The following is a 72,089-nucleotide window of genomic DNA, read 5'->3' on the forward strand; positions in this document are numbered from 1 at the left end:
TGCAGCGAGGCCTACCTGCTGGGTCACGCATGGGCACTGCAGCACACATGGTGTTCCCAGATCTCAGACCTCTCTGGCAAGGTGCTTCTCTAATCAGTGTGCCCTCGGCCAGGCTAGGGATGGAGTTGGGTGGTGGCAAGGCCTACCTGCTTGGTCGCATGCTAGCACCACAGGCAATGTGGTCTCTGCCAATCTCAGGCCTCTCTGGCAGGGCACCTCTCTGGTCAGCGTGCACTCAGCCAGGCTGGGCTTATTTTTGTTGGAAGATTGCTAATTACCACTTCAATCTCCTTGCTTGTTATTGGTCTGTTCAGGTTTTTTTATCTCTTCTTGGTTCAGTCTTGGCTATTTATATGTCTCTAGAAACTTATCTATATCTTCCAGATTTTCAAATTTGTTGTCATACAGTTGTTTATAATAGTCTGTAATGATTATTTGTATTTATGTGGTGATAGTTATAATGTCTCCCTTTTCATTTCTGATTTTTGTTATTTGAGTCTTCTTTTTTTTTGTTAATCTACCTAATTGTGTGTCTATTTTGTTTATCTTCTTGAAAACCAACTTTAAGTTTTATTAATCTTTTCTATTGTTTTTTGGGTCTCTATTTCATTTAGTTCTGCTCTGATCTTATTTCTTTCTGTCTATTGCATTTAGGTTTGGATTGTTGTTGTTTTTCAAGTTCTTTGAGATGTAGCATTAGGTCGTTTATTTGGAGTCTTTCCATTTTTTTGATATAAGCATTTACTGAAATAAAGTTCCCTCTTAGTACTGCTTTTACAGTATCCCAGAAGTTTTGGTATGATGTATCTTGATTTTAATTTGTTTCTAGAAATTTTTTGATTTCCTGTTTAATTTCTTCTTTATTTATTTTCCCTGTATTTGTATATCTTCCAGTGATTTGCTTATTGTTTATCCCAGTTTTAGTCAATTGTGGTCTGAAAAAATTGTTGGAATGATTTCAACATTTTTAAATTTGCTGAGACTAGATTTGTGACTTAAAATGTGTTCTGTCCTGGACAATATATCATGAGCTGTTAAGAAGAAAGTGTATTCTTTAGCTGTTGGGTAAAATGTTTTATATATATCTGCCAAGTCCAGTTGGTCTAGGGTGTAGATTAAATCTGTCTCTTTGTTCACTTGCTGCCTGGAAGTCCTGTCCCATACTGAGAGAGGGGTGTTCAGATCACCCACTATTACTGTATTAGGTCCTTTCTCCTTCTTTAAGTCTAAGAGTGTTTGCTTGATATATCTGTGTGCTCTGGTATCAGGTGCATACATGTTTATGACTGTTATGTCTTCTAGCTGGATAGTTCCCTTTATCATTTTATAATGCCCTTCTTTGTCTTTTTTAATGTTTTTTGGTTTAAGGTCTATTTTGTCCAATATAAGATTAGCTACTTCTCCTCGTTTTTGTGTTTCATTTGCATGGTATATCTATTTCCATCCCTTCACTTTTAGTCTATGAGTGTCTTTACAGGTGAGGTGGGTCACTTGAAGAAAGCATATACTTGGGTCTATCTTTTTAATATAGTCAGTTAGTCTGTGTCTTTTCAATGGGGAGTTTAGTCCATTCACATTTAGAGTAGTTATTGAGAAGTGTTGTTTAATTCCTGTCATTTAATTGCAGCTTTTTTAGGTGGTTTAAATATCTTTTGATCATTATTTCCCCTTTTATTTCTCTTCTGCAATGTGAGTTGGGGATTTAAGGTGGAATGGTTTAGCTTCTTTCTCTTTCTTGCTGGCATTTTTGTTTTAACTTTGGGTTTTGCTTTTTCTTGTGTATTCATGATGATGGTCACCATTATTCAGAATCCAGATGAATGAATCCCTTGAGAATTTCTTGCAGGACTGGTCATGTGGTGGTAAACTCCCACAACTTTTGTTTGTCTGGGAAATACACCTTTCTCCCTAATTTCTGAAGAAGAGTCTTGCTGGGTAAAGAATTCTTGGCTGGCAGGTTTTTCTTTTAGTATTTTGAATATATCATTTCACTTTCTTCTGGCCTGTAGGGTTTTGGTTGAGAAGTCTACTGTTAGTTTGATGAGGGTTCCCTGTAAGTGACCTGACGCTTTTCTCTTGCTGCTTGTAGAATTCTCTCTTTGTCTTTGAGCTTTGCAAATTTAACTATAATATGTCTTGGGGAGGATCTTTTTGGATTGAATCTGTTTGGGGACCTTTGAGCTTCCTGGATATGAAGGTCTGTATCTCGCCCTACACCTGAGAATTTTTCTTTTAGTATTTCCTTGAGAAGGTTTTTGATACCTTTTCCTATCTCCTGCCCTTCAGAAATACCCACAGTTCAGATGTTTGAGTGCTTGAGATTGTCTACTATCTCTCTTAGGTTTTCCTCATTATTTTTAATTCTTTTTTCTTTTTTTTCTTTTTCTTTTTTTTTTTTTTTTTGTCTGCCTGAGTTATTTTAAAAAGACCATCTCCAAGCTCTGAAATTCTTTCTTCTGCTTGCTCTACCATGCTGCTCAAGCTCTCAGTCATGTTTTTTTATTCCGTCAAGTGAGTCTTTCATTTTTAGAAATTCTGCTACACTCTTTTTTATGGTATTAATCTCTTTGTAGATTTCCTCCTTGATATTCTGGATGTTTTTTTCTTGTTTCATTGTGCTCTCCAGTTGAGTCTTCCTTTATTTCTTCAAGTTTTCTTAAGATCATTACTTGATATTCTTTTTCAGACATTTCAAGGGTTCCCTGTTCCATGATGTCTGATGGGGCATTACTGTATCCTTTTGGTGGTGTCATTTCTTCTCTATTGTTTATACTTCTAGTGTCTTTTTTTGCTGATCCTTGGTCATTTGTAGAGGGTTTGCTTCTTCTATTACACTGAGGTTGGCTGTGGAGTGGCCTTGGTTGCTACTGCAGGGGGTGAACTGTCCTACTTGAGAGTAGGTGTGGTGGTGGCTATGTTAAACCAACTTGGTTCCCATTCTAGACTCTGTGGTCATAGAATGAGCCCCTAACACATGGAGTTCTGCTGGGCCAAACTCCATGGGTTGGATCTGTAGGCTGGTGCTCCCCCCAGGTCTGAGGCAGGATGAGGAACCACATGGAGCCACATGGTTCTGCTGGCTGGCTGGTGCCAGCAGGCTCACCTGTGTGGTTATGGTTTGGGGTGGCAGGGCAGGTCCTGGAGCTCCCCCCTGCCTGGGTCCAAGTCGGTGGGGTTGGGGGGCCGCATGGAGCCATGTGATTCCACTGGCTCGCTGGCACCAGATGGCTCACCTGCACAGTGCCAGTTTGGGGTGGCAGGGCAGGTCTTGGAGCTCCCCCCTGCCTGGGTCCAAGATGGTGGGATGGGGTCCCATGTGGATTCACACAGTTCCGCTGGCTTGCTGGCACTGGTGGCCTCACCTGCACGGTGCCAGTTTGGGGAGGCAGGGTGGGGCCTCACAAAGTTGCTATTAAGCTCTCTGGGCCTGTTCCCTGATCTGTAAAATAAGGCAAATAGTCATAATAAGACTTCATTGGTCTCTGTAAGTATTAAAAGTGACTGTGTGTAGAGCACTAAAAACAGTGCTCTTGTAAATATACAAGAGTATTTTTAATTTTTCACTGACAAACCCAAGAATGGATGTGGGGTAGATAGTAAGACCAAGACATAGGCAGAAATTTTAAAAGCATAAGTCTAAAGTAATTGAAAAAGTAAACTCTTTTGTCTTGGAGTATAATTTTATGATATATTTACTCATTAGTTAAACTATAGTGTCTTCATTTTTTAAATTTTTATTTGGTAATTGTACATATTTATGAGGTGCAATGTGATGTTTTGATATACGTATACATTGTGGAATAATTAAATCAAGCTCATAAACATAACCTTTATCTCAGATATTTTTGGGGGTGAGGACATTTAAAATCTCTCTTATTAATGAATACAAAATTGCAATTAGATAGGAAGAATAAGATCTAGTGTTCTATAGCACTGCAGGGGGACTAAAGTTCTAACAGTTTATTGCATAATTTCAAATAGCTAGTAGAGAGGATTTTTAGTATTCCCAGCACAAAGAAATGACAAATATTTGTGGTGATGGATATGCTAATTACCCCAATATGATCATTACACACTGTATGCACATACCCAAATGTCACATTGTACCCCATAAATATATACAGTTATCATGTGTCAAGAAAAAAATAAAATCTACTTTCTTAGCAATTTTAAAATATACAGTACATTATGGTTAACTATAGTCACCATGCTGTGCAAAATATTTCAGAAACTTATTCCTCTTCTCTAAAACTTTGTATCCTTTGAGCAATATTTGCCCACTTACTCTCCTTCCCACCAGCCCTTGGTAACCACCATCCTACTCTCTACTTCTGTGAGCTCAGGGTTTTTAGATTCCACACAGAGATGAGAACATGCAATATTTGTCATTCTGTGCCTGGCTTATTTCACTGAGTACAATTTCCTCCTGGTACCTCTCTGTTGTTACAAATGACAAAATCTCATTCTTTTTTAAAGCTGAATAGTATCCCATTGTTATATATACCCCACATTTTCTTTATCCATTCCTCTGCTCATGGACATATAGTGCCTTCATTTGAAAGAACATGCAAAAGCAAATAAACGTTCTATTTTTTAATTTATTTTTTATTATACATACATGTGGAGTACAACATTGATTTTCAATAATTATGTAGAATGTGTGGTAGTTAGATCAGTATAGTTAGCTTATTCCCTATAATACACAATCATTCTTTGTGTCAATTGACCAATTCCTCACTAGCCCCCCTGCCTCTCTCCCTCCCCTCTTCTTTTCCACCTCTAGTTTTGTAAAAGTTCAATGTATTACTGTGATGGTTGTTTCTTTCTCTCTATCTCTCTTTACTATTCATTTGTTTATTTATGGATTCAGCTCCCAGCTATGAGTGAGAACTTGCAGTATTTCTCTTTCTGTATCTGGGTTGTTCCACTTAGAATAATTCTCTCCAGGCTCATCCATGTTGTTGCAAATGGTAGAATTTCATTTTTTATGGCCGAGTAGTATTCCATTGTGTATATATACCACAATTTCCTTATCCAGTCATCCACTGATGGACTTTTAGGTTGGGATTATATCAAACTAAAAAGCTCCTGCACAGCAAAGGAAATGATCAATAGAGTGAAAAGACATCCTATAGAATGGGACAAAATATTTGCAAAATGTGCATCTGACAAGGGATTGATATCCAGAATATACAAAGAAACGAAATAACTGTTCTAAGCTGAATGTAAACAGCTGTTTCAGTGTCTCAGCTAGAGATAACCCCACCTTAGACAAAACCCTCAGTGTTCCCTCAATCACAAACATGAGGTCAAATGAAAAACCTTGAGGCCTATATTCCAGGACAGGATGCTGACCACATTTTTCCCCACACAGGGAATCAGGGCTGTTTCCTTCCCACTCATACGTCTGCTAAAATAACACGATTATCCCAAAGAGTATATCCCTTTGAAATACGCTGTCTGGTACAAAATGGTAGCCACAAACAACATGTGGCAGTTCAAATTTAAAATAATTAAGATTAAATTTTTTTTAAAAAAGTTCAGTTCCTCAGTCACCTATCAAATCACATATCAGCTACATAACAAGTGTTCAATAGCCATGTGTAGCAGTGGCTACCATTCTGAACAGTGTTTATAGAGAATATTTGCATCACTACAGAAAGTTCTATCAGAGAGCACAGCTTTAGAAGAATGCCTTTTCTGCACTATATTCTTCAGGGTTATCCTGTCAGTGTATATAGAAAATATTTGCATCACTGCAGAAAGTTCTATCAGAGAGCACAGCCTTAGAAGGATGCCAACTTTTCTGCACTGTATTCTTCAGGGATATCCCGTCAAGGCTACCAGGTAGATGACTAGTAAATTTTTGTATATCACTTAGAAATTGCAATTAGCTACAAATAGCAGAAAGCAGACTTTAATGTTGAACCAAATTTTTTTTTCTTTCTTTCCTCACTGAAATATTAATTCTGGAGCTGAGCAGTTGAAGCCTGTTTCTTAAGTACTGATGATGCTTCTACTTTCCAGTTATACCATCCTTAGTATGTGGCTGTCACCCTCATGGTCACAAGATGGCTTCTGTCATTCTAGCCATTGCAACTGAATCCCAGGAAGGTAGAAACACTGGAAACTATCCCATCAGGCCTTCCCATTTTAGTGTGCATGCTTGCTGGTTCAGACTGATGTATCTGCAGCTCTCTGCATGAGGAATTCCTCTGGTGGCTGGAGCCTGCTCTGCCCATGTACGCAGAAAATTAAAAGGCCCAGGAATCACTCTTTAACCAAAGACTGACAGAAGTTGTTGTGTAAGACATTGCTCATTTTGTAAGATAACTTTGAGGGGGGATACATTACACTGGCTCCCAGCAATCCCTTGCAGGAGCCCCAGTTGACCATGTCAGGCACTGCCTTAAAAAACACTCTTTATGATTGCCTGACCATCTCTGTCTCATGTCTTGGGACCACTAAAATCTTTCTTAGCTAGGCTGAGCTACATTTCTTGGACCATGTTATTGGTGGTCCCACAAAAGATATGTCCACCAGGAACCTATGAATGTGACCTTATTTGGAAAAAGGGTCTTTTGCAGATTAAATTCAGTGAAATATCTTGAGATGAGATCATTGTGGATTATCTGTGGGGGCCCTAAATCCAATGACAAGCATCCTTATAAAATACAGAAGAGAAGATGCAAAGAAAAAGAAGAGGTCATGTAAAGATGGAGGCAGAGACTGGAGTGATGCTGCCACAAGCCAAGGAACACCTGGAGCCACCAGGAGCTGGAAAATACAAGGAGCGATTCCTGACAAGAGCCTTCAGAGGGAGTGTGTCTCTACCAATACTTCAACTTTGAACTTTATCCTCCAGAACTATGAGAAAACTTATTTCTGTTGTTTTAAGCCACCCAGTTTGTGGTTATTTGTTAACAGAAGCCACAGAAAACTAAAACAGGCCATAGACAAGATTCTTGGTATGTAGGGGTAAAGGGAGCAGCAGCTATTTTGTAGCACACATACACGTTGTTGCTGATCTGCTGAATTGCCACATTGGCATGTAGCAGCAGCTGGCCCTGAAACTGCCTTACACTCCCCTAAATCCTCCTTCAGCTTCTCTGCCTTCTGGGCCAGGTGTGTGTGTTTAGCCCCACAACAAATGGCTCTGGATTCTGCAAGATACCCTGGTCACTGAGGCCACAGGCAACATGAATGGACACAGAGTTTCCTCCATCCTGCAAGTTTCCATCTCTTGCTGTGGCTTCCAACCAACCCTTGATCTCCCCCACCTTATTTCCATCTCTCCTTTCCAGGGTGAACTCAGAAAGCAAGTTACATGTTACAACAGAGGTAATCTCTGTGGCCAAAGATAGATTGATTTGTCTTCTTCTGGCTGCCAAAGGGACTTAAAAGGATGAAAAGGTAATCTAATAAAATCCACAATCCCCCCTGAAAAAAAAAATGATCTGTTTCCCTTACTCCAGAGGATAAAAGCATTTATTCCTTAAAACCCAGACTGAAAAAGAAAATAGAGGTGGAGGAAGTTTCAAGGGTTGGAGGAGTTGGACTGTGGATCTCGTGACTTGGCATTCCCTCCTCCCATAAAGAGCCCTCTGGGGATACAGAGCTTTGACATTTGATCCTGGGGTGGAATGAGGTCAGGCTAAAATTCTGATTAAATACTGGGATCCCAAGCAAAGTCCCCTGGAGTAGGAAATTGTATAAGTGGAGGAGCCTCCAGCTTTGCATGGACTATTTCCAGTCTCTGACCATAAATGTCTCAGGAGTGGCTACAAATAGATTACAGAAGATTTGGAAACCTTCCTTCATGTTCCTTCAATTGCTTGTGCCCCAGGGTTCTCTTGGAATCCTAAAAAATGGGGTGGGGGTATTCTAAACATACCTGCACTTGGATTTTCCTCCCCTCTTGGGGCTTGTGCCTAAGTGAAGTTTAATTTGATTTTTAAGAGTTAATGTCTTATTTCCTGGACTATGGAGTCATAGAGTTTAGCTAGAATCACATTTCTCTCTATTTACTTATCTGCATTTTCTCCAAACCCTTAATGTTTCCCTTGGTTCCTTAGGATGCAGGAAAATACTACTAAGTGACTGATGTCCACCTTCTGTAGTAAAGAAATGCAGCACCCAAGGCCAGCATGGGGGCATTTGGTCAATCAGTCTCAGGAGTCAAGTACTGAAGCTACAAGATCCAGCTTCCCCTCCCATGGGAAGCTGCTTCCTCCATTTCCAACCTTGGAGTGTGAGCAGTAGAAGGATAACTCAGAGGGCTTGGGGTGCCCAAAGCCTGAACATTCCAAAGAAAGGACTGGCCCTTGACTGGCTCACAGAGATGACCTGTGAGCCCTTGGAATATCCCACCCAATAAGAGCGTCTTTATACACCTGGGACCTTGGGCCATGCCAGATAGTCTATGCTAACAATGTGATCTAAGGTGAATGCCTGTATTTTTTCACCTGGTTCTCTGGACCACACTGTATCAGATTCACCTCTGTGTGGACTGAAGAATAGTTAAGTTCAGCAGGTGCTCTGTGCCTATGTGACAGAGCCTCAACAAAAATTCTGGACACCAAGGCCCATTGAGCTTCCCTGGTTGGCAATACTTCGTATGCGTTGTTGTGTCATTGCTGAGAGAAGGGAGTAACGTCCACAGCTCCGCTGAGAGGAAACTGGAAATTGACATCTGGTCTCTCCCTGACTGTTCCATGCACCTTCCTCCTTTGCTGATTTTACTCTGTACCTTTCACTGTAAGAAACCATAACTGTATGATCACTTTTCTGAGTTCTGTGCATCTTTCTAGTGAATCATTGAACCTGAAGGTGATCTTAGAGGACCCCCAACACAGAAGCAGTGGATATTGTTTTATTATGAGAAATTGTGGTTTTTTCTTTACCTTCTTAGTTCCGCCACTCCTTCAGGAAATAAGGAACATGGACTGACCCCTCTTGGTGTTGAACCAGAAGCTTCTCCTTCCCCTAATCCCAGGAGGATCTTTTCTCCCTCTTCCTTCCTTACCACACTCGCTCAAGTTCTCTGTCTATACTCAGAGTGGAATGGAGACTTTGGACACCTTTCATTCCCGCTCTTTTATCTCAGTCCCCACCCCCCCAACAAGCCAAGCAGAACATCTCTCCAGCCCATGGTTAGTTGGGCGGCAGATTGTCCCTAGGCCCCCAGTCTCCTTCCCTTCTCTCTGGGCAGCAGAGCCAGGGACCCCTCACATCGCACTCTCGTTCCCTCCCCGTCCCCTGGATGCCCCCTTCTCTTGTGCCATGAGTGACTTGTAGGGCTTCCCCAGGCTGGGGAGGGTAAGCTCAGCTTCCTGCAGCTCCAGCTCCCGCTGAGACAAATGCTCGATGACAGCCGCTCCGATGGAGTCCCCCAGCACATTGGTCATCGTGCGAAGCCGGTCACTGGTGGAGGGGAGAGAGAAGCCACTGTTAAAGGGGGCTCAAAGAGCTCCACAAGGGAGAGGGTGCAACGGGGGGGGCTCCCTGTGCTGGGGAGTCAGAGTTCACATTCCAGCCAACCCACAGCCACATGACCTGGAGCAGGTCCCTTCTCTGTCCTCAGTCTCCCCTCCTAACAAATTCAGGTTGGACCAGCTTGGAGATGTTCATATTTGATCTTAGCAATGTGATTTTTTTTTTTTAAGATATGAACAATTGACACAGAAAATTAGGGGCCATGAGCTGAAAAGTACATAGAACCAGGAAGGTAACCATCATGAGTTAACCAGAGGCTGGAGACTGCCAAAGTCAACAGAATGCTGACCAGGGCAGGCTGGAGACTGTCCACATATTACTCAGGTCCAGCTGACAGCTCCCATGTGGGGATTAAAGCCCAGATTTATATATAAACATATATATATGTATATATATAAATGAGTTTGTCTCCTCCCAACTCTCCTTCCCAAGGTTAACTCTACAGAATTTGGGATCCACAGGCTATGGCTCCTTTTCACTCTAAAGTGTTACAATTCTGTGTCCTTTCTGGGATGAAGGCACATGGGTGGAGACCCTGCAGGGGAGAGAAGCATTGCAAAGGAGAGGCAGCACCAGGGTCCAGATTGAGGAACACTCACAGGAACCAGTCCACAGCTATGATCAGCGTGATGTCTTCGGTGGGCAGACCGACAGAAGTAAGCACAATGACCATGGTGACCAGGCCCGCCTGGGGGATGCCAGCAGCCCCAACACTGGCCGCTGTGGCCGTGATGCTGCATGTTGAGACAACACGGAGAGGCAAGGGGTGGGGAGAGATGAGGAAGAGATCAGGAAAGGAAACACAGAGGGGAAGGGGTCTGCTCCCCAAGGCATCTTAAACTGAATTCCCGAGCTAGATACAGTAAGAAAAATACTCATGATCTCTTTTGTATGTGGAATATTAAAAAAGAAAGAAAAAGTCAAACACATAGAAACAAAGAATAGAACAGTGGTTACAATGTGGGAGGAGATGGGAAGATACTCCTATAGTCAAAGATACAAATTTGCAGTAATGTAGAATGCATAAACCCAGAAGTCTAATGTGCAATATAAGGACCACAGTTAATAAAATTATATACTGGAAATTTGCTAAGATTTCAGGTGCTCTTACTACAAAAAAAGGAAGGTAACTGTGAGATGACAGATATGTTAAATTGCTTACCTGTGATAATCATTTCACTATATGTATATCAAAACATCATGTTGAAAACCTTAAACTTACACAATAAGACATTTTTTAAACAAACACTGCACTACATGCAAAAAATAATAATTCATTCACTAAGTTCTCGAAAATAAAAAGCAAATCACACGCGACTTTCATTGAGCACCAATACAGATGGGTTTCCTCATTCTTTGCTTGTTTCTTGTTGGAAGTCGGTTCAATAATATATTTAAACAACTTGTACTGTAGGTGTAAGAGCAGGTATTTAACCAGCTGCCTCTGGAGGCTGGAGAAATGCAAAAGTATCAAACTGAGCAGCAGCCATGAACTAGGAAAGTGAGCTCCCCATGCACACATATGCTAGAAATAAGTAGTTTCTAGAAGAAGCCAGGTTCAGGTGCTGGAAATGGGACTATGGAAGGTGAACCAAATTTAGAGCCAAAAGGAGAAACTGTGTGTGGTAAGGAGCGAATGAAAAAAAAAAATACAGTCATGCATCATTTAATGATGGGGATAGGTTCTCAGAAATGCATCATTAGGCGATACTGTCATTGAGTGAATATCTTAAAGTGCATTTACACGATTCTAGGTGGTTTAGCATACTACATGCCTAGGCATATGGTGAAACCTATGGCTTCTAGGCTACAAACTTGTACAGCCTGTTACTGTACTGAATAGGTAGGCAATTGTAACACAATAGTCACAATGTTACTAGGCGACAGGAATTTTTCAGCTCCATTATAATCTTTTAGGACCACCATCATACATGTGGTCCATCATTGACCAAAACATCCTTGTGCAGCATGTGACTCTGTGTGTGTGTGTGTGTGTGTCTGTGTGTGTGTGTGTGTGTGTGTGTGTGTGTGGTTTTGGACAGCTAAAACACAAAACACATCATAAAAAAATGAGAGAGACGGTGGCCCACCACCAAGTAGAGGGTCACACGCCTGTAAGGACTGCTGTTATCAAGTCAACAGATAAAAAGTGTTGGCGAGGATGTGGAGAAATTGGGACCCTCATACTCTGTTGGTGGGAATGTAATTTGGAACAGCCATTATGGAAAACTTTGTGAAGGTTCCTCAAAAAATTAAAAATAGAACTACCACGTAAACCAGCAATCCCACTACTGGGTATTTATACAAAGAAAATGAAATCGGTATGTTGAAGAGACACCTGCACTCCCATGTTGATGGCAGCATTATGCACAATAGCCAAGATATGGAAACAAATTAAGTATCCATTGATGGACGAATGTATGAAGAAAAGGTGGTTTATATACACAATGGAATGCTATTCAGCCTTGAAAAAGAGCGAAATCCTGTCACTTGTGACAACATGGATGAACCTGGAGGACATTATGCTAAGTGAAATAAGCCAGGTACAGAAAGACAAATACCACATGATCTCACTTTTATGTGGACTTTAAAAATGTTGAACGAAGCAGAGAACAGAATGGTGGTTGTCAGGGGCTGGAGAGTTGGGGGGCAGGAATAGGGAGATGTTTGTCAAAGGGTACAAAGTTTCCATAATAAGATGAATAAGTTCTGGGGATCTAATGTATAGCATGGCTACTATAGTTAATAAAACTGTATTGCATACTTGAAGTATGCAAAGAGAATAGATCTTTAGTGTCCTCATCACAGATGGGGGAAATGGTAACTATGTGAAGTAAGATTGTGTAAATCAGCCTGATTGTGGTAATCGTTTCACAATGTGTGTGTGTGTGTGTGTGTATCTCAAACTGTCATGTTGTACACCTTAAGTATATACCATTTTTATTTCTCAGTTATATCTCAATATAACTGGAGAGGAGACAGAAGTTTGTTACTTCTAACAGGGCCCTCCTAGGGAGCCAGACCAGATCTGGGACAGGCTAGATTTCATCTCCTACATCAAATATGATTGCCTGGTGTGGTGTGCTAAGAAGGGTTCTGAAGGCACTGAGCTTACCAGGAAAAGTTTTAGTGCCCTGCAGGAGCCACCCCTCTTCCTGGTGGTCTCTGAAGCTCTGTCCCAGATTCTACAATCATGAACACAGAGCCACTGGAGATGCTTCACCCAGATGTTGGGTCTATCAGAATAGTGATTGAGCAAATATTTGGCCGAGTGGACAGAGAATGGGCTTTGAAGCCCAGCAGACTCCATTCATGAGCTCTATGACCTTGGAAGTAAACTCAGAGCCTCCATGTTCTCATCTGTAGAACTGGAGACATACACCTCCCTTGTGGGGTTGCTGTGAGTGATAAAAGAGCACAGTGCTAGCAGGTAATAAATGCTTCATAGGAGTAAAGGTCATACTGAGATCTCAGATGTAAATGAGAAGGAGCTTATTGGAAACTGGGGCAAAGGTCACCCTTGCTATGAACTGGAAAGGAACTTGGGTACATTCTGTTCATACCCAAAAGTTTCCCAGAATGTGGAACTTGAAGGTTCCCAGACCCAGGGTATTTAGCAGAAGAAATTTCTAAGCAACAAAGTATTCAGGAAGCCATATGGCTACTTGCACCAGCCTATGCTGAGTTACAACAGAAAAGGTATGACACAAGGCCAGAATTTATAAGTCAAAAAAAAGAGGGCAAAAAATTGGAAAATTCTCAGCCTCACCATGAAAGCAAGGGTGTAGCCCAGTGACTGTTTGCTAAGGAGATTAGTACAGAAGAAGGATTCTCAAGAAAAGGGAGAAAAAGATTTCAAAGGCATTTCAGAAATCTTCAAATCTGCCTCTTCCATTACAGGCCCAGAGGCCTAGTAAGAGAGGATGGTGCTGGGAAACAGGCAAGACACACAGTCCACAGGCTCACTGCCTGAGGCCACCTCAGGAAGTGGCTTCTAGCACCCTAGATACTCCAGCTGTGGCTAAATTGGTCCCAGATAAGGCTGGACCCACAGTTTTGGAAGATACAAGCCAGAAGTCTTGGTGGCATCCACATGTTGTTAAATCTGCAGGCTCACAGAATGCCAGAGCGGTGGAGGCTCCCAAGCCTCCAATTTCACTCCAATTTCAGGGGATGTATGGAAAAGCCTGGGGGCCCTGGAAGAAATCTGTCACAGGGGCAGAGTCAGGGCAGACAGCCTTCACTAGGGCAATGCTGAATGGAAACACGGGGTCAGAGCTGCAGCAGAAAAACCCCACCAGAGCCACGCCTCGTCAAGCTATGAGAGTGGGACCACCATGGAGATCCCAGAATTGTGAAGCTACTAGCATGCAACCAAGCCTGGGAGAATGGAAGCATGACCTCTGACCAAGAAAGTCACAGGAGTGGAGCTGCCCAAGGACTTGGAGACCCAACCTCCACATCATAGTGCAGAGGACATCAAACATGGAGTCAAAGTACATTATTCACCAGCTTTGAGATTTGATGCCTCCTGCCCTACTGGGTTTCAGACTTGCTTGGGACCTGTTACTCCGCTCTTTTAGCCTATTTCTCTTTCTGGTGCTGTTGGTTCATTTCAATTTCTCTTATTGTTGGTGCTGTTGTTGGTTCATTTTGAATGGGAGTATGTGCCCTATGCTTGTCCGAACATTGTATCTCGGAAATAGATAACTTGTTTTCACTCCACAGATGGGACCTTGAGACTTTGGACTTTTGAGCTGAAACAAGTTAAGACTTGGGAGATGAAATGAGTTTATTTGTATGTGAAAAGGACATGAGTTTGGGGAAGCTAGGGGTAGAAAGCTGTGGATTGACGCTCCCTCCACCCCCACCCCACCCCACCCCAACTCTCTAAAACTTAATGCCCACTGTAGCTGTTAAGGGTGGGAGATCTTATTATGGTAATTGAAAGATGGGTACTTGAAGAGGTGATTAGATTGTGAGGACCATGCCTTGGTAAATGGATTAATCTGTTGATGGTTTAATGGTGGTCATGGGTATGGTTCTGGGAACTTTAAAAGGACAGCCAGAGAGGAGGTTAGGTCTCTCTTGCCTCTGCCTTTCTCTCACAATGTGATACCCTGTGTTGCTGAAGTCACCACCAAAGAAGGTTCCCTGGACTTTGGACTTTCCAGCCTCCAAACTATAAGCAACAAATACTGTTTCATTAAAAATTACCCAGTTCCAGGTATTTTGTTATAAGCAACAGAAATGGACTAATACAGTAGGTATCAATTACTGTTATCAAAATTTTCAAGGACAAAAATTTCATTTTCCAAAAGGTCACCCAATTTCTCCTAAATTTATCCTGCTTGGACCTGGATCCTTAGGGGGAAAAAAAAGAACACAGTACTTTATGAACAGAGCCTCTAGGAGGCACACTGTTATCATAAGAGAGGGAGCCTACCTCTTCCAAATGCTGGTCCCAGAATAAACAGTGATCTGTGGGTGCCCTCAGGGGACAGGCAGCTCACTCTAGCTAGGATGGGCTAATTCCACCTGGATCCAAAGAGCCAATTCAAACTTCTTTGGATTAAGTCTAGATTAGGTCCAAACCAGGAATGCCGAGGCAGCCTATCACTAACTGCCACTAACTATTGAAGCGTTTATCCGATGAAACTCAAGCTGGCCATCACCAACAAGCTCTCTCCATGGAATCCCAGGAAGAAGGTGGAAAGGATGCTCAGTCCCCTGGTCCATTTAAGAACACTCCCTCAAAAGCTTCCCCTCCTTACCCTTTTTTTGAACTTCCCTACTCCCAATGATGTCAAAGTTTCCCGTGAGAAGTGCAACATTGCAGTGTTTGAGACCCTGACCAAAAAAAAAAAAAGGAAGAAAAGTGTTTCTTTGAAACTATTTTCATTCATTCCTCCTGGCATCCTTGGTTTCCCCTAGAAAAGGTTGGCCATCCCATCCAGAGCATGCCCAAGACTGGTTGAACACAGTTCAATAAATTCATTCTTTCAACACTTATTGACTGAGCATCTACGACATGGTAGATACGTAGCAGAAATTCCCATAGAAGGAAATCCCTGCCCGAACACAGATTATTTGCTAGTGGGCGAAGCAGAAAGTAAGCCAGATGAATAAGGAAAATACATACTAAGGCAGATCATGCTATATAGGGAAATGCTGCAGCCTTAGAAAATCCAGATGTACAATTTTAAACAGGGTTTCCCTGAAAAGGTGACAAGGAGCAAAGACCTGAAGATGATAATAATGTTTGCTGCTATTTTTATAATGACTACATTGAAACCTCTGGCTGATGGAGTCCAGGAGTCTGTATTTATACAAGAATCTTGGGCTACTGGGATGCACCTGCTGCCTTTGGAAAACTGAACAAAGGGCTCTCCCACAGTAGCATTGAGAGAACTGAGTAGAACATCTTGCCAGCTCCTGACAGCCTCGGGTGGCAAAGTCTCACTTTGCATCTCATCCAGCTTAGACTCTTCCTACTTCCCTGTTCCAACATCTGAAGCCTCCCTTAAGCTCCTCTTGTGGCTCCCTCCTCTTCCCCACAAGCCAAGCTGACGACCTCTTACTTCTTGCCTACTGGCAGGTCTCACCCAAGCCACCTGACATGATTTGAATGTTTGTCCCCTCCATGGAGACACTTCATGCTGAAGCCTAGTCCACCATATGGTATTTTAAAGATGGGGCCTTCAAGAGGTGATTGGACCATGAAGGCTATACCACATGAATGGATTAATCCATCCATGGCTCAATGCGTTATCATGCAAGAAGACTGGAGGCTTTATAAGGAGAGCGAGTGAGTGAACAATTAACACATTCAGTCCTCTCACCACGTCATACTCTGGGCCAACTTGGGACTCTGCAGAGAGTCCCCACCAGCACAAAGGCCCCCACCAGATGCACCTCCTTGACCATGGACTTCCCAGCCTCCAAAACTGCATGAAATAAATTTCTTTTCTTTATAAATTACCCAGTTTCAGGGATTCTCACCTGATCGTTGTGATCTGGCCCAGGTTGAGCTCGTAGTTGTTGACTTGAGCAATGAAGATGGCAGCTAGGGCCTCGTAGAGGGCGGTACCATCCATGTTGACAGTGGCCCCCACTGGCAGCACAAACCTGGTGATGCGGCGATCCACACCCAGGCCCTCCTCCAGGCAGCGGAAGGTGATGGGCAGGGTCGCGGAGCTGGGGGAAGAGAGCCCCAGGGGCTGAGAACAGGAGGTACCAGAATGGGGCAACGATAGACCAAAGGCTCCCCTAATAACATTGAGGGTTCCAGGTTGTAGCTCAGGCAAGAAGAGCACGGTGGGAGTATAATGTGCATGGGGAAAGGGAACTCCTCGTGATGCAGGGAGGATGCAGAAACGAGGGTACCTCAGGATGAAGGTCCCTGATCCCACTTAAAGCCAATAGCTAAGGCCAATGACTGGACACTGTTTTATGCCTCTAGCTTGCTCTATCTACTCCCAGAAAGGAGAGGACTAAAGGCTGCTGATCTCCGACACTTCAGTGCTAAGAGAGGACTATTACAGAGGACCCCCATTCCCTACTCCCCACGTTTGCACAGGGAGTGACCTCAGCTAGGTAACCCCCCTCAGTCTCTCTCTCCCCATCCATTTCTATCAATTGGGGAAGAGTGACTCAATTGATCGGTGAGTTTAGTCGAAGGAGTGGGTATCTCATTTGGGGTCAGCCTGTCCACCTGATGGTGTTGTCTGTTTGGCTTTACATCATGGGGTGAGAAGCCAGGACTCACAGAGAGGGCCTTTGGGTGTCCAGCTCCAGACTGACAAGATGAGTTTAATGCTAGGGCACAGTGACATCAGTCTTACTCATTCATAGACTAAAAGGCACATTTACTGATCAGCATCACAGATAATAAAAAATGATATTTTTCTTCCATGTGTTTGGGTCTCATGATACTTCTCATAGTGTTTTGAATTTGGATAATGGGGGGAAATTAGGGTTATTAAACCTCTAAAACCACAAAAAAAGAGAAGGAAGGCAAGAGACATCCCAGATACCATCTCCAGGGGACATGAGATGTTCTGAGCTAGAAAATGATTGAGACCACGGGGCATCTCGGAACCTTCATTCTAACCTCCAAATTGGCACCAGGTCCTCCTCCATATAAAATGGAAAAACAGGAAAGGAGAAAAGGGGACCAGGAGAGTCATCACTGGAAAAAGACTGGCCCCCTAGTGTTGAACCACCTGGAGGGCCTCAGAGCCCCTTGAGGGTTGACATTACTGTACAGTTCAGAAGAGGTGTCTGTGGAGGTGGGAGAGTGACATTCCTAGAAGAGACCATGAAAGACAAGCAGTAAACACAGGGAAGGTTCCAGTGACTGGGGCATACCTGGAAGATGTGCCCATGGCGGTGATGAGTGCCTGCAGCATGCCCCCAATAAAGGGAAAGGGGTTCCGGTGGGTGATGAGGAAGTAGATGAGGGGCAGAACGCCACCAGCATGCAGGAACAAGCCCACGATGACGGTCAGGGTGTACATGCCCAGCTGACCCCCCAGGACGGCCATGTCTTCCATCTCCAGAATCTTCCCTGCGATCAGGAACAGGATGCCCACAGGTGCGTACCTGGGCAAGCCACACACCTGTCAGGGATTCCTCCTGACCTCCCCTAGAGGTCTAGTCCTGGCATCCCCGAGGTTTTGTCCATAGAGTACCCTGGAGCCAGGCAGTGCCCACCATACAGCACCCTACTCCACCCCGATCTTCCCACACATTAACAAGTGGGTCTGGGCCCCACAAACACATCCCGCCTTCTCCTCCTGCTCACCCTCAGCTCACCCCGAAGCTGAAAAGTTCCTGTAACTCCAGGACGTACAACCTTATCGGGTGTCTCCTTCGTTCACTCCCCAATTCAAGCCCCCTCCCCCCAATACCAAACAACCAAGACCCTTTCTCTAGACATTGCCGAGACATGTCCTGCCTCTGTCTAAACTTCCCTTATCGGCTGCCCCTAATTCTCTGTCCCACGTTTGTAATTTTCATGCCCCTATTTTCTTTCCTATCAGTGCGTAGTCCCACTCATTCACCAGCCTGGGTTACTTCACCACTGACAATTCAAACAACCTGTGCTATCAATGTCATCTGCATATTCATTCATTCAACAAACATCTATTGAGCACCTACTACATTCCAGGCACATGGTCCCTGTCCTCATGGCACTTATATTCTGTTATGGCTGAATGTCTGTGTTCCCCCAAAATTCATATGTTGAGATCCTAATAACCAAGGTGATAGTATTAGGAGGTGGAGCCTTTGGGAGACAATTACGTCACGACAGTGAAGCCCCCATGAATGGGATTAGTGCCCTTATAACAGGCCCCAGAGGACTTCTTCTCTCCTTCCACCATGTGAGGACACAGAGAGAAGACACCACATATGAACCAGACTCCGAATCTATGGGTGCTTTGATCATGAGTTTCTCGCCCTATAGAACTATGAGAAATAAATTTTTTTGTTGTTTAAGCCATCCAATCTGTGGTATTTTTATTACAGCAGCCCAAATGGACTAAGACACAAACTTTCAGGGAGAACAGCAGGTACACACAGAAACACATAATACAAACTTCAAGGAGTGTTCACTGCATGGGGTTGCTTTAGAGTGGGTGGTCAGGGAGGGCTTCTCTGAAGAGGTGACATTTAAGCCGAGACATGAATAGTGAGAAGGAATCATGTATATCTGGTGGAAGCATTGCAGGCACAGTGCAAAGACCCTGCAGTGGGAGTGAGCTAGGACTGCTGGAGGACCAGAGAGAAGACCAGAGTGGACCAGAAGAGCAGTGAGGAGAAAGGAAACTAGAGAAGACAAAAGAAGCAAGTTCATCAGGCACTCATCTGTTTTCCCCACAAACCAGCCCATGGCTCAGTCTTGTTTGTTTCTGCCAGTGGTGCCATTAGTCACCCATCCCCGGGCTTCAACTGTTACTCCGCTCTTTCCATAGAAATTGAAGTCTACTCTAGGTCACTCTCATGGTGGGTGTATTGGAGGAGGTGAGGGCCACTTGGGAAGTTGGTGCAAAAGTTTGGTTGAGAAAAGAGGATTCAGGGGACTTCTCCAGCCATATCTGTGTTCCATAAGCTGGTCTCAGGGTTAGCCCTGGTGAGTGGTTGCTGAGTCGTCTCCAAGTCAACATGTCCACACCTACCTCTATGCTTATGCTCTGTAAATCCCTCTCTCAGTTCCCTCACCTTCATCCTTCTGCCTCACCTGCAAAATTCCTCAGCCCTGGATCAGCTATACATGACTACTTGCCTCCTGTACTCAGCCACCTGGCACATCTGGACGTTTTACCCAACCATGCCAATGACACCTCCATAAAGCCATGGTCCCCAATTCAGCTGAGCCTTCAATACTCCCTGTTGATCCTCTCCCTACGCTTGATAAGCTCCCCATCCCATTCCCTTCAGATGCTTTTCCAAGCTCTCCACTTGGCTTCAAGTTCCCTCTACAACTTTCAAATGATCTGGGTCATGTATGAACTCTTCCCCCATTTGGGAACAGACAGCCTTGTGAACCTCTTCCATAACCATGCCTAACTTACCCTATGCTATCACCTGCCTGAACTCCATTCCATTCTCCAAACAGCTCAGGTACTTTCAAGCTTTCATGTCCTCTCTTCACTGTCCAGTTGGATTCCTACTCACCTTATAAGGCCCAGCTGAGAGGTGACCCTCACCATGATTCCCACCTCTCCTCCCCTGGGAAGCATCCCCTACATTTCCCTCTACTTGCTCCTCACTACTTAATGTTCCCAACACTTTTTTAGTGTCTCTTTACTACAGAACCTACCACTTCATGTTATATTTATCTAGTATGTCTCTGTCTTCTCCAAGACTTCGTGAGCTCCTTAAGGACGAAGAATGAATTCAATGTATCTCTGTACTTCAGAGTCAAGGCAAAGTCAGCCTGGGAAAATGTCTGCTGAATGACTGAAGGAGTTTTTGAAGAAGTGAAGGAAATAAGAGAATGGATGAAATATTCATCTATTAAGGAATAATTAGTGAGTAGATACATAAGTAAGAAAACAAGCCAATGAGACATGAGTAAGTGGATAAGTGGATGAATGAGTGTGTAAGTGAACCAATGACTGGATAAAGAGAATATCTGAGCAAGTGAATAACAGAGTAACAAAAGCAGAGATGAATGTGTGTGTTGAAGAATGAATCGGAACACATATGTGAGTAAATAAATCAATGATTCAAATGATCTAACTAATGCATGCATGAGTTTGTGAATAAGTTCATGAGTGAATGACTGTAAGAGTGAGCGAATTAACCAGTGCATAGAAGAATGAGAATAAATGGATAAATGAGGGAATGAAAAGACCAATGAGGGAGTGAGTGCATAAAACTTTGCAGAAAGGTATGAATGAGTGAATGAATGAGGGAGGGAGGGAGTTAGTGAGCTGGTGAGGGAATTAAACAAAGCATAGAAGAATAAGTAAATGCCTGTCATTTGTGACAACACGGGTGAACCTGGAGGACATTATGTTAAATGACATAAGCCAGGCACAGAATGACAAATACAGCATGTTCTCACTCATATGCAGAATCTTAAAAAGTTGGACTCATAGAAGCAGAGTAGAATGGTGGTTACCAGGGGCTGGAGGTGGAGGAGACGTTGGGGACAGGTTGGTCAAAGGATACCACATTTCAGTTAGACAGGAGAAATAAGTTCAAAAGATCCATTGCACAACATGGTGACTGTAGTTAAAAATGACATATTGTATACTTGCAAATCACTGAGAGAGTTGATTTTAAGTGTTCTCACCTCAAAAAAAAGGATGTGAGGCAATGCACATGTTAATGAGCTCAATTTAGCCATTCCACAATGTAGACATATTTCAAAACATCATGTTATACATGATAAATGTGTACAGTTTTGTTTTTATTTGTTAATTAAAATAGGTTAATTTTTTAATGAATGAAAAAATGAGTGAACCCATATGTAATAGAAGAGCATAGATGAATAACGAATGAATGATTTGGTCAACATATAGAAGAATGAATGAATGAACAGCTGAAGAGGAAGTGAACAAGTAGATAAATCATTGCAGAAAGACTGAGTGAATGAATGAATGAATTAGTGAACTAGTGGGCTAGTAAGTGAATTAACCAAAACATGAAGAATGACTTTGGCCAAGGGTCCCCAACGAGCTCTTTAGCAACTTCCCCCCAGCCCGACTTCCCAGCCCTGTCTCCACCTTTCCCATTGGCACAGCCCAGCACTCACCAAATAATGATGCCCACCAGCCTCATAATAGCCTCATTGAGGCTGTCAAAGAAGTCCCTCAGGACTCGGCCCTTGTGTTTCATGCCACCGATGACCAGTCCAAAGGCCACAGAGAAGACCACAAGGCCCAATGCGTTGATGCCATTGGCTGAGCCAGGCACAGGCACGGTCTCCTCAAAGCTCACCACCTCCTGCAGGGTGCCCAGGGCCCGAGTGACATTTTCAAATATGCTGGTTCCGTTCTCCACTGAAGATGGAGCAGGCATGGAGGTACCCAGCTCAGAACCGTTCTCTGTCCTCACAATGGTTCTGGTTACCACCCTCGTGCTGTACTGTGTCTTGAACTGAAATACGGAGAGATTGGACCCAGACTTGGTTCAGTGAATGCATCAGAATCATCCAGAGAAATTCCTTTAAAACCCCAATTCCTGGTTCCCACACCCTGGAGAGTCTTATTCAGTAAATCTGCATGACTGAATGAATGATTTGACCAATGCACAGAAGAATGAGTGAATAAATTAGTACAAGCCATTATGGAAAACAGTATGGAGGTTCTTCAAAAAATTAAAAACTGAACTACCATAGGACCCAGCAATCCCACTTCTGGGTATATATTCATTTTTTATTTTTTTTAACTTTTTATTTATTTATTTATTTATTTTTGTGACTGGTAAGGGGATCGTAACCCTTGGCTTGGTGTCATCTGCACTAAGCTCAGCCAGTGAGTGCACCGGCCATCCCTATATAGGATCCGAACCCGCTGCCTCAGCACTACCAGCACCACTGCGCTCCCAGCGCCACACTCTCCCAAGTGAGCCAGGGGGTTGGCCCCTGGGTATATATTCAAAGGAAATGAAGTCAGTACATTAAGGGAATATTTGCACTCCCTGTTCACAATAGCCAAGATATGGAAGCAACCTAAGTGTCTATCAATGTATGAATGGATAAAGAAAATGTGGAATATATGCACAATGGAATACTATTCAGCCTTTAAAAAAAGAAGAAAATTCTGTCATTTGTGAAAAAATGGATAAACCAGGAGGACATTATGCTAAGCAAAATAAACAAGGCACAGACAGACAAATACTGTATGTTCTCACTTATATATGGAATACAAAAAATTTAATCTCACAGAAGCAGAGTAAAATGGTTGTTACCAGGGATGGTGGCAGGGGTGGGGCAGGTAGATGTTAATAATAACAATGCATTAGATACTTGAATATCACTACCACAGCAGATTTTATGTGTTCTCACAAAAAACTGCAAGCCAACAATACTATTACCCAGCAAGGCTATCCTTCAGAAATGAGGGAGGAATAGTGCATTTTCCAGACAAACAAAAACTGCAGGAGCTCCTGACAACACGACCAGCCTTGAAAGAAATCCTCAAGGGAATCCTGCATCAGGAATCCAAAACATGATAATCACTCATCTTACTAGCCATAGTTCTGTTCAAAGTCTATATATTTTTCATAATTCAGTCTTGGTAGGTGTCGTGTTTCTAGGAATTTATTCATTTCATCTAAAAGGACCTAATTTTTTGAGCAAAAATTGTTCACAGTATTCTCTTATAACCCTTTTGATTTCTGTAAATTTGGTTGTAACGACCCCTCTTTCATTTCTGATTTTAGTTATTTGAGTCTTCTCTCTTTTTTCTTAGTCCATTCAAAGGTTTGTCAATTTCATGAATCTCATCAAAGTACCAACTTTTGGTTTCATTCATTTGCTTTTTTTTTTTTTTCCTATTTTCTATTTCTTTCACCTATGCTCTAATTTTTTTTGTTGTTTGTTTTAAGTTTTATTTTGTCGATATACATTGTGGCTGATTATTGCTCCCCATCACCAAAACCTCCCTCCCTTCTCCCTCCCCCCCTCCCCCCCAACAATGTCCTTTCTGTTTGCTTGTCGTATCAACTTCAAGTAGTTGTGGTTGTTATATCTTCTTCCCCACCCCCCCCCGGGTTTTTTTTTTGTGTGTGTGTGTGTGTGTGTGTGTGTGTGTGTGTGTGTGTGTGTGTGTGTGTGTGTGTGTGTGTGTGCGTGTGTGGATTTATATATTAATTTTTAGCTCCCACCAATAAGTGAGAACATGTGGTATTTCTCTTTCTGTGCCTGATTTGTTTCACTTAATATAATTCTCTCAAGGTCCATCCATGTTGTTGCAAATGGCAGTATTTCATTTGTTTTTATAGCTGAGTAGTACTCCATTGTGTAGATGTACCACATTTTCCGTATCCACTCATCTGATGATGGACATTTGGGCTGGTTCCAACTCTTGGCTGTTGTAAAGAGTGCTGCGATGAACATTGGGGAACAGATATACCTTCGACTTGATGATTTCCATTCCTCTGGGTATATTCCCAGCAGTGGAATAGCTGGGTCGTATGGTAGATCTATCTGCAATTGTTTGAGGAACCTCCATACCATTTTCCATAGAGGCTGCACCATTTTGCAGTCCCACCAACAATGTATGAGAGTTCCTTTTTCTCCGCAACCTCGCCAGCATTTATCGTTCAGAGTCTTTTGGATTTTAGCCATCCTAACTGGGGTTAGATGGTATCTCAATGTGGTTTTGATTTGCATTTCCCAGATGCTGAGTGGTGTTGAGCATTTTTTCATATGTCTGTTGGCCATTTGTATATCTTCCTTAGAGAAATGCCTACTTAGCTCTTTTGCCCATTTTTTAATTGGGTTGCTTGTTTTCTTCTTGTAAAGTTGTTTGAGTTCCTTATACAATTAACAGAGTTAAAAGACAACCAACAGAGTGGGAGAAAATATTTGCAAAATATACATCTGACAAAGGATTAATATCCAGAATATATAAGGAACCTATGCTCTAATTTTTATTATTTACTTCCTTTGCTAGGTCTGGGCTTAGTTCCCTCTTCATTTACTAGTTTCTTAAGGTGCAAAGGTGATTGTTGATTTGAGATCTTTCTTTTTTATTAATGTACACACATTAAATAAATTTCCCTTTTAGCAAAAAATAAATAAATAAAATAAAAGTGTTCTCATAAAAAAATGAGTACGTGAGGTAATGCATATGTAGATGAGCTCAATTTAGCCATTTCATAATGTATATATATTTCAAGACATCATGTTGTACCCTATAAATATACACAATTTTTATGTGTCAATTAAAAAATAAATTTAAATTTTTTAAAAAAAAATTTGAAGAATGAGTGAATAAATAGACAAATAAGAGTAGACAATCAATGCATGTAGGAATGAGTATAAATTCTGCATTTTTCACAAGCTCCCTGGGCAATGCTCAGCCAGATTTGAAGGCTTCTCTCCTCAACCATCCATGGTCAGAAGTCCTGGAATCTCTACCCCAGTCTCACTGCCTCTTCTAGTCCCATGCCAGGCATCCTTTGGCTAAAATCCTTCTCTCTAACCCTCCCTTGACCATCACACCAATGGGAAATACAGTTGTTCCTCAGTATCTGCAGGGTAATTGGTTCCAGGACCCCCCGTGGATACCAAAATCCAAGGATGCTCAAGTCCCCGATATAAAATGGTGTAGATTTGCATATAACCTATGCACATCCTCCCATATCCTTTCAATCATCTCTAGATCACTTAGAATGCCTAATGTAGTATAAATGCTATGTAAGTAGTTGTTATACTGCATTGTTTAGGGAATAGCGGCAAGGGAAAAAAAAGTCTGTACATGTTTGGTACAGACACAATTTTTAAAAAATATTTTACATCCAAGGTTGGTTGAATCACAGATGCAGAACACATAGATACTGAGTGACTGTACATTCTTTCCCCTAGACTCCTCCAAGAGCACCTGCCCATCACTCTGCCCGGCTCTTGTTCCCACTCCCACCCACCCACCCAGCAGCAAGCTCCCTCCACCCTCCAAACCTCTTTGATCAAACTGCACACTTCCCACTGACCTGTTTGAAGCAGGCCTCCACGAGGTTGGGTGGAAACATATTTCTGCAGAAAAACACCAGACAGAAGAAATTGGTTAGCCCTTGGAAGTGAGTCTAGGATGATAATAGTACTAATAACAACAATCATACAGCAGCCCACATGTGCATGCTCACTCCAGGCCAGCACTGAGCAAAGGACCTATGTCATCCAATATAAACACTATGATAACCCCAGACATGAGTGCTATTAATGCCCCAATTTTACACACAAAGAAACCAAAGCACAGAGGATTTAGGTAATTCACCCAGAGCCACACAGCTGCTATGATGTGCAGATGGAACTCAAATCCATGTGTGTCTGAGCACCTTGCTGGATCTCTATGCCACCTCAAGGACTTCAATTTAAACACACATGCCAGTGACACCTCAAAAAACCACAGAGAGTTCCTGAACCCTTCCAACTCTAGATTCACCCCAACTCAGTGACCAGGGGAGAACGATAGCTACCCTTAATTCCGGCTGGCAAAACCACTGCCAGTGGATCTTGGGAACACCAGAAAAACACCAGCTGTTCAGACCCCACCCAAAGATGCTGCAGCTACAGCCTCCCCAGCCACGAGTCAAAAGATCCCATCCTAGGAGTAGCTGCTTTCAGAGAAAATGTCTAAGACTCCAGCACAGAAAATGGGTACCAAAGGGTGTTGCCATTTCCAGGCTGGGTCAGCCTGTCCCCTATGTCTGTCCTTGAGTAAGGGTTGTTGCAGAGCCAGAAATCTCATCAAAATTAGAAAGGACATCACCTTATCAGGTCCATGAAGGCATCAGCTGTGGGGATGGTCTCGATCCGGCCCTCACGGTGCAGCCCTTCCTTGGATCCCTTCCCAGGATGGATGATGGTGACCATGAGGATGCCGATGAAGACTGCGATGACCGTGGTCACCATGTAGTACACAGCTGCCCGCATCCCCATCCGCCCAGTTGCCTTGTTGTCCAGGGAGGCCATACCTGGAAGACAGAGGATTCAGCACCCCCGCAGCTTCATCCACACCCCACCACCCACTCTTCCATCCATCTACCCCACCCTCCTCGTACCACCAGCCAACCACCATTCTACCAAGCATCCCTTCCTCCTACACCCCATCCATTATGCACTCACCCACAGCGCCATCCTTCAACCCCCATCTGTTTTCCACATACACCTTCCCACCCCATCCATCCTTTATCCCAAGCACCACTCCACTAAACACACCACCTTCCCTCTATTCCAAGCCAACATTTTCAATCCCCACCCCATCCTCCACTGACCCTATCTTGCACCATAACCTCACTTTCATTCCCACTATCCACCTTGCAATCACACCTTCCTCCAGCCCACCTCACTGCACACTGTCTACAGTAGATAATGTGGGTGCCCCAAGCCAACATGCCTATCCTTCAGCTGCTGTGAGTGTTGATTGCTCACTGCTCATGCTGCCCCCTTATCCTGAGAATTGCCCTCAGCAGAACAGGAGCTGCTTCACCCTAAAAGGCCCACAGCCAATGCCTGTCTGGTACAGGGATTCAAAAGGCCAGATCCCTTGACTTCGGTGGGAGCAAAGTTGGGGGCACAATCCTGTGGTGCTGTTCACACGCCAGAGCTCCCCATGGGATCAGGTTGACATCCAGCCTTCACCTGAACCGACATCTTCACTTAGCCTCTCTTCCCACCCTGTCCTGCTTCTTTCTCTTTCTCCTGGATTTCTCTTGAGGGCTACCCCTCAGTTAATCGCTCATATAAATATCTTCATCTCCTACTCTGCTTCTAGGAAACCCAACCTAAGAAAACGTTCTTTCATGCCTTTACCTCATCCTTGTCCCCAAATCTGGGATGAGCAAACTACCACCCATGGGCCAAATCTGGCCCACTGCCTATTTGTGTAAATAAAGTTTTATTGGAACACAGCCATGTTCATTTGTTCAGATATGGTCTATGGCTGCTTTTGTGCTACAGTAGCAGAACTGTGCAGTTGCAACAGAGACCCTATGGTCCTCAAAGCTGCAAATGTTTACTACCTAGCCCAGTAGAGGAAAAGTTGGCAGGTCCCTGCATAATCCAACTATACACCCATTCCACCCTCTACCCATCATCCTGTCACCGCCAACTCACTCACCTTCCACATCTTCATCTACATCCCACCTCCAGCCCATCCACACCATAGCCCAGCTACCTTCCCTGGCTGCCCCTCCACAGCCCTTCCTTCACCTCTGGATGATACTGAGCCCCTTGCAGGCTGACCATTTGCCTCCAAGGAAAAGTACAGGAAGGTTACTGAGATTAAGTGGTGTGAGTCATAGGGTCTGGAACCTGATCAGGACCCTAGCTTTGACAAAGACTCTGGGCAAGATGCAGGTTCCATATTTGAGGCGCTGAGTTGAGGGAGAGATCCTGTGCTTGGCTCTGGGTTGGAGCTTCGGCTCTAGATGGGTGCTATGGTTTAAATGTACCCTCAAAAACTCAGGTTGAAATTTAATCCCCATTGTAAGAGTATTAAGAGGGTGGGAGATCTGGCTACGGTATTTGAAAGGTGGGACCTTTAAGAGGTGACTGTATCATGAATCACCCTCACAAATAATCACCTTCATAAATGGATCAATCCATTCAATAGATTAATGGGTTATCAAGGGAATAGAACTGGTGGCTTAATAAGGAAAGGAAGAGAGACACGAACACACTCTCATTCTCTTGCCATGCCATGCCCTGTACCACTTTGGGACTCTGCAGAGTCCCCACCAGGAAGACGGTGCTCACCAGAAGCATCCCCTTGACCTTGGACTTCCCAGCCTCCAGAACTGTAGGAAATACACTCTGTTTCTTCGTAAATTACCCAGTTTCAGGTATTCTGTTATAAACAACAGAGAATGGACTAGGACAATGGATGTTGGAGGCCAGCACTGGTCTCTCACCTGTGACCAAGCTGGAGACAATGAGAGGCAGCACCAGCATCTGCAGCATCCGCATGAGGAGCTCTCCAGGAAAAGAGAAGTACTTGATCTGGCGGTAAGTGAGCTGGTAGGGGCGCAGGGCAAAGGCCAGGCTGACCCCTAGAGTCAAAAAGAGGGGTCCATTGAGTACAGTCTGGGTCACTCATTCCCAGGCAAAGTCCATCCAACCCAAGAAAGGTGAGTGCAGATGGGGGTGAGAGAAGGAGAGAAACATTCTGTGAGGGTGTGTGTTTGTGTGTGAATTGGTATGTGCACACACTGTAGAAATGTATGAATATCAATATGTGTGTAAATGTATAATTGCACCCATTTGTGTGTACCTATGCATGCCCACCTGACAGTGTGCACTCACTTGTGAGCACGTACACGTGCCTATATGTGTGGACCCACACACATGAATATGCACACGTATTTTCCTGGGTGTGTCTATAGGTATAACTTGTATGTATATGTTACTGTTTTCAAACATGGGGGTGTATGTGCACTTATGCTCATATGTGTGGATGTGTGCTCAGGAGAATGCACATGCAGGTGTGAATATGTAATTCTAGTATACATGTACAAGTGTGCATGTGAGTTCATGTGCTTGCACCTGTAAGTTCTTTTTTTTTTAAATTTTAAATTGACACATAATAATTGTACACATTTATGCGGTACAGTGTGATGTTTCAATACATGTGTACAAAGTATAATGATCAAATTAGGGTAATTAGCATATCAATCACCTCGAACAAATATCATTTCTTTGTGGTGAGAACATTCAAAATCCTCTCTTGTAGCTATTTTGAAATATAAAATATATTGTTAACTATAATCACCCTATTGAGCCTGGAGGACATTATGTTTAGTGAAATAAGCCAGGCACAGAAAGACATATACCATATAATCTCACTCTCGTGGAATCTAAAAAAGTTGATCTCGTAGACATAGAGAGTAGAATAGTGCACCTGTAAGTTCTGTGCATTCATAAAAATGTATTCATGCTACCAACCTAAATGTCCATCGACAGATGACTGGGTAAGGAAACTGTGGTATACATACACTATGGAATACTACTCAGCCATAAAACATAATGAAATTCTACGATTTGCAGCAACATGGATGAACTTGGAGAAAATTACATTAAGTGAAATAATGCAGGTGCAGAAAGAGGAATATCACATGTCCTCACTCATAAGTGGAAAGAAGGAAGGAAGGAAGAGACCATAATAAAATGTTGAACGTTCAGAAGTAGAGAACAGACCTATGGTTACTAGAGATGGGAAAGGGGGAGGGAGTTTAGGGAGTAATTGGGTAAGGGACACAAAGAGTAACTATGATTTGTAATGATGCACATGCTAATAATATTGATTTGATCATCACATACTGTATACAAATAGTGACAGTCAACTCTGTACTCCATAAATATACACAATCAAAAATAAATAAATAAATAAATTTTTAGATGTGCTCACGCTTATGTTGTGTGCATAGGTAAAGTGTTTGTACAGTGTATATGTGTGTACACATGCATATACACGTGTGCACACACAGCTGTTTGCACACGTGTGTACTCATCCATGAGAGTGTGGCCTCACGGTGGGTTGGAAGAGTGGCATGAGGAGATGTGCGTGCTGGGAATTTCTCTGAGATCCCCGCCCTCCAGGAGGCAGAGCTCACCTATGACCACGGCGCTGACCGTCAGCAGGATGAAGGCGTTCCGGCGTAGGAAGCGCAGCACGTGCTCGCGGGTCATGGTCTGCAGGCGCAGGCGCGTGCGCAGCGCTCTCTGCTGCAGGCTCTCCTGCACCTGCTGCAGCCAGCCCACCCGGCCCAGCCGCTGGCCACTCTCCCGCAGGAACAGGCTGTTGCCATGGCTGCTCATCGTCTATCTGCGGGGGAAAGAGGGCCCGGGCCTGGTGAGGGATGGGACAGAAGGCAGGGGGGTGGGGGTGAGGGAGAGACAGGGGAAAGGAGAACAGGGCAGTGGGCACTCGGAGGAAGCTAAGAAGGAGGGGAGGGGCAACGTCCTTCTATTGGAATGCGCCCGTGCTGGGACACCTGGCAGGACAGAGTCAAGGTCTCCAGAATCACTCCTGGGCATGGCTGGGAAGGAGTAAAGAGGCGAGGCAGAAAACCACAGAATAATGTACGCTGTTGCCATTCCCTGGCTCCAACCCTCTCATTTCACTGAGATAGTCCCAAGCAGTTAGGGGCTGCCACAGTTCTCAAACTGAGCTGACAAGTTCTTGCTAAGCACCAACTGCATGCAAAGCCCTAGGCAAGTCACCTTGGGGCTGGTCCCAAAATTAAAACAGTTTGGTGTCTAGCCTTGTGTCTCCTCTTAACATTTGACCCTATCCATGTATCCTTATTTACTTATCTAAAAAAAATTATATATATATATATATATATATATATATATATATATATATATATATATATAATGGAAACCTTAGATCACTACTTGGAATTTTAGTTGTATTTTTCATAAGCATTAAATAAAATGCATATAAAAATAAAAACCTGCCTGTCCATTTCCCAACCAGACAACTTGCATGTACAGAGCAACTTAGAAATTGTGACTTTCGTGGGCCTGAGGAAATTTCCCTTTATGGATCTCTTCCTACATTTAAAAAAAAAAGTATATAATAAAATTATATTTTACTACTGCATTGGTGTAAAAATAAATATATTATTTTGGAACTAGATAGAGGTGGTGGTTGCACAACACCGTGAGAGTACTAAATGCCACTTTCAAAAGGTCGTTTTTACATTATGTGAATTTCCCCTCAATTTTTAAAATGAATTTATTCATATTATATATGAAAACATTTTCTTTGACCTAAAAGTTTAACTCTTCCTTCTGATTTTAAAACACATGAGAACGTTTCTGTGAGTCCCTAAAAGTAGAGTGGGCTCTGGGCACCACACATCCTTGCCTAAGGGATAAGCCAGCCTGACCTACACCGATCTCACAGCAATAAAGGTGGAAGTGCCTCTATGCCAGGCTTACTCCCTCACCCACTGGCTCCCCTTTTGGTCAGGCCAGTGGAGACTGGCAGCAGGAGACAGAGGGTGGAAGTACATGCTGTAAAGCATTTATTATTCTTCCAGTAGCAGCTGTGTTCCTCTACCTAAGACCGCAGCTTCCATGGGACAATCCTCTGCTATAGACAGGGCTCTCCCCACCCCTCCCCTGCTCCCTCCCCGCCGCTTCAGCCCTTGGGATGGTAACAGCTCCCAATTTTGCTCATCTCTTTGCAAAGAGGGTGCTGCACCAACTTTGCTGATTTCCCTTAACTCTGCTTATATCTTTGTAAATACAGTCATCCCTTGATATCCACAGGGTGATTGGTTCCAAGACTTCCCTCAGATACCAAAACCTGAGGATGCTCAAGTCCCTAATATAAAATGGTGTAGTATGTGTAGATAACTTATGCATATCCTCCAATATACTTTATATCATCTCTAGATCAATTATAACACCGAATACAATGTAAATAGCTGTTATACTATATTGCTTAGAGAATAATGACAGGAAAAAAAGTCTGTACATCTTTAGTACAGATGCAATTTTTCTTCTAAATATTTTCAATCTGCATTTGGTTGAATGCACAGATGCAGAAAGCCACTGATAAGGAAGGCCAACTGTAGTCCTTATCTTTTTTAAAATTTATTTATTTATTAATCAACACAAATTAAATTTATTTATTTATTTATTGTATATATTTAGGGGATACAGAGTTATATTTAATACAAGTATACAATGTGTGATGATCAAATCAGGGTAATTAACCCATTCATCATCACAGAAATGTATCATCTCTTTGTGATTAGAACATTTGAGCTCTTCTAGCCATTTGAGAACATACAATAAACTATTATTAATTATAGATGCCTAGAATTTATTTTTCCTTGTCTTAAACTCTTACCAATTCCCCCTTTGAGTGCACTGTTTCCCAACAGATACACCTGATTCATCTGACTCTTAGAAAAACATTCCCTTTTGAAATACTACCATTCGCAGCAACATGGATGGACTTAGAGGAAATTATATTAAGTGAAATAAGCCAGGCACAGAAAGAGAAATACCACATGTTCTCACTTATTTGTTGGAGCTAATAAAAATAAATAAATAAATATACAAACCAATAAATGGCGGCGGGAAAGAAGTCACAACAATTCCTTGAACTTGTTAAGACAAGTAAACAGATATGCTGTTGGTTGGTGGGAAGTGGGGGAGGTGGGAAGGAGGAATTAGTAAAGGGACATGAAAATCAACTACCTTGTATATTGATAAATTTAATAAATACAGCATGTATTACTAAAAAATTATGAAAAAATAAATAAATTTTCTCTAACACACACACACACACACACACACACACACACACACACACACACACACAAAAGAAAAACATTCCCTTCACTAACGAAAAGAAGACATCAAATATTGTATCTTGTGCTGGACTCCGGATATATTTGGTTTGCCCGAGATTGTTGCACCTATAAAGAGAATTTGGCCTCCCCAAGCTACTGTCTGAGGGATCACAGCTCCCTAATACCTCTCCTCACCCCCGACCTTCACCCTCAGTTCTTGAATTCATCTAGGTCAGGGCTGGGAGTTTCATGGAGGTCTCAGTTCCACCAGTAGTTATGTCCTGGACTTTTTTTTTTTTTTTTTGCCACTGGCTGAGCAGGTACTTTTCTGGATCACTGTCTTCCTTACCCTCCTCTGCTCTCCTTCCCCCGATCCAAGGGATGGGATATCTGCCTCAACTTTCCAGGCCCTGCTTCCCCCTCCAGAATTATGCCCTGGTTCCCAATGCCAAGCCCCAGTTGGGAACCTGATGCAAATGGACAGGTTACCTGAAACCACAATGCTGTTTCTCATCTTGCTGTGAAAAATCCCAGACAGGGGACCACAGGCTACACAAGAAACAAGAAATGTAGGTACAATCTCCCCCTGTCCTCAGGGATATTATTTTCCCAATCACCAAACAGTAGCACAGTGTTGCCTGTGGATCCCAAAAGAGTGTTCAGCTGAGATCCAAAGTTGTCAGGAAAACTCCAGAGCCTGGATTGTTGTCGCTTTCCTTTCTCTTCCTTACAAGACATACTACAGTATATACATAGTACAGCAGGGGTTGGCAAGCCATGGTCCTCTGCATGATTTTGTAAATAAAGTTTTATCGGCACACAGCCACACTCATTCATTATGTAGTGTCTACAGCTGCTTTCCAGCTGCAATGGCTGAGTTGAGTTGTTGGGACAGAGAGTGTATGGGCTGCAAAACTGAAAATATTAATTCTCTATCCCTTTGCTGAAAAATGTGTCAATGCCCTGCCTAGAGAAAAGCATACTTGAGCTCTTTATTTCAAGTCTGGACCTCACCTTGCAGGAACTAGCCTAGAGCTGTTGAGCAGCTTAAATGGCCCAATACACAGAACACAGAACAGTGCCTGGTGAGCACAGAACAGATGTCAACTGTGTTTAATAAAAAGTAGAAACTTAAGAGACATACCAAGAGGACAGAGAAAAATGCTAAGGTGGGAGGGTGACTTCCTATCAACTTCTCTCAGTCCTGACTGGTATGTGATACATACAACTATAATCTGTCAATTAAAAACAAAATTTTAAAAATACTTGATTTAAAATGGTTTTCTCGGGACCTCCCCATGGGCCTTTCTCCATCTCTCTAGGACCCCGGAGAGATTCTCCTCTCACCCTGGGCTCTCTCTTTTCTAGTCTCTCCTGGTTCTAGGCTGTCCCTAGGTTTCCTGCTTGCCCTGGAAATGGCCTGTCTGGCATCCCCAGTCTCCGCAGGGTGGGGGGAACAAGGATGGGTCTCCCACCTGGTTCCCCCAACCTCCAGACTCTTAGATGTGATGACATGTGCCAGCCCCCATGGAAGTAAAAGAGAAGGAAGGAAGGGCCTCCTACATCCTTAAAGCTGAAGCAAGCCACAGTGGGCAAAAACAAATGCTTTAGAGACATTTTATCTCAAGGCTATGACAGCCCCAGTACTATGAGAAGGGAAAGAAAGGACAGAAATCATGTACATCACGCACACACATTCGAACCCACAACCTCACACACCTCTTGTGTGCAGTCAGCACAACCACAATCCCACACAGACACACAGTCACACACGGAATTCTTCAGACATACAACTCCACACACCCCTTCAGAAATGCAACTCCATGCAGGGAGCATCAGTCATACAATTCCTATATACACACACACACCTTGGGGCACAAAACACAAAACTTCAGACACTCAGATTCATCCCCACATTTAAGCATTCAGCCACACACACCTTTTCAGGAAGGCAGCCCCACTCATAAATTCGGTCTCGCTCACACACACACGCACACAGACACACACACACACACACACACAATCATACCCAGATCCCTGCAGTGGTGGCCCGTCTTAGCCACACCATGTACATATGGATTGAAGAAGTAAGCACCTGATAGGGAAGGGAACCGAGCCCTGCAAATGGACGAGGCATCTGGCACAATGATAGACACATGCTGCGGAGTTCAGGCCACGGGATGGGGAGGTAGGGAGATGGACAGGGAGACCCGACCCGGGGGGGTAACTAAAGCGACAAGAAATTCACCAGGGAGACCAGGAGAGCAGCGGCGAGGACTCTAAGGAGCCTGCAGGAGCTGAGACAAAGGGCGACCGGGAGGTGGGGACGCGGGCACAGGGGCGCCCCACCCGCCTGACCCCAGGGTGAGCCCAGCGCGCCTCGGCTCCTCAGGGCCCCAGCCCGCGCCGAGTCCCCGCGCCGGGCCGCAGTGTCCCCACTCACCGGCGTCCGGAGCGGCGGGGGCGACCTGCCCGCGCCTCGGCCTGCGCGCTGCGCCCGGGTGCAGGAGCCAGCAGAGCCCGGCAAAGCGCCCGGCCGGGGCCGCGGGGACCCGCCGGGGACGACGCAGCCCTGGAGCAGGGACTGGACGGCGGAGGCACCGGCGCGGAGCCGGGACGCGCTGTGCAGCCGGCGGGATCCGGGCGGGCCCTGCGCTCACGTGGGTGTGGGGGCGCCGGGCGGCCGGAGGAGGGGGCGGGATCCCCTCCGGGATGCCCCCCGCCTCGCCCGCGCCCAGCCCAGGCTCTGCCTCAGCGCCGGAGAAGGGGGACCGCGTGTTCGGGGCGGGGACGCGGCTTCTCCTGCATGCAGCCCCCGCCCCCTGCTCCCAGCCGCGCCTCCCAGCCCCCGCTCCTCTCTTGTCGCCTCCCGGGCCCTCCCTCGGTGGCCCAAGCATCCTGGGGGGGTGGGGGGATGCAAGATCACGCCCTGGTACCGCTGGGTCCGCGCCTGCATCCTCGGCAGAGGTCGGGGGAAGGCGCGGGCGCGAGCGTCCTCGTGACCACACGCACCGCGTGGACCCCGCCGCCCGCTTCTCCCTTCGGGGGCACCTTCCGGCCAAGGCCACCTGGCCGGTGTATACTCTTGGGCCAGCCCCTCTCCCTCCCTGAGCCTGGCCTCCTCATCTAAACACGGGAGATGACTCCGCCAACCCCACAGAAATGAAAGCTAAGGAAATTGAGATGCGCGAACCTGGAAACGCTCGGTGCAGCGGGAAGCACTGTGCAAATAGGAGACGAATAATTGCAGTTAGTATTGTAATTAATATTATTCTGTGCTGTCTTCAGGGTACACCCAGCAAAGCCATCTGCTTTTCCTCTTAAATGGCACTGAGGTGGCTGCTTCCAACATCTTCCGCCTCTCCTGAGAGCCAGCGCCATTGAAAGAGCTGAGCTCAGAGCCCCACAGAGGAATAAACAGACATGTTGGCCATTATTATGGTGGTGCTGGTTGTCGTTGTTGAGTAATTGTTGATGGCAACCTCCAGAACTAGGCAGGCTCTTTTGCTTATATGTAATCTACACACCCTTATGAAGTAGATATCACTATTTGCAGATGAGGGGACAGGCGCTCAGAAAGGTTCAGTAACGTGCCCAAGGTCACACAGCCAGGGAGTGGCTGCCCCAACTCCAACTCTTTGTACACACAGCCCTGGCTCTGCTCCTTGGCCACAACTCCTAGATAGGAGGTTCTTAAATTTAGCTGTACCTTAGAATCATCTGGACAGCTTTAAAAAATCCTGATGCCCAGGCCACACTCCAGACCAAGCACATCAACATCCTTGGGAGTTGGACCCAGTTGTCAGTATATCTGAGTGCTCTCCAACTGATTCCAACGTGTGACTAAGGTGGAGCCCCTGCCCTTGATGTCAGGATCTCCTGGGCCACACAGGCAACCCCTCCCTGCAACTTCCCACTCCCTCTGCTTCAGTCACTAGCTGGGCTGGAAGGATTCTGTTTTCTTCTCTGACCCCTGAGCTCCCACTTCCTCCAGTCGATCATTCCACAGATATACTTGTCCACTGTGTGCCAGCCTGTGCTAGAGGATGGAGATTCAGCAGGGAAGACAACAACACACTTGCTCTGTCACACAAAATAATAAGTAAATAAAATAGCAGTGGTTCTCAAACTACTGGGTCTTGGAACCCTTTTACATTCTTAAAAATCATAACTAAAGTCCGATTGTGAGAAAAACAAAAGATAAATTCCACCGAGGGGCACCCTGCAAACCTACCTCACCCATTCTCCTCAAGACTGTTAAGTCATTAAAAACAAGGAAAGTCTCAGAAACTGTGGTTGCCAAGAGAGCCTAAAGACATCTAAAAAAGCTGAACTCATAGAAGCAGAGAGAGTGATGGTTACCCCGGGCTGGGACAGTGCGGGGTGAGGTGGGATGCAGGTGTTGGTGAGATGTTGGTCAAAGGACACAAAATTTCAGTTAGGAGGGATAAGTTCAGGAGATCTATTGTACATGTTGACTGTAGTTACTAACAATATATAATATTTTTTAAAAAATACTAAGAGAGTGGATGTTAATGTTCTCATCACAAAAACAATAACTTTGTGAGATTATATGTTAATTAGCTATATTCAGCCATCCCACAATGTACACATATTTCAAGACATCACATTATACATGATAAATACATACAATTTTATCAAATTAAATAAAATTTTAAAATTAAAATAATAAAAATTCACATCTAAAAAAATTTTTAAACATTATGTTGAGTGAAAGAAGCCAGACACAAAAGGTCACATATTGTATGATTCCATTAATATAAAATGTCCAGAACAGGCAGATCCATAGAGACAGAAAGGAGATGGCTGGTTACCAGGGACTTGGGGAAGGGGAGTGGGGACTGACTGCTAATGGGGATGGGGTTTCCTTTTGGGGGAATGAAAATGTTATGAAACTAGATAAAATTGGTGATTGCACAACACCATGAAATGTGCAAACACCACTGAATTGTGCTCTTTAAAATGGTAAATTTTATGTTACATAAACTTCACCTCAATGAAACAGAAGGAAGGGAGTGTCAAAAAACTCAGCATTTAAGATAAATAATATTTCAATGTAATATTTTTAAAATCAAAATGAATGCCAAAAAAATCTACAAAATGTTGACATGTTACATAAACACAGGCTCAGAATTCCTGACTTTTCCTTCTCCTTTAGGCTCCTATAGGGCTCAGTTCAAAACTCTTACTGCTGTTGTCGTTAACATTTTGATATTTTGTTCACTGTGGGTTTTTAGCATTAATTTTGTGGGATTGTTTTAATTATTGACATTGGAATATTATTTGGGGTGCTCCCTCACATATTGCCTGCCAGGCAACTGCCTCACCCTTCCAACCTCCCCCTGTGAGTCTCGCTCTCTCAACAGGCAAAGGCTCTGCATCCCTTTTGCATATGTAGAAGGGGCTTAAAGAGGTTAAATGGCAGGCTACCGCATTAATAGACTGTGGGGCCAGGATTAGAGCCCACGTCTGTCTGGCTCAAAACTTCAGCCGCCCCAGGTCCACTCTGACCAGTGGCTCCCCCTCTGGCCTTAGCATTCAGAGGGCAGGCCAGCTTCGACAGAGCATCCCCTGGCTGTCCCAGATGACTGCTCCAGCTGCAAGGTGGGGCCTGAGCACCAGCCGAGCCAAGAGGAGCATGAGACGGAGAAATCAAGGCTAATTCCTCTGTGGGAAACGCTCCCTATTAATTAATTAGGGCAGAGCTGGCCTGCGGCATCCCCGCAGCCCCCAGAGTCATTAAGGAAGAGGGGGGTCTCATTATCGCTGGCTGCTTCCCCACTGTTCCCAGGGCTCCAGATGGAGCAGAGGAGGAGGTAGGAGGGCCAGGTTTCCCTCTCCTGATCCCCCTCCTTTATTACCAGAGTGGCCTGATATACAAACAAAGTATCTGAAGGTACAAACAAGAATTTCAGGGGAGAAAAGAAGAGGAAAGTCAGATGTGAGGAGACGCGTACCCCACCCCACCCCCAATTCAGTTTGCTTTGATATTTAAGTGAAATATCCAGAACAGGTAAATCCATACAGACAGAAAGCAGATGAGCGGTTTCCCAGGACTGGAGGAGTGACAACTAATGGGTGTGGGGTTTCCTTTGGAGTGAAGAAAAAGTTTTCACATAGATAATGGCAGTGATTGTACATTACGAGTATACTAAATGCCTCCGAATTGTACATTCTCAAATGGTCAATTTTATGTTACGTGTTTCTTACAATTAAAAAATAAATCAGTCTTGGGCTGGCTGGTTAGCCCAGCTGGTCACAGCATGGTGTTATAACAGCAAGGTCAAGGGATCAGATCCCCATACAGGCCAGCCACCAAAAAAAAAAAAAAAAAAAAAAAAAAAAAAATCAGTCTCCTTCTAACTCATAATTATTTACTCAAGATTTAAGAACATCTGCTTTGTGCATGGTGTTATACTAGGAAGGGAAGACTAGTCCTGCTCTTGGAGCTGCATGTTAATAAAACATGGTGCTGGAGACCTTGCATAAGGCCTCAGGGACACTCTCCATGTGTCCACCCCGTGTTCTGTGTCCAGGCACAGAACATGTATCATATCAACAGGTTCTCTTGCCCTCTGGCTTCTGGTTGGGTTCAAGCAATGGAAAGCCTTTGCAGGAGTTCAGAAAGATGAAGGAGAGTGAGGCCAGACTGTTTATTCCCTCAGAACCCTCCCTGCAGATTGGCCATGACCTTAGACTGCAGAACACAGGTCTTGGCAGTTGGCCCTCTCCAGGTTCTGGGAGTAACAGCTCCCTGCTCTTTTTTGCTTCTGCCCAGGGGTAGTAACAGCTCCCAGCTGCTAGCTCCAGGTTACTGCACTGATCCTGCAGTCCTCACCTCCTGCCACAACTTTATTGAACTCCCCTCAAATTTCTGTTTGAATGCACCATCTGCTGCCGGCTATACATCATGTTGTATACAGCAAAAAATTTTATCAGTTTAAAAAATTAAAAAATACATTAAAAGAACTTTTAATTGCAGATCCCTAATGTTAATGCAAATAATTGTATGTTGCATAAGTATGAACAAAATAAAACTTGACATTGAAAAAAAGAAATATGATATAGTAGTAAAAGTGTCCTCAGTGGTAGATCCAGGATCTGGGGAACCCCAGAAAAAGACACTGGAAAGCAGTATTGTTGACAGGGAATAGAGAGAGAAGGGAGAGAGGCAGACATTTTAAAGACTTTCTTTTTTAGTTAAAAGCACATTTTAATGGCATTTTTTAAAGTGAAATTTGTCTATTACACCATTTAACAGCAAATCATGTAGCCTCTCATGACTTTTCTCTTGAGAAATTATTTTAATAATTAGTTATTGAATGTAATAATATTTAGTTAGCATTATTTTTCCTTTTATAAACAAACATAACATACACATGGTTTTTATCTTACATAAGACAAAGTAGAAAACTAAATTTTACTGCATTTACCCAAAACACAGCACTGATTATGCCACAGGTAACCTGTTCCAAAATATTCATTTCTATATCTAGGCCATGGTATTGAATGCTTGTTTATATTTAAGTTTTAAGAAAGGTATATATTTCCAGAAGTATGTTAAGTACACAGATATCAGTTCTATAAATAAAAATTATCAGTGAAAATGTTTGGCTTATAACATTCTCAAATTTTCTAATGTCTTAAGTGCTTTGTTTTATTTTATTTTATTTTTTATTTTTACTATGAAAAAGTCAATACATATGCAATAAATCTGGCTTCATCAATCAACAGCTCATGGGGAATTAAAGACTTTTTTATTTTTATCAAGGTAATGCATGTTCATTGCAGAAAATTCAAAACATGAAGAAAATAGAGAAGGAAACAAAAAAAATCACCTAAATCCTATTCATAACCACAATTCAAGTGTTGGTGGATTGATTTCTTTCCAGATGGAGATACTAGCCCAAAATTAGAAACATGCCTACACACTACATTAGAGGAAGCTTGAAGACGTTATGTTAAGTGAAATATACCAGGCACAAAAGGACATATACTGTGTGATTCCACTTATATGGGACACCTGGAATAATCAAAATTGAGACAGAAAGCAGAACAGTGATTATCAGCGATTATGGGGTAAGGGAAAACTAGGCATTTCCTAGTGCATGATTCTGCCTAGTTCCTAGTTACTTTTAACGGGTACAGAGTTTCAGTCAGGAAGATGGATGGTGGTGTTGGTGGTACAACAATGTGATTGCGTTACCAAATCAAACATGGGTCCACCTGTCCATGTGCAGCTAAGCCAAGACAGTGACATCAGGTTGGTTGCAGTAGGGAAACAGGCGTTTAATTACAAAGACACATAATCAGAGTAGGGGAAGCTAAAGCTGAAAAATCTCTGGGCTTCTCGGAAGTTTATGAGCAAGAATTTTTAAAGGAAAAACTTATGACTTGGGGTTAGGGCTCAGTGAGTAACCTGGGGATGTTTCTGACTGGTTGAATCTCAGAAGAGAAAGGAAAGGCTCTGGGACCCTGTCCACCAGTCTTATGGCTCCGAGCAGTCTGGTGTCCTTGTAGCACACGTCTGGTCGGCATTACCATCTGGGTGGGAAAACCTGGGTCTCATTCCTTGTAAAAACATCTCAAGGATGCATGTCAAGATAGTGTCTTTGATTCTTGGAGTCTAGTGGTTTCCTCATCGCTTAGGCTACGTCCAGTATACTCAGCTGTTTCTACTCCCTTCCTTCATTACTAGTCGTAAAATTCAGCTACCTAATTGTTAGTTGGAGAGCCCAGGTCCCAGATTTTAAAGCACTTTAATTTGGGGGACCAAGGCCACAGCTCACTTTCATCTAAATTTTTCAGGGGCTTTACTGAGGAGGGGGTACCTATTGTACTTAATGCCACTGAACGGTACACTTAGAAATGGTTCACAAGGTAACTTTTATGCTATGTGTATTTTACCACAATGTTTTAAAAAATTAGAATCATGTCATTTGGTCAGTGCATTATTCTGCCTAGGATTACAATTATGATTGTGACTATCAGTCATCATTGCACCTTAAGTGGTTACCTCCATCTGACATGATCTTGGTGCTTTGTTTCAATGTTTCATTGTCTGTCTTCCCCACTGCATGAGAAGCCCCGTGAGGGAGGGACTTAATCTTGTCTCTCTTCCCTCCTGATGTTTAGCCCAGAGTAGGTGCTCAGTAAATATGTGTCATCACTCAGTCGATCAATCGATCCGTTAGAAAAAGGAGATTTTTTGGTGGACTCCCCAAGTCCCTATTCTCCATCCTGCTCCAATGTGCTCTGCACTCCAGAAGGTGGACCTTTGTGAACTGTATCAATGGGCTCCTTGCCTGAGGGAATCTGAAGCGTTTGGCGTAAAGGAAACTCCAGCAAATGAGAGAAGGAGCAGGATAAGGTGGCAAACCAGGAAATTAGAAGCTGAGCTCCAGACAGCCAGGGAAGCCAACAGCTGTTTCTCCCTTGTTTTGCTCTTTGAACGTTGAAGAGGTTCTTCCTGTATGCACAGGTGACAGGAAATGTCACATGGAGACAGGCCAGGAGTAGGCAGGGGACCCCAGACTAAAGGGGCAGATGCTGTTATGTTAGTTTCCTAGAGCTGCCATAACAAATTACTGCAAACTGGCTGGCTTAAAGTGAGAAGAATTTATTCTCACATAGCCCTGTAGGTCAGAAGCCTGAAATCAAGGTGCTGGCAGGTCTATGCTCCCTCCAAAGTCCCTAGGGGAGAATCCTTCCTTGCCTCTCTCAGCTTCTGTTGTTGCCAAGAATTCTCAATGTTCCTTGACTTCTCGATCCTCCACTCACTCCAATCCTCATATCTTTTTTTGCCTTAATTGACAAGCAAAATTTGTATATACTTATGACATACAATACGATGTTTTGATATATGTATACGTTGTGGGATGACTGAGTCAAGCTATTTAACATATGCACTACCTCACATACTTACGTTTTTGTGGTGAGAACACTTAAGATCTACCCTCTTAGTAATTTTTAAGTATACAATATATTATTATTAACAATAGCCACCATATGTGCAATAGATCTCTTGAACTTATGCCTCCTGTCTAACTGAAATTTTGCATCCTTTGACCAACATCTTCCCAATCCCCCTGGTAACCACCATTTCATTCTCTGTTTCTATGAGTTTGATATTTTCAGATCTCACATATAAATGAGGTCATGTGGCATTTGTCTTTCTGTGGCTGGGTTATTTCACTTAGCATAATGTCCTTCAGGTCCATGTTGTTGCAAATGACAGAATTCCCTGCTTTTTTAAAGGCTGAATAGTATTCTGTTGTGTACATATATCACGTTTTCTTTATCCATTCATCTGATGATGGACAGTTAGGCAGATTCTTTACCTCCATTATTGTGAATAGTGCTGCAATGAACATGGGAGGCAGATATCTCCTCAACATGTGACATCATATCCTTTGTCAATCATCATGTATTCACATGGCATTCTTCCTGTGAATCTCTGTCCTCTTACACATATGGACAACTTATTAGAAAGACACCAGTCATAGTGGACTAGGAAACACACTTCTCCACCAACATCTCATCTTAACTCAATTACACCTGCAATGACCCTATTTCCAAATAAGTTCGCATTCATGGGTACCAGGGGTTAGGACTTCAACATATTGGGGGTGGAAGGGGGGCACAATTCAACCCTCAGCAGTGAATAAGGCCTTTCACCAGTCATGTCTCCCACCTAACTTGGGTTCCCCAACAAATAGGAAGGATTCTTGGAGGTGGGACAGCCAGAACAGGAACATCCACAGCAGAAACGGTGAAAGTCCCTGGTTGGTCCACACAAGGACTATGTCCTAGTGTGGCAGAGCTGCCATTATTCAGTCATTCAACAAATAAGTATGAAGGGTCCACTTTGTGCCAGGAACCAGGTTAGGCACTATGGATTCAACAATGACTAAGATATACGGGGTAGCCATCAAGGAGCTGACATTCTTGAGCAGGGAGCAAGAGAATCGTAAACTGATGAGCTCTCTGGGGAAATGAAGGAGATTGTGTGAGATATCCTATTAGGTAGACAGAGAACGGCCCAGTAGGAGATAATATTTGAGCAGAGACTTAAAAGATGAGAGGGTGTAAGCCATATAAAAATGCAGGGTAAGAACATTTCAGAGAGAGGGGAAGCAAGCTCAAGACTATGAGATTAAACAAAGCACTGGCATAGCTGGTTCTTAATGATCCAAGGGCAGAGAGGTGGGAGGTGGGGAGGGAAAGGTAGGCAAGGGCCAGGTGGGAAGGAACTGAGATTCTGTAAACCATGATAAGGAACTTGGATGCTATTCCACACTTGAGACTCACCTCTACTTATTGGTCTTAAAGCCACAGTCTTTCTAAACTAACACGTAGTACCCAAATCCAATAATGTGGGTGAGTTTTCCAGAGAAAAAATGAGAAATGAGAAGTGAATGGAGAATGAAAACCCGATGTATGGGTTAGCTACTGCCACATAACAAATTATCCCAAAATGTATCAACTTAAAATAACACATACTGACTACGTGAGTTGTGTCAGGAATCAGCATGGCTTAGCTGGGTCCTCTGGCTCTGGGTCTCTCACCAGGCTGCAGACTAGATGTCAGCTGGGGCTGCTGTTTCATCTCAAGGCTAGACTGGGGAAGGATCTGCCTCCAAGCTTACTCATGTGGTAGTTGGCAGGATTCACTTCCTCATGGGATACTGGACTTAGGTTGTCACTGGCTGTTGGCCAGAGGCTGTCCTCAGTTCCTTGCCATGTGAGCCTCTTCATAAGGCAGCTCACAACTTGGCAGCCAGTTTCCTTCAGAGTAAGAAAGTGAAAGAGCAAAACAGAAGCCATGATCTCTTTCTTACCTAATCTCAAAAGTGACATCCCATCACTTTGCTGTATTCTATCAGCTAGGAATGAATCACTAGGTCCAGCTGATTCTTAAGAGGAGGGGATTACACAGCGCATGAAGACCAGAGGTGGAGACCATTCAGGGCCATCTACAGGACTGCCCAACTCACCTAAAGAATACTATATTTGAGGGGTGGTGGTGGACAACCAGCTAGTAAAGGAAACAGAGTAGAAGTGAAAAGAAAAAGTGTGAAAAAGAAGAGGGGGGGATTCAAGTTTCAGGGGGTTGATAGTTTCAAATGCCACCTACAAGTCAAGTTGAATGGGACAGAAAAGAATCTATGCAATTTGCCAGTGCAGGAAAACACTGATGGCATTTGCCTGAGCCATTGCAGGGGACAAATGGGGGCTGCAGACATACAGACCAGTCCCTGTCACTCACTGACCAGCACAATCACCACCTTTGCAGGAGGTGACCAGGAAGAACCTCCTCTCCCAGCCCAGGGCTTCCCACCGTCTCCTGACACCTCCACCAGGAAAGCGACCTCATTTCTCAAAGACAAAACGGATTCTAGGTCATATCCCCCTGGAACAAGAGACCAATTGATGTGATTATCTCTAAGAGAAAGGGGGCACCTACTAAAAGTAGAATCTGGTGCCCCAGAAGGGAAGACATCGGGGAACCTAAAAAAGGGTCTCTGATAATTACCTGCCAAGATTTCAGAGCGAAGGGCATCTCCATGCAATGCCAAAGGTAAAAGAAGAAAGAAAAGCAAGTTTTAGAAGGTTCTCCTTCCTCATCCATCCTTCAATTCCACTCTATTTCACCCAAGGGCAGAATTCTGCCCCCTGCTTTGCATGACTCAAAACATAGAACAGGTGGCCCCAGGAAAGATGGCTACAGAAAGGAATTTATGTAAAGCGTGCTTTATTGTAAAAATCACAGAGCCAATTTCACAAAAATATATATACAATTCCCCATTGGCCTGAGTTAGAAATATTTGGGCTTCTGTATGTTGGGAGAGAGATGTAACTATAACTGCATATATATATATATATGGAGAGAGAGAGAGAAATGTACAGGGAAATGGTTAGACTGAAATCAGAGGAGCTGGCCAGTTAGCTCAGTTGCCTAGAGTGTGGTGTTTTAACAACAAGGTCAAGGGTTCAGATCCCCATACCAACCAGCCACAAAAACTAAAATAAAATCAAGACCATGTTCAGAATAAGTATCTCTGGATAGTAAATTTTAAAATGATTCTTATTCTCTCTATTACATTTTTCTGTATTTTACATATTTTATAAAATGTACATACATTACTTTCATAGCAAAAAAAAACCCCATCTTATTTGTTAGCTTAAGAGAAGTATCTGAGTTTGAAAAATAGTAAAAAGATTTCCCAGCCCCCAGATGTATGTAAATAATGTTTCTGTAGCATTTTTTTAGTGTCACCATTTCACGTCACATAGCTGTGAATGCCCTGGAGACTGAGAACTAATTCCAGCCCTGAGACCAATGGTACCTTCCAGACACCTGCCAACCCAGGTTGTGAATAGCAGGCTTTAAAAGCTGAGCTGAAGACGATTCACCTATTCCTCAAATGCAGCCAGATGTATCAGACTAGAGAAGTATCCAAAGTGGGTCGTCAAAGCCAGGAGTCAGACCTGAGTTTTGGAAATTGACGTAGAAAGTCAAAACTGGGTTTGGGAGATGAAAATAAGAATTTGGCCAGATTAAGCAACAGTCTGCACCAATTTCAAAGCTCAGATAATAATATTGTATACCAGGAGTGTGTTGGTGTAAAATGTTGAACTAGTAAAAGCTAGAATGGGACAGACTGCACCCCCATCTATAAACAGCCTTAATGCATGTCACCAGAGAGCTACATGGGATCCAAAATCCTCATATGTAGGTCTGGCACAATTAAGCTTCCTTGGGTGTTTCTCAGGTAGTTTGGCACAAGCACTACCCGATAGAGGTGCTCATACGCCAGGCGGAAAACCAACCCAATGAGATCCTCTGGTCAGGAAAGCAGAAGCCTTAAATGAAGCAAAGGTGGATGGCTGGGTATAGAATGTTGTTCCATGTGAGCTGTCTCCCTGGTTCTTTGTGAAAGCCTCTCTGCACCTCCTGGTTTTGGAACAGCTCACTCATGTGTTCATTCAATTTTGAAAAGTGACAAGTAAACATTTGCATAGTGCTTACTATGTGACAGCCATGACATTTCACTCATGTTAACTCATTTCATCCTTGCCATAATCTTATTATCTTAGTTGACAGATGAGAAAATACAGGCTCAGAGAAGTTAAGCAACTTTCTCAAGGTCACACAGATAGTAAGTGTCAGAATCATAATTTGAACCTCAAATTGTCTGGCTCTAGGATATTGACCATAATACTATCATGACTCTTGTGAAAATTTGTTGAGCCAGAAACCACTGGCCCCAGCTGCTAAAGACTGTGCTACACCCACATTCCCACACATCTTCGAAACAAGCCTCCATCATCAAAGGGTACCTGCCCCCATCTCTTCCTGATGACCCTAAAAAACATAACAGTAGGTCTCCAGCATGGCTCACCTGGGAGCCTTTGGTTGTCTGTCTTATTTCTCCCCATTACTGAATGATCCTCTGATTTTTGCAAAGCCAGTAGCATTCATTCCTTCTTCATCCTTGCACCTGTCATTCACACAAAAGAACATTTATTCATTCCTCTATCCGTATGCTCATTTAATAAATATTTATTGAGTACTTGCTATGAGCCACGACCTGGGCTAGGTGCTAGGTGTGGGAAACAGTGGTATATGAGAGACAAGGTCACCACTCTCGTGAAGTTCACTGTCTGATGAGGAAGACGGACTAAGGAGCCAAGTAAAGAATAAATGTCCCTCAACAGCTGGATGGATAAACAAAGTTATGGTGTATAAATAAAATGAAATATTCATCAGCCATAAAAAGGGATGAAGCACCTTACATGCTACAACATGGACAACCTTGAAAACATTTTGCTAAGTGAAAGAAGCCAGACACAAAAGGCCACATGTTGTATGACTCCATTTATATGAAATGTCCAGAACAGGCAAATCCATAGAGACAGAAAACACAATAGTGGTTACCAGGAGCAGAGGGGAAAGGGAAATAGGAGTGACTGCTAATGTGGAAGGGGTTTTACTTGCGGGTGATGAAAATATATTAGAACTAGAAAGAAGTGTTGGTTGCACAGCACCGTGAAGGCACTACATGCCTCTGATTCGTGCACTTTAAAATCATTCATTTTATTTACGAGAAGTTTATCTCAAAAAATAAAATAAAATAAAATGATCACAGCATGTGGTTAGTGCCATTCACCCCTTTAACACACGTGTATTGAGGCCCTCCTATGCTCCATGAATTGTGCTAGGCTCTGAGGATACAAGACTAGCAAGGTTCTTGCTCTCGAGACTCTTAGATTTCTCTAGGGCAGGTGGGGAAAGACCAAATATTAAAAAGTCAATCAATGGATAAGATACTTTCAAATAGTGATGAGTGCTACGAAGACACTAAAGGAAATATAAGACTGAGAGTGCTGCTTTTGAGAAGTCAAGGAAGGCACCAAGAACCCAGCCAGGCAAAACTCTGAAGACTGAGAGAGAGCCAGCCGTGGAAAGTACACGGACAGGAGAATCCCACACAGAGGGAACAGCAAATCCAAAGCTTGGGAGTGGGAGAGGGCTTAGGGCATTCTAAGAGCTGGAAGAAGGACCGTGTGGCTAGAGGGTGGGAAGCGAGAGGGGTGCTAGATAAGGTCAGCTTTCTCAAGAAGTCAGAATTCCAAGGCCCCTCTGCCAGGCTCCAAAGACTCATCCTACCCCTCCCCCCACCAGCCTTTCCCCTCCCCCACTCCTGGAACTCCGTCTGCGTTGTTGCCCCGTCGCCATGGTGATGGGCGCTGTCAGTTCGCTCAGTCTCTAGGCCAGGAAAGCGTTGTGTGTCGTTGAGTGGGAGGGGGGGGGGTCCCTGCCCCTCTGCGTGGGGGTCCCGGGCCAGGCAGGGTCACCAAGCAGGAACCATGCCTGTGTTGGCACCTCCAGCTGAGCGCAGCCAGGACACTCGCGTCGGGGCCCCAGCGTGGCGCGAGGCGGCACTGGCCATGGCGAGGAAGGCGCACCGTGTGACTGACCGCTGCGGGCAGGAGGCGGTGACCATGTGGCAACCCAAGGACAGTGTGCGGGACCCACACGTGGTGCGCCACGTCTGTCGCGCTGCCTACATCCTGCCCTGGCGCTTCCACGTGGAGATGATAGAAGGTGGCGGCACCTTGGAGAAGCCACCACCCGGCGAGGGCGTCACGCTGTGGAAGAGCAAGATGAAGCCACCCGCCTGGCCCGCCCGCCTGCCGCTGCCCCTGAACCGCGACGCGCGCGCCCTGCAGACGGCCGAGGTGGTGCACGCGCATGCGCGAGGGGCGCGCCTCGCCGCCGCCCGCCTGTGCCGCGCGCAGCGCCAGATCGACGGGCAGCTGCGACAGCTGCTGCGCCAGCGCGAGGCGACCGACCGCGGGCTCAGCGCGGTGCGCAAGGGCCTGCTTATCAACCAGCAGAGCGTCAAGCTGCGGGGCTATCGGCCCAAGTCTGAGAAGGTGGGACCCCCTCCCCCAAGCCTGGTCGCGAAGACTGAGGCCTCCACTCCCGGGTGGTTAGCCTGGGGAAAAAAATCTTCTAGACTCCACCTCTAGTGAATAAGGTCACGAGAAGATGGGGACACCCCCAGGATGAGGTGCTTAAGCCCCCAAGTCCCAGAGGGTGAGACCTGTCCAAGGAGATAAAATCTGCACCTCTCTTGCCCCAGAGGGCGAAACCATCCCAATCCCCAGCCAGGAAGACAGAGTGGGACCCCTGCGTCAGACACGGTGGAAATCTTCCCAAAGAGTAAAAACCACAGGCCCCAGCCCAGCCATAAAATTACCACCACCACCCCCCCGCACCCCCAGTTTCCAGGCCCGGAGAGTGAGACCCTCCCATGGACGTGAGACCCTCAATGCCACATGGCCTCAAGGCGCACACACAAAACTCCCAGTGGAGGAGAGCAAGTGATGCCCCTGTCCCAACCCAGATGAAACTCTCCCCCAGAATTGAAACAAAACCCAACCCCTCAGCCTCTGGAAGTGAGAACTCCTCCCCAGGCTTCCTCTGGAAAGAAAGAAGTCCTGCCTACACAGTGAGACTGGACTCCCAGCCCCTGCACCCTGCACCTGAGAGTGAAGACCCCAGCCAGGGAGAAAGGCTGAGAACCCTAGTCCCAGCTCTGGTGAAATCCTCCCCCTAAAATGAAACCCCAGACTCTCACCCCAAAAGGTGAAAAAAATTCCAGCCTGCCTGGGAGAGATGAGACCTCACCTGCAGGATGGATTCCTACCACCAGATCCAAATAGTAAGACCCCAAAAAGGCAAACCCTCATCGTCCATACGATGAGATCCCTCCAACTCTAGCTAGGGAGGGGGGATAAGACCATCGCTGAGGAAGCGGTCTCCAGCCCCCTGCCTCAGGAGGTGACCCTCCCCCAAGTTCAGTCACCTCCATCCCAGCCCACTGGGTTCCTATGTGTAAAAGGGAGAGTCCCCCAGCCCCAAATTCCAGAGGGTAAGCCCCCCAAGTGTGACCCCCTGAAAGGATCAAGTCTTCTCAGAGAGTGAGACCCCCACAGGGTGAGGAGTACCCCCACTTCATCCTCAAAACCAAGGTTGGCAAACCCTCTACTACCCTGGAAGGCGAAATCTCCCTCCAGCCCTTTCCTGAGGGCGTGAGAAATTTTCCCCTTGTTTTCTAGGTCCCTGACAAAGCTGACAGTGCGCTTATGTGGGAGAAAGAGGAGCTCAAGAAAATGAAGAGGAAAATGGAAAAAGATATGGAAAAATCAGAAATCCTACTGAAGGTTAGGAGTATGGTGCCCAGTTACAGGGACTGGAGGGGGGTCCCTGGTCACCTCAACGACAAACTGGTCTGGCCTTGGGGACTCTAACAACAGCAAATCCCTCGGCCCATGACATTTCTACTTCCTGAAATGGAAAAGTGAGACCCTGATAGATGAAGCTGTGCTAAACCCTGTGCAGTCATTGAATCACCTCCTAGAAACTCTCCTGCGAAATGGAAACTGTTATCCCCTCATTAGAGATGGGGAAATAGAGACTCAAAGAGAGACGGCTGCACCCAAAGCACAGAGCCAGCCAGTGGCGGGGCTCTGGCTTCAGCTCGGACATTTTGACTCTAGTCCTTTACACTCTAACTAACTAAAACATGCTTCACCTTTTTTTCTTTTTTCTTTTTTTTTTTTTTTTTTACTTTTTCAATATACAATGTAGTTGATTTTTGTGTCCCCTTACCAGTTCCTCCTTTCCTTCCTCCCTCTCCCCCTCCCCCCATCAACATCATATCTGTTCACTTGTCTTAATAAGTTCAAGGAATTGTAATTGCTGTGTCTTCCCCCCCCCCCCCATTCATTTGTTTGTATATTTATTTATTTTCAGCTACCACAAATAAGTGAGGACATGCGGTATTTCTCTTTCTGTGCCTGGCTTATTTCACTTAATATAATTCTCTCTAGGTCCATTCATGTTGCTGCAAATGGCAGTATTTCACTCCTTTTTATAGCAGAGTAGTATTCCATTGTGTAGATGTACCACAGCTTCCTTATCCACTCATCTGATGATGGACATTTGGGCTGGTTCCAACTCTTAGCTATTGTAAAGAGTGCTCCAATGAACATTGGGGAACAGGTGTACCTTTGACCTGATGATTTCCATTCCTCTGGGTATATTCCCAACAGTGGGATAGCTGGGTCGTATGGTAGATCTATCTGCAATTGTTTGAGGAACCTCCATACCATTTTCTATAGAGGCTGCACCATTTTGCAGTCCCACCAACAATGTATGAGAATTCCTTTTTCTCCGCAACCTCGCCAGCATTTATCGTTCATAGTCTTTTGGATTTTAGCCATCCTAACTGGAGTGAGATGGTATCTCAATGTGGTTTTGATTTGCATTTCCCAAATGCCGAGTGATGGTCAGCATTTTTTCATGTGTCTGTTGGGCATGCGTATATCTTCCTTTGAGAAATGCGTATTCAGCTCCTTGCCTATTTCTTAATTGAGTAACTTGTTTTTTTTTACTGTTAAGTTGTTTGAGTACCTTGTATATTCTGGATATTAATCCTTTGTCAGATGTATATTTTGCAAATATTTTCTCCCACTCTGTTGCTTGTCTTTTCACTCTGTTAATTGTTTCTTTTGCTGTGCCGAAGCATTTTAGTTTGATATAATCCCATTTGTTTATTTTTCCTTCGGTTGCCCGTGCTCTTGGGGTCGTACTCATGAAGTCTGTACCCATACCTACTTCCCGGAGTGTTTCTCCTATTTTCTTTGAGGAGTTTTATTGTTTCAGGATGTATATTTAATTCTGTAATCTATTTTGAGTTGATTTTGGTATATGATGAGAACACATGCTTCATATCTGTCGGCTTCAGCCAGACATGATCTTTCACTGCATCTTTTGTTTTTGCGACAAGAATTTCCTTATGAAGGCACTGATGGAGGTGAGAGAGCAGCCAGATCTCAGGGAACCCTTGGGACTGGTTGGGATTAGCTGGTAAACTGTGTGCACTTTTGACTCATCAACCTGACAAATATGAATCTGGTACTCTGCTGTCCTAGGCACCATACTTGGCGTAGCATAGTAAACAGGACAGAAGTGACCTTGCCCTCATGGAGTGCACATTCTAGGAGCTTTCAAAGAAGGGACAGGCTGGGTGGGAGTGGAGGGTGGGAATAAGGTAGGAGACTTAAGGGGCTGGTGCAATGCTGTCTGTGGTGCTGAACTCCAATTAAGAGCATCCCCTGACCACTGTCATATTCCTTGAAATCTGGTGATTCCTGAAAATTTCTCCCAGGAAATCTGAAACAAACAAGGCAGAAGGCATTGTGTGGATCCAGGAGGGAAGGTCTCAAAAGAGAGAAAAAGAAATAGGAAGGTGGGAAAAGATAAATATAGAAACAGAGACCAGCCGCTGGAGACACCTGGGGTAAATATTGCTGGATAAAAATGCTCACCACCAAGCAGACTGGTATCAACTTAAAATCATAAACTCAGACCTCAAGTTAGCACTGAGAACTTTCATGGGATCTCACCATCTGTCTCTAGAAGGCTGGCTGTCTCGCAGTGAAAGGTATTTCATACCTTGTCTTCCTTGAAACCTCTCCAACTCCCTGTTACTTTCCTCACTCTTCAGTGACCCCAATGCATGGAAGTCACTAAAGGAATCTCTCATTTTTTCCTCAGTCAGTCCTGTAATTTCATCTACTTCCACATTCCAGCATGACCCAGCGGGTCTCTGTTCCGATCTATATCTGTCTTTTCCCACCTTCCTATTTTTCTTTATCCTTTCTGAGACCCTCCCTCATGTTCCCCTCCCATTTCTCTAATCCGCTCACTAGCCATTCTTGTCTGCAAGTGCTGACTGTCTTCCTTTGGGCAGGAACTGGGTCTTTTGTGCTGGCCACCAAAGCACCACCACCTGACACATTGCCCAGCATTCAGTAGGGGCTTGGAGGATATTTGAATTAATGGACAAAAGAAACTGTCCCAAACCGGCACCATGCAGGTGAGCCAGCCGGCGCCAACCAGCCAGACAGTGGAACCACACTGCTCCACGCAGCCCTTGCACCCTACACCTTGGACACAGGCAGGGGGGGGGACCTCCAGGCCCCACCCCACTGCCCTGAACAGGCACGCTTCAGGAGGGCCCAATGGCACCAGCCAGCCAGCAGAACTGCATGGCACCATGTGGCCCCTCATCCCACCTAAGACCTGGGGGGAGCACCAGCCTATGGATTCGACTCATCAAGTTTGACCCAGCAGAACTCCATGCATTAGGGGCTCATTCTACAACCACAGAGTCTAGATGGGAACCAGGTTGGTTTAACATCACCACCATACCTACTGTCAAGCAAGACAATTCACCCCCCACAGTAGCAACCAAGGCCACTCCACAGCCAACCTCAGTGTACTAGAAGAATCAAACCCCCTACCAAATGACCAAGCATCAGTGAAAAGACACTAGAAGTACAAAGAAGAAATGACACCACCAAAAGATACGGTTATGCCCCAAAGTCAGACTCCATGGAACAGAGAAACCTTGAAATGTCTGAAAAAGAATTTTGAGTAATGATCTTATGAAAACTAGAAGAAATAAAGGGAGACTCAATTAGAGAACAAAATGAAAAAAGAAAAATCATCCAGAATATGAAGGAGGAAATCTACTAAGGAATAATACCATAAAAAATAGTGTAGCAGAACTTCTAGAAATGAAAGACTCACTCAACGAAATAAAAAACATGACTGAGAACTTGAGCAGCAGGGTAGAACAAGCAGAAGAAAGAATTTCAGAGCTCGAAGATGGTCTTTTCAAAATAACTCAGGCAGACAACAAAAAGGAAAAAAGAATTTAAGATAATGAGGAAAACCTCAGAGAGAGAGCAGACAACCTCAAGCACTCTAACATCCAAATTGTGGGTATTCCTGAAAGGCAGGAGAAGGGAAAAGATATCAAAAACCTACTCAAGGAAATAGTAACAAAACTTCCCAGGTATGGAGTGAGATACAGACCTTCAGATCCAGGAAGCTCAAAGGTCCCCAAACAGATTCAGCCCAAAAAGATCCTGCACAAGTCACATTATAGTTAAATTTGCAAAGCTCAAAGACAAAGAGAGAATTCTACAAGCAGCAAGAGAAAAGCATCAGGTCACTTATAGGGGAGCCCCCATCAAACTAACAGCAGACTTCTCAACTGAAACCCTACAGGCCAGAAGAAAGTGGAATGATATATTCAAAATACTAAAAGAAAAAATCTGCCAGCCAAGAATTCTTTACTCAGCAAGTCTCTCCTTCAGAAATTAGGGAGAAATAGTGTATTTCCCAGACAAACAAAAGTTGTGGGAGTTCACAACCACAAAACCAGCCCTGCAAGAAATTCTCAAGGGAGTCATTCATCTGGATTCTGAATCATGGTGACCATCATCACAAATACACAAGAAAGGGAAAAACCCACAGTTAAAACAAAAATGCCAGCAAGAAAGAGAAAGAAGCTAAACCATTCCACCTTAAATCCCCAACTCACATTGCAGAAGAGAAATAAAAGGGGAAATAATGATCAAAAGATATTTAAACCACCTAAAAAAGCATCAATTAAATGACAGGAATTAAACAACACTTCTCAATAACTACTCTAAATGTGAATGGACTAAACTCCCCATTCAAAAGACACAGACTAACTGACTGGATTAAAAACATAGACCTAAGTATATGCTGCCTTCAAAAGACCCACCTCACTTGTAAAGACACTCATAGACTAAAAGTGAAGGGATGGAAAAAGATATACCATGCAAATGGAAACCAAAAATGAGCAGGAGTAGCTATTCTTATATCGGACAAAATAGACTTTAAACCAAAAAACATTTAAAAAAGACAAAGAAGTCCATTATATAATAATAAAGGGAACTATCCAGCTAGAAGACATAACAGTCCTAAACATGTATTCACTCAATACCAGAGCACCCAGAAATATCAAGCAAACACTCATAGACTTAAAGAAGGAGATAGGTCCTAACACGTTAATAGTTGGTGATCTGAACACCCCTCTCTCAGTATGGGACAGGACTTCCAGGCAGCAAGTCAACAAAGAGACACAGGATTTAATCTACACCCTAGACCACCTGGACTTGGCAGATATATACAGAACATTTCACCCAACAGCTAAAGAATACACTTTCTTCTCATCAGCTCATGGTACATTCTCCAGGATAGACCACATATTAGGCCACAAATCTAGTCACAGCAAGTTTTAAAATATTGAAATCATTCCAACAATCTTTTCATATCACAATGGATTAAAACTGGAGATAAACAATAAGCAAATCACTGGAATATATACAAACACATGGAAAATAAATAATAGGCTCCTGAATGACCTATGGGTCCAAGAAGAAATTAAACAGGAAATCAAAAAATTTCTCGAAACTAATGAAAATAAAGATATGTCATACCAAAACTTCTGGAATACTGAAAAAGCAGTACTAAGCGGAAATTTTATTGCAGTAAATTTTTATATCAATAACATGGAAAGACTCCAAATAAATGACCTAATGCTATGCCTCAAAGAACTTGAAAAACAACAACAATCCAAACCTAAAGGCAGTAGATGGAAAGAAATAATTAAGATCAGAGCAGAACTAAATGAAATAGAGACCAAAAAAAATGATAGAAAAGATTAACAAAACTAAAAGTTGGTTTTTCGAGAAGATAAACAAAATAGACACACTGTTAGCTAGATTAACAAAATAAAGAAGAGAGAAGACCCAAATAACAAAAATCAGAAATGAAAAGGGAGACATTACAACTGACACCACAGAAATACAAAGAATCATTAGAGACTATTATAAACAACTGTATGACAACAAATTTGAAAATCTGGAAGATATGGATAAGTTTCTAGACACGTATAAATTACCAAGACTGAACCAAGAAGAGATAGAAAACCTGAACAGACCAATAAGAAGCAAGAAGATTGAAGCAGTAATTAGCAATCTTCCAACAAAAAAAAGCCCAGGTCCGGATGGCTTTACAGCTGAATTCTATCAAACTTTTAAAGAGGAGTTAATACCAATTCTCATGAAACTGTTCCAAACAATTGAAACAGACTCTACTCTCGCAAACTCATGCTATGAGCTCAGCATAAATCTGATACCAAAACCAGATAAAGACACACACAAAAAAGAAAATTACAGGCCAATGTCCTTGATAAACCTAGATGCTAAAATCCTCAAAATATTAGCAATTAAAATACAGCAACATATTAAAAAATTTATACATTACGATCAAGTGGGATTCATCCCAGGAATGCAAGGATGGTTCAACATACGAAAGTCAATAAATGTGATACATCACATCAACAAGCTCAAGGACAAAGACCATATGATTGTCTCAATAGATGCTGAAAAAGCATTTGACAAAATTCAACATTCCTTCATGATAAAGACTCTCAACAAATTAGGTATGGAAGGAAGATATCTTAACACAATAAAAGCCATTTATGACAAGCCCACCACCACTATTACTCTGAATGGGGAAAAATTGAAGGCCTTCCCCTTAAGGACAGGAACAAGACAAGGATGTCAACTCTTATCATTTCTATTCAACATAGTGCTGGAAGTACTAGCTAGAGAAGTCAGGCAAGAGAAAGAAATAAAGGAAATCCAGAATAGAGAAGATGAAGTCAAACTTTCCCTATCTGCAGATGACATGACACTATATATAGAAAAACCTAAAGACTCTATCAAAAAACTCCTAGAGCTGGTTAATGACTTCAGTAATGTTACAGGATACAAAATAAATGCCCAGAAATCAGTAGCATTTATATACTCAAATAATGAATTAACAGAAAGAGAAATAAAGTAAGCAAGCCCATTTACAATTGTCACCAAAAAAATATGATACCTAGGGATCAATTTAACCAAGGAGGTGAAAGACCTCTACAATGAGAATTACAAACCACTTCTGAAAGAAATTAAAGAAGACACAAAAAGATGGAAAGATATTCCATGCTCTTGGATTGAAAGAATTAACATTGTGAAAATATCTATACTACCCAAAGCAATCTACAGATTCAGTGCAATCCCCATCAAAATACCAATGACATTCTTCACAGAAATGGAAAAAACAATCTTACCTTTCATATGGAAAATCAAAAGACCTCGAATAGCCAAAGCAATCCTGAGGGGAAAAAAAACAAAGCCAGAGGCATAACATTACCTGACTTCAAATTATACTACAAAGCTGTTGTAACCAAAACAGCATGGTACTGATATAAAAATAGACATTCAGATCAGTGGAGTAGAATAGAGAACCCAAAAATCACTCCTCAGGCTTATACCCATCTGATATTAGACAAAGGCAACAAAAATCTATATTGGGGAAAAGATTGCCTCTTCAACAAGTGGTGCTAGGAAAACTGGATATCCATATGCAGAAGAATGAAACTTGATATGCATCTCTCACCATACACTAAAATCAACTCAAAATTGATTAAAGACTTAGGTATAAGACCTGAAGCTGTAAAATTGCTAAGGGAAAATATAGGTTAAACACTTCAGCAGTTAGGTCAAGGCACAGGCTTTATGAACATGGGCCCAAAAGCACAGGCAGCAAAAGAAAAAATAAACAAATGGGACTATATCAAACTGAAAAGTTTCTGCACAGCAAAAGAAACAATCAACAGAGTGAAAAGACAACCTACAGAGTGGAAGAAATTTTTTGCCCACTATGCATCCAACAAGGGACTAATATCCAGAATACACATAGAACTCAAGCAATTATACAGTAAAAAAATAAATGACCCAATTAAAAAATGGGCAAAGGTGCTGAACAGATGTTTTTCAAATGAAGACATACAAATGGTCAACAGATACATGAAAAAATGCTCAACATTTCTAGTCATCAGGGAACAGTCCTAGGGCTACAAATTGAAGTTGAGGGGAGTGGGGGAGGGGGAGGGAGGTTGGGGGATAATTGGAAGGGGACAAAGGTTACAAAAGCAGTTTCTGGTAATGGGTATGTCCCCAATATGATTCTGGCCCCCACATCACGGGCAGGAGGGGGGACAACCAGCTTTGTATCTCATGAATATTCTAAATAAATAAATAAACAAATAAATCGACAAAAAACTTTTTAAATCCATTCTATTAAACAAATGACTGAATCTCAAAGATGATATATTCAGAGAAAGAAGCTGGACATAAGGAGTACACACTGTATGATTCCATTTATATGAAGTTCTAGATTCAGCAAGCTTTTTCCTAAAGGGCCTGATAGTTAATACTTTCAGCCTTGCATGCTGTACGGTCTCTGTCACAATGACTCAACTCACCCGATTGGCATGACAACAGCCAGAGACCATATGCACATGAATGGGAATGGCTGTGTTCCAATAAAATTGTACTTACAAAAACAGCCCACCAGTCCATAGGCTGTAGTTTACTGACCTCTTAAAGAACAGGCAAAACTAATCTCTAACTCAGTTTGGTTGGGTGAGAGAGCAAAGGGGCACCAGGGAAATTTATAGGATGATGGAAATATTCTATATTTCCATGATGTAGGGGGGTGTTTATAAGGGTGTATACATATGCAAAAAGACATCTGTTTTTATATAACTTCTGAATAGTTGCAAATATCAAAGGAATGTGATATGCTTAATTTTATAGTAGAGAAAGTAAGATTTGGATGTGAGTAGGAGGAGTCCAGATGAAATAGAGCCCACAGGAAGGAACTCTGAGAACCGCAGAGGGCTCCTGATACTGATTAGGGAAGAGGCAGGGAGACCCAAGGCTAGAGCTAGGGGTGAGATAAGCTTCGCTTGAGGAGAAAGGAGATGGCGTAGGAAGATCAAGGCGTAGATATAGCCAGTGCTGCCACTCCATTTTACAGAAAGGGAAATTGATGAGACAGGGGGCTTTCTCAGGGTGCCAGAGCATAGCAAGGCACAGACCCCAAGCCACTGACACCCAGGACAGAGAGGCTCCTGCTAAACCTTCTGCTCCTACCACCCCACCGCGAAGAGTCACTGAAAGTTTCTGGACAGAAGGTGAGGAGTTGGGTGATATTGAGCTTTGATTTAGAAATTGCTTCTTTCCAAGAACTGCAATGAGAACTGGAAAAGGTCAAGAAGAAAGTGAAGATGGAAACCAGTTTCTCATAACCAACCTACATGCAAGCGCATCACACATTTATAATAATCCACAGTACAATTTTCTCAATAGCCACTACAGATAAACACATGGATGAGTTGGTGGTAAAGGTATTTCTCCAAACCTGGCTTTTAGAGAAGGGAGGGTGCATTGAGTCATGGGAAAGTGGAAATAAGAATCAAGGCTCAGGCAATTCTGCACTCATGTCCCTCGGATAATGGGTAGTCTCTTGAATGTCAGATAATATGGGGAAATAATATCTTAAGATCATTGTGTTATTCACAAGTGTGTCTTCTATTTATGGCATTGTGCACAATGGCCAGGTAAAAATGAGTCTGCCTAATTCCAAACAAATAGCCTTAGAGACATTTGTATGGATTTTTTTTGTCCACTTTTAAAAATCCTTTTTTAGAAAATAACTGGGTGAAGTGATGGATATGTTCATTAGCTTGATTGTGGTGATTATTTCACAATGTATTTGTATGTCAAAACATCAAGTTGTACATCTAAAATATGTGCAATTTTTATTTGTCAATTATACATCAATAAAGCTGGAAACAAAGTGGGAAGTGTGATATATCTACACAACAGAACCTTACTCTGCTGTAAAAATCATTCACAGCAACATGGATGGACTTAGAGAAAATTGTATTAAGTGAAATAAGCCAGGCACAGAAAGAGAAATACCGCATGTTCTCACTTATATATGGGAGCTAAGAAAAATAAATAATATAGAAAAATAAATAAATATACAAACAATTAAGTGAGGGGAGACAACAATCACAACAATTCCTTGAACTTGTTAAGACAACTGAACAGATATGATGTTGATGGGGGGGAGTGGGAGAAGGAGGAGACAAAGGAGGAATTGGTAAAGGGACAGGAAAATCAACTACATTGTATATCGATAAATTAAAAATATATATATTAAAAAATAAATATATAAAAAATTAATGTTCTCACTACAGACAAAACTGGTAAGTATGTGAGGTGATGGGTATGTTAATTACCTTGTTATAATCATTCCACTACGTATACATATATCAAACCATCACATTGTACCCTATCCGCATATACAATTGTTATCTGTCCATAAAAATAGCAATTTACGTAAAAAAATAAAGTGGACCTTGAAGAGTGGTGTAACGTGAGCCAAAGAGAAAATAATTTTTTTTTCATGAGTCATAGACACGTCATTCCTAAAAGAGATTTCATGAAAGAAAATGTTTCTCTGGAACATTGGGAAAATGAGTTGAATCAGAAAGTATTTCCATAAGTAAAAGCCTTTATTAGGATAAAAAAAAAAAAAATTGGAGAGGGTCAGTTTGGAGACAGAAATACCTTGTAGCCTTTAATCCTCAAGCCGCCAGCCAAGACATCACCTCAGCCACCTCCCTCCTACTCTGCTGCCTCCTTTCCTATCCCCAGGCCCTGGCCTCCTGCCACGACACTCTGGTCTTCTGCTGTAAGGAGAGGCTCCAGGCCGTCGACCTCATGAACCAGCCCCTGGACAAGGTTCTGAAGCAGGCCGGCCGCCACTCGTGGGTGAACCTCTCCCGCGCCCCCACCCCGCGCACTCAGGGCCTGAAAACGCCTCCTCCAGACCCGGTGGGCACCTACACCCCAGGTAGGCCCCACAGGAAGGAGTCCGCTGTAGTGAGTGCCATCGGTGTCCACCCAGACCTCCTGGAACACTGGCGCACGCCCCTCGCTCGCTTCCTTGGGGAATGGTCCTAGGCCACATGGGAGGGCTGGAAACCCATCTCTAGCTGAGCTCAGCTTTTGGCCTGGTGCACATCTCCTGACCCCCATGCGAGCCCTCACTCCGTCATTCACAGGCTCTGATTCCAAAACCAACCCAAGACACTGCTCGCACTATCCCCACTGACAGCCTCCCCTGGACTTCCTCCCAGTCCCTCCGTAATGCCCCCTCGGCCAGGGTCCGCCACCACCTGAGAACAGAGAGAGGGACTCGGAAAAGCCAGAGTCTGGGAAAGGAAGGCTTGGCGCCCCCACGCGCGTCCCATGCGTTCGCAGGGTGCGCGGAGGCACTTGACGAAGCCAAGCGGTTGTTGGCCGAGTCCAAGGAAACCTTGGTAGAAATGGCAAAGAACGAAGTGGACATCCGGGGGCAACAACAGCAGACAAGCGACCGCGTGTGCGCCTCCCTGGCGCAGAAGATGCGCGAGACCTTGGAGCTGAAGGTGGGCGCGGTCGGCGCGGCTGCGGGCGAGGGTGAGAGTACCCAGGCGGGTGAATGAGGGTCCGCGGAGCAGAGGGGACCAGGAGTCAGCGTGATCCACCTGCGCTCCCCCACCCCCAGGAAAGAATGAACATGACTTGCGGATTAATGAGGGGAACTGTCCACCGTTGCAAGAAATTCAACCAAGAGATGTACATCACCCGGGGCCTCATCAAGGTACTGTTTGGGGAAAGAGACTGCAGGGGTGAGGGCAGGGGTGGGCTGGAACTTACTGCTATGCACATCGCACTCCCCCAGGGTCCTCTGTCGAAATGTCACCTGGAGACTCGAGAGAAGCTGGACAGGCCCCTAGTTCGCATGTACCAGAGACACGTGGGCACACAACTCCCCGAAGCCACGCGCCTCGCCCAGGTACTCCCCCCACCCCGTCCTCCTTTCGCACCTCCTCCTCCCCGAGGTGCGGCCCCGCCCTGGTAAGCCTCCTTCATCAAGCATACCTGGCCCAGGTAAGACACCCCCTCACCCAGATCTGCCTGCCCTTCAACCACCGCCCACTTGGGGGCCCTTTAATACTCACACCTGGCTCAAATAACTCCCTCAAACCCTGTTCGCCCCACCCCACCCCTTCATCATACGGCCCCTCGCGCAGCCCGGCCCTGAGGAGGCTCCTTTATGCACACCCTGCCCAGATGCGCTCGCCCACCTCAGGTCTGTCCCTCCTCTCACTCTCCAGGTGCATCCCTTCCCTCAGTCCTCCCTGGCGCGGGTTCTTTTTCAAGCACACCTGGATCATGTGTCTCCCTCTCCCCACCCCCATCCGACGTCCGCTCCTCCTCAGCCCTTCCACATGCACACCCAGTCTGTGTCCCCCCCGCAGCCGAGGCCTGCCCCTCTTCCGCTATGCTCCTTCCACACGCACACCTGGCGCAGATGTATCCGCCCATCCCAGATAGCGCCCCGCCCTCCACTCGGGCTCGCAGGTCCCCCCAGCACGGCCCCGCCCCCTCCTCCAGGGCTCGGACAAGCTGCAGCGCCACATCTCGCATATGGAAAAGAAACTGAATGAGCTGCTCACCACGCGCAAGAACCTCGCCTGGAACCTTAACTGCAAGAAGATTGGACACGATGTGGACTACACCGTGGTGCGCCTGCGCCTGCGCCAGCGGCACCCGCACGTGTGCTACGAGCAGGCGCAGCGCCTGGTCAATGACTGGGACACACGCACGCCGCCACGCAGCGAGACCAGCTGCGGCCCAGAGGGGTCGGCGCGCCCCTAGCCCCAGCCCGCCGGTCTGGCGCAGGCTGAGCCCCCGGGAGAGGAGACAGACAGCCGGATTGTCCTCCCTTCCTCCCCACCCCGTCCTCCCTCCAAGTGCCCTCTAGCAGAACTGCAACTAAAAATTACAATTTTCATGTATTAGGCACCTACTGTATGTCAATTACTAACCCTACAGCACGTAATAGGAAGTGTCTCCTGGAAGTTAACAGGATGGATTTGGGTTAACAGGATTCAGATCCTGGCTCCCAATTTTAAACTGTTTGGCCTTGAGCAAGTCTCTTCTGTCCTTGCCTGGCCTCAGCCTCTCCAACCTGTAAAATGGAGCTGTAAAAGCAGCCACTTCGGATGGTTGTGGTAAGGTTAGATGAGTTAATACGTGTCAGGCTGCGGCGTGGTAGCTGCATAAAATATATCCTGAATGCCCCTGAGCTGTTATTATTAGAATCTCCATTTTACAGTTGAGGAAACTGAGGCCCAGAGATGTTAAGCAGCTTTCGCAAGGTCTTGCAGTTAGTAAGTAGCAAAGCTGGGATTTTTCATCCCTGACTCTAGAGCCTGCATTCAAGAAGAACTCCCAGAAACTCCATTCTGTCTTGACCCGGCAAAGTGTCAGGTCCTGCGCCAGGAGCTGTGAATGCAGCAGTGAGCAAGGTCGATGTGGTCCCTACCCTCAGGGAGTTCATCTACTGCAGCCAACATCATCCTTTTGGATGTGGCTCTGGTGTGGCCTCTTACAGGAAGCCCTCCCTGACTGCATCCACCCATCCAGTCATAGCTCAGTTCCTCCTCTGTATTCCCATAGTCTCTGGGACACCCTGCTATCATAGAACTCCTCACACTGAGTTGTGATTATTATTTGCTCTCCCAGGGTGTGGCATACGTAGAGAAGGGGCATTCATTATAGCCACAAATATTTCCTAAGCAACTGATCTATGCCAGAGGCTGTGTTAAGTGCCAGGAATACAGCGAGGACATGTGTCCCTCCCTCATGGAGCTGACAGTGCATATGACAAGAATGGTCCTCACAAGTATTGGGTTTTTGTTTGTTTTTTTGACAAAGCCAGCCAGTCTCAGAGACACAAGCACTAACTCTTTCCAGAGAAGGAAATGAAGCTCAGAAAGCATCATTTGTCCAGGGCTACACAGACAGCAAGAAGAAAAGTGGGATTTAAATCTCCCTTGCTCCATACTGCAAGCACGGACCAGGATTTTTATTGGTTCCTATAACAACCGAGCGGAGATGGGGTAAATTTTGTCCATTGAACAGGGAAATGCACAGAAACAAAGAGAGCTGCCTGCCCAGGGTCACAGAGCTGGGGAGGAACAGAGCGGGGGCTCGAACCAGCTATATCTGGCTCAGGACCTTTGGGCATCACAGCCAACTCCCTTATCTCAAGAGGAACCCCTTAGAATGGGGATCACAGGGACTCCCTGGGGCTCAGACTTCCACCTGAACACTTTCCTTCAGGCACTATCTCCCTGTACCAATCAGGATGCCAACAGGAGGCACACTCAATTTGAAGGAAGTTTAATGAAGAGACAAGAATCGATCCTCCTTATTCACAGATTCCGTATTTGTGAATTCACCTACTCGTTGTAATTTATTTGTTTACAGACACACACAGAGCAGTGAAAAATTTTAGCCACCTGACACCCGCATTCATTTCCCCAGCTGGGGCCAAAGTAAGACTCTGTCTTCTTCTTTCAGATCTTACTGTAAACAAGTGTCCCTGTTGCAATCTATTTAGTGCCACGTTTTTTGCATTTTTGTGCTGTTTGCTGGAGATTTTGCTGTTCAAAATGGCCTGAGTGGTAGTGCCAAAGTGCTGTTTAGTGTTCCTGTTTAGTGTTCCTGAAGACGAATGTTGGAGAAGCTTCATGCAGGCATGAGTTACAGTGCTGCTGGCCATGAGCTCAGTGTCAATAAATCCACAATACATATTAAATAAGATGTCTTTAAACAGAAACATATAAAACAAGGGTAGGTATTGATCAGTTGACAAAAATGTTGTGACCAGAGGCTCACAGGAACCTAATCCTGTATTTCCCCAGGAGCCATAGTTCAGTTTTTGCTCAGTGTTCATAGCAACTTTATAGAACATAACTACTGTGAGTAACAGGAATTGACTGTATTTGCAAAGGTGTGGGCAGCATGTAGAGAAACCTCAAGAGACAGCACAGTATCAAGGTGCTAGTGATTGTGGGAAGCCTTTACTCCCACCTGCAGGTCTGAAAGGACAACTGCAGAGTGGATGTTGGGGAATAAATGCGCCTACCCCCTCTCCCTCCATTGGCCAGTGTTCTCTATTGGTCAAACCACCTGCTGACTTTTGATCCTCTTGCAGGTCCTTCCTGGGGCTGGAGATTGTCCCTTTATCTGCATCTTCACCCATCCTGATGCCCAGAAACCCTGCATGGAGATTCAAATGCTCCCCCTGCAAGCAAAGCCTAGCCCTAGAGGTTGAAGTCTGCCCTCCTCATTCTTGCTGACACAGCCCCTGTTTATCACCTTGGCTCACACAGTGTTCCTGAACAAAGTTTGTACAATTCCCCCATTGCCTCAGAGCTAAAATGTTAGATGCTTCCCCAGATATAAGTCCTAGGCACCTAACAAGCCTCTCGGTGACATCAGAAGGTGGGTGTCACTATCCCCACGTTAGAGATGAATAGGCTTGGAGCAGTGGCAAGACTTGTAAGTGCCACCCAGAAAGTAAGGGGCTAAGTCTGTAATTTAAAAAGTGTGAGAATGTCCCCTATCCCTCAAACGTCCTCCCCTTTTCCCAAAGAATGGTCAAGGTACCATCTGCATGAGAACACCTACAGTGCTTGTCAATGATGCAGATTCCTGGGCTGCACTCCAGACCTACTGAATCTGAATCTCAGCGGCAGGGCCTAGGAATCTGCATTTCCATGGAGCTTCCCAGGGGAGTCCAAAGCACACCAGCGTTTGAAATGCATCTCCCTGCTGCCAGCCTCCCAGAGCGACTTCTGCACTGAACACTTTAGACTCTAATGGAGAGGCCCACAAAAATGTTTTAATTATAATTTCTTCTTGTAGAAGAAAAATATGAATATAGTAATAATAAAAATATGCTGTATAGCATCATATATCACTTATATTATGCACAATATTATATAGTACAGTATAGTATTGTATCGTATTATAAATATTATAATTAAAATGATTAAAATTAAAAATCCAGCCTGGTTTATATTGATCTTTATACCAATGCAGGTTTTTCCTATTTTTTTTAAATTTGTGGTAAAATACACATAGCATAAAACTTACCATCTTAACCATTGTTAAGTGTACAGCTCAGTCAGTGCTAAGTACAATCACATTGCTGTGTAACCATCACCATCAACCACCATCCCTCACTTGATGCAAAACGGAAACTCAATACCCGTTAAACAATAATCTCTCATTCCTTCTTTCCCTCAGCCCCTATAAACCACCATTCTACTTTTTTTTTTTTTTTTTTTTTTTGGCAGCGAGTGGGGCTGGCCTTAAGGGGATCCAAGCCCTTGACCCCGGTGTTACAAGCCTGGGCTCTAACCCACTGAGCTAACCAGCCAGACCCTATTCTACTTTCTGTCTCCATGACTTTGACTACTCTAGGGACCTCATAAAAGCTGTATCGATGCAGTTTTAAGTGTTTTAATATGTGTTTTTTACACAGGAAGGGCCCACATGGTAAAAGTGCCTTGTGCTCATGAGACCCATGATTTGGCCCTGCACATTTTCTCTTAGATATTGGGCACATTCCTCTCACATGCTGAGTCACTCAATTAACGTCATTTGATAGCATCAGCTAAGGCCAGCCACTATGTTTGTTAAGCATAAGAAAGAGACATTTCTACACACCAAACATCCTGTTGATTTGACTCCTAATAATTTTAAATCCATATGTTTCCCTTCATTCTCTGCCCCACCCCATCATCCAATCCAAGCCACCATCAGCTCTTGCCTGAATGGTCCTAACAAGCCCTCTGGCTGGTCCTCCTGCTGCTCTCTCTCCCTGTAATGCAAAAACACATCTCAGCCAGGGTGGGCATGCTAGTCTACAGAGCAGATTCGGCACCACCACCACCACCATAAGCTCCCACTGTTCCTAGAACACAGTGCTCCGTGGCCCTAAGGCTGTGATCAATCTGACCTCAGCCTCTGCTTCCCCTCCTGCTCCGCCTCCATCTCAGACAATTCTCCCCCCACCCAACACTTTGAGCTCCAGCCATTTTCATCTCTGCATGAATTTCCTATGGCTGCTGCAACAGACTACTATGAACATAGTGGCTTAAAACAATATAAATGTACATCTTACAATTCTGCAGGTCAGAAGTCCAAAATGGATTTCACTGGGCTGAAATCAAATTGTCAGCAGAGTCATGATCCTCCTGGAAGCTCCAGGGGAAAATCCATTTCTTTGCCTTGTCTAGCTTCTAGAAGCTGCCTGCATTCCTTGGCTTATGGCCCCTTCCTCCACCTTCAAAGCCAGCAATAGCATCTTTAAATCTCTCCCTGACTCTGACCCTTCGCTTATGTCATCAGTTTCCTTCTTCTGACTCTGACCCTCTTGCCTGCCTCTTATAAGAAGCCCTGTGATTACATTGGGTCCATCTGTATAATCCAAAATAATCTCCCCCATTTCAAAATCTTTAACTTAATCACATTTGCAAAGTCTCTTTTGCCATGTATGGTATCACTCACAGGCTCTGGAGATTAGGATGTTATAGTCTAGTGACTGTAAAGTCCCTGGCAGTACTGCTGTCCCAGTGTGAACTAACAATATAATGCCCACCAAACTAAAAGCTACCCTGACACCAAAAAATACAGCAGGCAACAACATATGGTTTACAAGGGGGTGTTTATTATTATTATCATTGTTATTATTATTGATGGTAGATACTTACAGGGATCAGGCAGGGTATCAACCCATCCGAGTGCTGTGCAGGTGCTTTCTCCACATCCTGGGGCAGGGGAGAGAGTTGAGCCTTATCAGGGACTTGGAGAGGAAAGTGGAGCCAAAGAGAGAAAGGCTGAGGAAGTGCAAGATTCCCGGGCACTCCACAGCCTCCTGTTGCTTATCTTTAGGGCTGCCGGTGTCAATCTCCTTATCTCAAGCTTAACATCCTGTTCCTGTTCCTCCCTCAGTTGCTAAGCAACTTGTGCAGGGGAAAAAATTGTAACAATTAAAGCCAGAATCCCAAAGGCCACAAGGATGGAATGAGTTCTGACTAGCATTCCTACAACTGCCTTGGCTTGGGGTGCTCTAGAAGCAGACCCAAAACAAGAACTCAAATGTAAGAAGTTTATCTGGAAGGCAATCCTGGGAAACTCCAGTATAGGAGCAGAGCATCATACAGGAAAGAGAGGCAGCCAGTAACAGATGTTAAATGCATGACTACTATGGGCACCTGAGGCTCCATCCTTCTGGGGATGCAGCTCAGAGTTATTGCAACTGAAGAGCAAAGAAGCTGGGTGTTTATCCAACAACTCTAGTTAGTCATTGAGCACCAGGGGGCAGGGAATAGCTCCTCAGTACTTCTGGCCTGCCCTTTGCATGGGCCAAGACAGTTTCAATGGCCAAAGACAGCCCTTAGGCAGGGGGTTGCTGGGACTAGCAGTTGGGAAGGCCAGTGTACATAGAAATGGTGCTGAGCGGTTACAGGTGAAGCACCAACATCTTCTGCAGAGAGAATAGTATCTGCCTTAGTTCCCCCTGGGTCCCCAGTACCTGGCACATAGCAGACATTGGGTAAATATTTAAGTGCATGCATGAACAAAATAAACAGATAGAATTTGCAGAGTGTTTCTGTATGCATTACCTTATTTAATTTTCCATTTTAGAGCTAGAAAAGTTGCTTTATAATCATCCAGTTCACTGCACCTTTGTTGACTTCCTTATTATCTTTCCAATTTTCCTACAAAATTAAAGACTGGCATGGGAAGCAGTACAGCATCAGCTGAGGAGAGATGCATACCTGAGCTTGACCCTTTCTAGCTGTGTTACCTTAAGCAACCTGCTTAACCTCTCTGAGCCTCTGTTTTATCACCTGTAAAACCATGAATGATAAAAGTATCTCTCTCTAGGCCAGCCTGTGGCTCACTCAGGAGAGTGCGGTGCTGATAACACCAAGGCCACAGGTTCAGATCCTACATAGGGACAGCCGATTAGCTCACTGGGTGAGCACGGTGCTCACAACACCAAGCCAAGGGTTGAGATCACCTTATCGGTCATCTTTTTTAAAAAAAATAATAATAATAATAAATAAGTAAATAAAGTATCCTTCTCACCAGGTTGCTGAAAGGATTCATTGAGGCAATACTGTATGTCACTTACCTCAGTGCCTGCCATGTAGGGAGGTATTCATAAATGGCAAAACCTACGCTTCTTTTTTTTTTTTTTTTTGTGGCCAGTAAGGGGACCGGAACCCTTGGCTTGGTGTCGCCCGCACCGCGCTCAGCCAGTGAGCGAACCGGCCATCCCTATATAGGATCCGAACCCGCGGCCTCGGCGCGCCCAGCGCCACTGCGCCCAGCGCCACTGCGCTCCTAGCGCCACACTCTCCCAAGTGAACCACGGGTTCGGCCCTAAACCTACGCTTTTTCTGTTTGTTGAGATGAAATTCACATAACACAAAATTAGCCATTTTAAAGTATACAATTCAGTGGCATTGAGTACATTCACGATGTTATGTACACATCACCCATATCTAGTTCCAAAACATTTTCATCACCCCAAAAGGAGACTCATATCCTTTAGCATTCACTCTCCATTCCACTCTAGGGAAGGTCCTGCTGCTTCTCAGAGATGTCTAACCATGAATGGGATACTTTTTGAAGTAGTGAGTTCCCTGTCACAGAAGCAATCAAGCACAGGCTAGAATTTTCCAGGGATGTTGTACTGGGGTGACTCCCATACGACTAAAGCAGTGGTTCTCAACCAGGGTCAATTCTTCCCCCCAGGGGACATTTGGTAATGTCTGAAGACATTTTTGTTTGTCACAACTGGGAATGAAGGATGCTACTAGCATCTAATGGTAGAGGACAGGGATGTTGCTAAATGTCTTATAGTGCCCAGGACAGCTCCTTCCCTGCTGTGACAAAGAAGTACTCAGCTGAAAATGTCAATTGTGTCAAGGTTGAGAAACCCTGCACTAAATTAAGTGCCTTTCAGACTCATCTTCAAAGTCAAAGACTCTTGAACAAAGTCTGGAAGTAGATACACATTGAAATTGGTTATTTCACTGCATTCTGTTTTTCCATTTGGAGTGACACCCCAAGGTCCCATCAGTAAATATTTCATCCACTTAAAACTCTTAAGATCTCTGGTGATGAGCAGTTCTCCATCAAGTCCAAATGCTCATGGTCTTGCAGCCAGTAAACTAAAGAGTAAGTAATCTGCTGTGCCCTCCAGATGAAGTTGCTTGGAGGTGGCAGGAGAGAAGAGGGACTTCATGGCCCCTAGGCCAGCAGTACCACCAACAGGGTTCTTGTGAACCCACATAGGACAGAGGAGCCACAACAACTGAAAAAAAAGGAGTCACTCAGAGGCCGGTGAGTCATCACAAGGGACCAGAGCATGGCCCGTCTCATGGGAAGTATTTGCAGCATGGGCAGTGGGGGAGACAGGCCCACCAGGGGAACATTGGGGCACAGTAAGGACAGCTGATCTGCCCAGCAATCAGTGTAGGACCACTCAGAGGAGACTGGTCAGGAATAGAGAATTGCGAGAGGTACAGGTTTAATGAAAAGACTCAGGCCCAGACCAGTGTTTCTACACAACTAAGGTGCACCAGATTTTATCAGATCTGGAAATACCTCTAAAGCCAACCATTAAAACCTGAACTGCACAAAAAGCCTTCCCTAGGGAATCAGCAGCAAAGCAGCAATTTAGCTCAACCACAGAGCTCAAGTACTGGTCCCCACAAGAAGTCCTCCCATTTTAGAAGTAAGCAAAGGGCAATAAATTAGTTCCAGTGCAGAGTTTAAGTGTGGGAACAGCAAACAATCCAATACAGAATGGTAAGAAAAAACAAAGTACCCACAACCAGAGACAAAGTTTGATAATTAGTAAAAGTCTCATTTTACCAAAGAACACCTATAACACTTAGAAGGACCAGAAGTCCCCTGGGCTACCAAGCCAGAAAGCAGGGAGGGCCAGGGGCCTCAGCCATACCCCCAAACACCCGCAACCAGTCCTGAGGATGGGGGCTGAGGGCCTTGGCCACACCCCCCAAGTGCAACCACCCCAAGTCAGCCACCCCAGGGACAACCACTGAGCTGCTGCAGGAAATGCCCTGGGTTCTCCCAAGCCAGAGCAGTGGGGGGCCAAGGGCCTCTTCCACTCCCCCACAAATCCCCACTGCCGAAGCAACTGACCCAGTGGTGACCACCGAGCCACTGCAGGAGGCAACCTGGGCTCTCCTGAGCCAGGGAAGCAGGGGGCCAATGACCTTGTCCATGCCCCCCAACACGAGCAACCAGTCCAGTGATATGGTTATCACTCAGCAAGAAAGGCCCCGGGTTTCCTGAGCTGGGGTGGTGGGGGGGCAAGGGCTACGCCACACTCCCTTGACATCTGCACCCAGCCCAGCAATAACCAAGCCACTGCTGCAAGCCCCCTGGTCTCCCCTGTGGGAATGTGGGGGCTACCACAGACCTCAATCCCACCCCTCCTCCTTCCTCCTTCTTCCATCCCAATTCCTTCCCCTTTCCACTATCCTTCTCCCTCCCAACTGCTCTACAACATTGTAGAATGTAAAAAAGTATATAAAATTTTTAAAAATAAATAAATAAATAGATAAATAAAAAACCTTCCACTGGGAAACAGCAGAAGAAGACACACTGAGCAGTTCCTGGTCCTTCACAAATGGCAAATCCTGCTTTGCAAAAATATTAAAAACTTACTTCTCTGCCAATGGAGTAAGCTCTTGTTGTTCAAGAAAACTCACGAGTGAATTTGAGAGCTGAGAACTTTTTTTTAACTTGCAAGGGTGTCT

General features: G+C 44.3%; 2 protein-coding genes across 3 annotated transcripts; one reads left to right on the forward strand and one right to left on the reverse strand.

Moving 5' to 3' along the window:
• Window positions 1-9,227: 9,227 nt before the first annotated feature.
• SLC1A6 (solute carrier family 1 member 6) lies at window positions 9,228-30,493 on the reverse strand. 2 transcript variants are annotated; one of them, XM_063111762.1, is made up of 9 exons: window positions 30,289-30,493; window positions 28,591-28,728; window positions 26,448-26,652; window positions 25,669-25,711; window positions 21,764-22,107; window positions 17,866-18,099; window positions 16,498-16,692; window positions 10,095-10,229; window positions 9,228-9,423 (listed from the first exon to the last, which is right to left on the reverse strand). In XM_063111762.1, exons 1-9 carry the CDS (start codon window positions 30,491-30,493, stop codon window positions 9,228-9,230), a joined length of 1,695 nt encoding a protein of 564 aa, XP_062967832.1. The 2 variants fall into 2 exon arrangements, with proteins under 2 accessions (XP_062967832.1, XP_062967833.1); XM_063111763.1 differs by lacking the exons at window positions 9,228-9,423; window positions 10,095-10,229; window positions 16,498-16,692; window positions 17,866-18,099; window positions 26,448-26,652 and having other exon boundaries at window positions 22,077-22,107.
• An 18,392-nt stretch (window positions 30,494-48,885) lies between these two features.
• Window positions 48,886-63,084, forward strand: TEKTL1 (tektin like 1). The gene is made up of 7 exons (XM_063110052.1): window positions 48,886-49,455; window positions 50,644-50,748; window positions 61,033-61,231; window positions 61,642-61,808; window positions 61,928-62,023; window positions 62,105-62,218; window positions 62,821-63,084. The coding sequence occupies exons 1-7, from the start codon at window positions 48,886-48,888 to the stop codon at window positions 63,082-63,084; spliced, it is 1,515 nt and encodes a 504-aa protein (XP_062966122.1).
• Window positions 63,085-72,089: the final 9,005 nt, after the last annotated feature.

Source organism: Cynocephalus volans, chromosome 10 (genome assembly GCF_027409185.1).
Source record: "Cynocephalus volans isolate mCynVol1 chromosome 10, mCynVol1.pri, whole genome shotgun sequence".
In the NCBI taxonomy this organism is placed as follows: domain Eukaryota; kingdom Metazoa; phylum Chordata; class Mammalia; order Dermoptera; family Cynocephalidae; genus Cynocephalus; species Cynocephalus volans.

What these genes read in the sequence shown, in the direction of transcription:
- SLC1A6 (XM_063111762.1), bottom strand. Translation starts at nt 30,493, where the DNA reads ATGAGCAGCCATGGCAACAGCCTGTTCCTGCGGGAGAGTGGCCAGCGG. An exon ending in CTGGTGGGCATCATTATTTG is followed by an intron (nt 18,100 to 21,763) that starts GTGAGTGCTGGG and finishes TGGCTTGCCCAG; the next exon opens with GTACGCACCTGTGGGCATCC. An exon ending in GCCATGGGCACATCTTCCAG is followed by an intron (nt 16,693 to 17,865) that starts GTATGCCCCAGT and finishes CTCTTCCCCCAG; the next exon opens with CTCCGCGACCCTGCCCATCA.
- TEKTL1 (XM_063110052.1), top strand. Translation starts at nt 48,886, where the DNA reads ATGCCTGTGTTGGCACCTCCAGCTGAGCGCAGCCAGGACACTCGCGTC. An exon ending in TCACCCGGGGCCTCATCAAG is followed by an intron (nt 62,024 to 62,104) that starts GTACTGTTTGGG and finishes GCACTCCCCCAG; the next exon opens with GGTCCTCTGTCGAAATGTCA. An exon ending in AAGCCACGCGCCTCGCCCAG is followed by an intron (nt 62,219 to 62,820) that starts GTACTCCCCCCA and finishes CCCCTCCTCCAG; the next exon opens with GGCTCGGACAAGCTGCAGCG.